A 72,089-nucleotide genomic window follows, 5' to 3' on the forward strand; every position below is an offset into this window, starting at 1 on the left:
AGACTGAGGGGCGACCTGATCGAGGTGTACAAGATTATGAGGGGCATGGACAGGGTGGATAGGGAGCAGCTGTTCCCCTTAGTTGAAGGGTAGTCACAAGGGGAGATAAGTTCAAGTTGAGGGGCAGAAGGTTTTGGGGGGATGTGAGGAAAAACCTTTTTTCCCAGAGGGTGGTGACAGTCTGGAATGCACTCCCTGGGAGGGTGGTGGAGGCAGGTTGCCTCACATCCTTGATGTACCTGGATGAGCACTTGGCACGTCATAACATTCAAGGCTTTGGGCCAAGTGCTGGTAAATGGGATTAGGTAGGTAGGTCCGGTGTTTCTCACGTGTCGGTGCAGATTCAGTGGGCCAAATGGCCTCTTCTGCACTGTGTGATTCTGTGATTCTGTGAGTTTCCTAGATTTTTGGATGCTAAAGATAGGTGGGTAGGAAGAGAGAGTGGAGTTGCAGTAGACCATCCATTATCTAATTAAATGGCAGTGTCAGCTCGAGGGGCCTCATGGCCTACACCTAGTCATTTTTCTTATGCTCTTGTACAAATTAGCTTTATTCTTTGTCTTCTCTGATGCCTAAATGATCTCCTAAGCTATTCATAATTTGCTTGGTTTCGATGAGCTTTAGGTTTTAGCTAAAATTTACTTATGTGGGTGTTAACAAATGCCTTCAGGAAGTCCATTTAAACTACATCCGTACATATTTGCCTGTCTACTATTTTATTTACATCTTAAAAATTAAAATATTTTTAAAAATCAGACATGACCTAGCCTTTTACAAATCCATGTTGCCTCTCTCTGAATAGCTCAAATTTCCCTAAGTGTTCAATCACTCTGTTCTTAATTATGGTTTTCAATATCTTGCCCACAACAGATGTTAGAGTAACGGGTCCATAATTTCATGGTTTCTCTCCCTTTATTGAGTTACATCAGTGTAATCTGGACAATTCAGCAAAATCAGCACAATATATTAGAGAATTACATAAACATAGGTGAGTTACAGCCAAAATCACTTAAGCTCATATTTTCTGCAAGATTTTACATTGCTTTAAGATTCAATTCACCTGAAGTAGACCTGCCCGCAAAGATTGTGGTGCCCCCAGGTAAAAATTGTGCATTTCTACCAATTGCACTGGTTCAGGATGACTTTAAAAATTGGATTCATTTTCTTTGGTAAGCAGGCACTGGTAGGTATATTTTAAAAGATTTTTATATCAAAACATGTTTAATTTACTAAAACTGACTCATGGGGCTGAATTTTTCCCTTGACGGGTGGGTGGGCAGCTGATCGCCGCCGCCGAAACGGGCCGCGCTGCCATTTTGCGCAGGCGGGCCAATTGCCCAGCGGGTTAACAGCTCCCATGTACAACGGGAAAATCGAATTGGCGGCCGGCGGGCGTGTTCAGACCGCCGGTTCCAATGGCAGTCTGTATAAAGAGTGGCCAGGCAACCTCCTTGAGGCAGTGCACGATGGCCACTCATTGAGAAGGACATGCTGGTTTGAGGGCACAGGAGGAGGAGGAGGAGGAGGAGGGGGGCAGGCTGCAGGAGAGGCCAGTGGGGGGGCCACCATGCTCCTCGGTTCTCAGATGCCTGCCTTGATGTCCTCCTCCAAGAGGTATCCGACCGTCGGGATATTTTGTATCCAGAGGATGGGAGGAGGAGGGCCCCCCACGTCACCAGGCAGGCGTGGCAGGAGGTGGCGGAGGCTGTTAGCTCTCATGATGATGTGCGGCGCACCGGAACGCAGTGTCGCAAGCGATTCAATGATTTGTTGCGCTCTGGAAGGGTGAGTACCATGTCAGCCTTGGCTATTTGACCCAGCAGGTAGCCTTAGCCTTTGAGCATCTTCCCCCCACAAACGTCTTAGTATCGTTACTGCATTGGGCATTTGGCACACGCTGGGTGGGCAAACAGATAGTGGCCATACTTACATCAGCCTTTGTGGTTGAGGAGAAGATGGGTTCTCCCTGCAGCATATGTTGGTGTCTGTCGCATTTGAGTAGTCTGGGGGCAACCTGCAGGGGAGGCAGCTAGACACATACTCAGAACTCCAACACATGTCATATTGATGGTGATGAGATGGTGGAAGGGGAGCCTCAAGGTGTTGTGGCCAAGTGCCATCTGCTGGCATCGGCGCCGCACCTAGTTGCGCCTCCTTGCCATGGGCGCTAAGACCCGTGTGTTATCAAAGTGATGGACGCCGAATGTGTCCAAGGTGGCCATTCGGGGAGGGGTTTGGGAGCAGCCGTACTATCTTCTGGTGACTGATCACCAGTAGTGTGGACAGGAACCGCTGGAGGCCTCAGATGGGCCACTGTGTTTTGGGTGCGGCGTGCGCGTGCAGAGTACATGAGCGATCAGCCCCAATAAATCCTCTTCTCTGTTCTGCAGGGAAAAACAGAACAAACACGAGTGCCAGCAGACTGGAAGTGGGCACACCTCACCACCTACGAGGAGCAGGCCATGCAGCTGGGGAGGAGGCAGGCGGCCAGGGCGGGCAGGTGTCGGTGAGGCTGGGGTGCAGCGGCCAGGTATTTGAGGTCCACAGTCCCATTCACTCTGTCTCCCCACCATCCAAACCACTGATGGTTGCTGCAATCATTAAGTCTGCAACACTGCTCATTCACAGACTGATACAGTCAGACGTGTGGGTCATACACAAAGGTCCCTCGGCCCCTAGAGGATGCGCGTCTCTAGCACCTTCCAAAGTCGCCTTATCCCATTTGTGACCACTATCCCCATGGCCTAACATACCATGGCATCGCTGCTGCACAGCCAAAGACGTTTTGCATCTTAGGAGGTACCTGCACCAACCTTTCAGCCAGTGCGTCCCACATTACTTTGTCCAAAAGGTCCTCAGCACCTCACCTGTCAACCTCATGGCACTCAACTTAAATAAATGCCACCAAGGGGAAATGTTGCCTTCTGCCCACCCTTTCTCTGCCCCTCATAACGGTATGAAGGTCAATAATGTGACCTGTCAATCTCCTGTTCTCCACAGCAAATGTCAAGAGTGTTTGCAATGTTTCCTCATCACTGCAACTCTCCAGGCCAGCATGCATCCAGGTCAGGAACCTGTGCACTCTCCCCACTCCAATCCCATCCCTCCCATGAAGTTCAGGTCACAACTGGATGCAGAAGTGTAGCTGTGGCCTCGACAGCGTTTTCTGCACTTGCAACATGACCTCCCTTTTCCTACATTCTATTCCTTGTCTAATGAAGGCACATCTGGCTTCGACCTTGTTAAACGCCTTATGTTCCTGCTCTACTACCTTAACGGGTCTGCCCAGCCAGGTCCCTATAATCGTCGTGACTTTCCACGGTCCTACCGTTACTCATGTATTCCCGTACCTTGTTTATCTTGCCCAAGTCCTTAACCGAACACTTATCCACATAACATTCCATGTGGCATTCCTTAGGCCATCTGACCAGCCTGTCTGTATGCGCGTGTAATGTTTGGGCCTCCTCTTGACTATTTACCATCCCACCAATGTTCGTCTCCTTAGGTTCTTGAAGGGTGAGCGACTTATGAGACTGGGGGGGAAAGGGATGAAAGGTGTTACTGACTGAGCGCTAACTGATGCACTGTCCTTGTTGTTAATTTCAGCATCACCACCGCATGGCCCCCCCCAACAAGTCCAGAGCCCCCCCTCCACACCTGAGGGCCAAGACTTGCAACTTGCAGCACATCATTTCAGCCAGCCAGGCACCAGCGAAGTGACAAACACTTTGGTGGGGAATGTAACGTCGGCTAGTGTCCCGGGGCACAGTGGAGAGGGCACTTCACAATCGCTGGAGGAGATGGCACAGACAGAGAGTGCCGATGGCACCAGCAGCCGGAGGAGTGCAGGGGACCGGGCACATGCTGAGTCCGGCAGTGATGATGTGCCTCTGGAGATGTCACCAATGCAGCAGCTGCAGGACAAGCACCAGGGTGTGCGGGAGCATCTGGCAGGGTTGCATGAGGGTGTGCTTCAGTTGGTCTCGGTGGTGGAGGAGTTCAGGCTGAGTGTCAGTGATGGCATGAACCTCAGGACAGGGCTTCAGACTTCCTCCATTGAGAGATCGACGACTCTCATGGAGAGGGGCTTCGATCGGATTGAGACTCTTCTGATTGGGTTACGCTCTGACCTGCAAGCCCTCACAGCGCTAGTGGCCACAGGGGCCATTCGCAATGTGGGAGATGTTCTGGGCATCAAGTGTCGCCACTCGGTGCCCATCCATCTGCGATGAGCAGGGAGGTCCAATGTGACCTCACGTCAGGGCAGCAGCTGCCTGTCGTAGCTGCGAGCTCCTCTCAGGGTGCTCCAGATGAGGGCAGCAGCTCCTCCAACCCTCTGCCAGTGACCATTGCATCCGTTGAGGTTGCAACAACTGTGGAGGTGCCAGTTCTGGAACTGGCCACTCCCTCCCAGGCGGGGCCATCACAGGCTCCACAGGCCAGAGGACAGCCGCTAAGGTTATCGACGCCAACAGGACAGCAGAGTCAGCAGGCTGTCTCACAAGCCACTCCAAGCGATGGGGCGGCACCTAGATGTAGCACCCGCAAACGAAAGCATAAGGCACGTTAGGTACTCCATGGGTATGTCACTGGTGATTTTGTGTTGGCCCTAGATTAGGGAAAAAATAGTTATGTATGTCAGAGTGATGTTTGTGTTTTATGTTGAACTGAATGAAGTCCACTTTTCTGACCATGGCTGAGGGTGTTTCCTTTGTGCTGCATTTGTATGTTTCACAGACATCTCATGAGTGTTTGAGTGGACATTGATGTTTCTGTACTAAGCCCTTAGTTGCAGCTGATGAGGTGGAAGATGTAGCACCCAAGTGCGACGTGTGGAAGCGCCAGGCAATGCTGGTCCTGCTGATCCATGTGTGTGGAGCTAGCTGAAGGTTCGTTGGATTAAATTGTCTCGGGTGTCCCTGCCTCCTTGGTGTAGTAGCTGGTCGGTGTGCTGCCTCTCATCATTGCCCTGAGCTTCCTCATCCTCTGAGCCACTGCTGGGTTCATCATGTGCAGCCTCATCCACTGCGTCAAGGTCTTCATCGTCAACTGCATCCCCCCCCCCCACTTTCCAGCGCAAGATTGTGCAGAGCGCAGCATGCTACTACTATCACAGATACGCAACCTGGGGGGCACTGGAGTGCGCCCCCTGAGCGGTCCAGGCAACAGAAGCACATCTTGAGAAGACTGATGGTTCTCTCCACCACAGCCCTTGTGGTGCCCTGGCTCCTACTGTAGCGCTGATCAGCTTCTGTTCTTGGATGGCGGAGAGACGTCATGAGCCACCTTCTGAGGGGATGGCCCTTATCACCCAGCAGCCAAACAACCAGCCGAGCCGGAGCACTGAAGAGCCCCGGCACCTGGGAGTGTCTGAGGATGTAGGCGTTGTGAGAGCTGCCTGGGTACCTTGCACAGACTTGTAGAATCTGCATCCTGTGATCACACACTATCTGCACGTTCATGGAGTGGAAGCCCTTCCTGTTGACGAAGGCACCGGGCTCACCCGCTGGTGCTTTGATGGCCACATGTGTACAGTCTATTGCACCCTGGACACAGGGGAAGCCAGCAATGGCCGCGAAGCCTCTGGCTCGCTGTGCCTGACTTACCTGGTCGCAGCGGTAGTGGATGAAGGTCAATGCCTGTCTGAACAGAGCGTCTGTGACCTGCTTGACACAAGTGTGGACAGCTGATTGGGAGACATCGCAAAGATCACCCATCGAGCCTTGGAAGGAGCCAGAGGCAGAGAAGTGGAGGGCAACAGTGACCTTCAGAGCCGCTGGTATGGGGTGTCCACCCACACAGTTAGGAGAGATCTCAGGGCTAATCATTTGACAGGTATAGTTGACTGTTTCCCTTGACAGACGGAGCCTCCTTCGGCTGCACCTCAGACATATTGAGGTAGCTGCTTCGCCGCCTGCATACCCTGGCAGCAGGATAGTGGTGTCTTCTGCGGCCCTTTCCACCTTGGCCAACCTCTTGGCCCTGCGCCCTTTGTGCCTGCGTCTGGCCTCCCAAAGGTGGCTCCCCTAGAGGCTGATTGTTCACTCCTGGCCTCCTCCTTATTCTATCTCTCCTTTCCTCCTCAGAGGAGCTGCCTCCAGTGGAGATGTCAGAACCCATACCCAGGCTAAATGGAGGCCTCCGGAAAGCTGCAGGCCCGATAAAGATTACTGTCTGCAGACTGCTGAGCTGAAGCTTCAAAGTGCACAGAAAGCTATTGGAAATCAATCTGAACTGGTAACAATCACACCAGCAAATTTAAAACACTTTCTGCATTAAATACTTCAGAAAAAAACATGAACAACCCCTCTGAACCCACATATCCTGCCAGTGCATGAATTTTGTTAAAAAATCACTTACCCGCCTGCCCGTTGGGCCCGTGCGCCAAGCCGAAGTTCGCACGGGCTCCTCAAAATCGTCGTCAATTGCCGACTTAATGGCCTTAACAAGGCCTTTAATTAATGGTGGGCGGCATCACGCTGCACAGCACACGCGCTGACCGAAATATCGCAATGCCGCGCGCTGACGTCGGGACGCTCGCGTGACATTTTAAGCGCTGACATGCAGGCTCCACCACCCACGCGTCCGCCAGAAAATTCAGCCCATGTACACCAGTGAAGGTATTAAATGCTTCAGTGTTATCTTTTTAAATCATGTTCAGTGATTTTAAATTGAGTTGCTCATAAGGAAGGATTGGACACCCTTATTAAACATGCTTATTTTTACTGATAACCCTATTTTCAATAACGTAATAAAACTGCAGCAGATTACTCTTAAATATAGAGTCATAGAGGTCTACAGCACAGAAAAGGCCCTTTGGCCTATTGAGTCTGCACCGGTCAAACAAGTACCTAACTATTCTAATCCCATTTTCCAGCACTTGGCCCATAGCCTTTTATGCCATAGCATATATCAAGGAATACTTTCTAATCAAAAGCAATAAAATAAACATTTATGTTTTATTATGCTGCACAATTGCACTGGCCCATGGAAGATTTAATGGGCCGTAACTTCCGAGTTTTCCAGCGTAGGATTGGTGCGGGTACCCCAAAGATGCGCTGGGGAATCCCCTTCAGAAGCTGCCAGATAAAGGTCTGCACGGCAATTACCCAGGAGTGCAAATTTTCTCTGGGGAATTTCCCTGTGCTTCGAACCATCCAAAAATGCAAGTTAAATCGCAAACGTTGGATGATCTCAGCTGTGTGACACAAATAGTTACCCAGAAAAAGTTAGAAGAATTAAAACCACGCCTAACTTCCGGGTAAATATTGTAAAGACCCAGGCTGACCCCCAACATGGGAGCCCCGAACCCCTGGGGAACTCCACCCACACATCTGACCCCCCCCAGGAGGACTACTCCCGCTCCCCTGACTAAACACACCTCACGGTATTCCCCACTCCCTCAACCCGCCCATGGGATTCCCCCTCTACACCCCACAACCTGACTCAACACACCACCCCCTATAGGCCTGACCCCCTGACATCACCTGACCCCCCCCCGCCCCCACCGACCGGGGTCATCAACAATGCTATCAAGTGGAACTTGCTTAGCAATAACCTGTTCACTGTTGCCCAGTTTGGGTTCCGCCAGGGCCACTCAGCTCCTAACCTCATTACAGCCTTGGTTCAAACATGGACAAAAGAGCGGAACTCACAAGGTGAGGTGAGAGTTACTGCCCTCGACATCAAGGCTGCATTTGACAGAGTGTGGCATCGAGGAGCCCTAGCAAAACTGGCGTCAATGGGAATCAGGGAGAAAACTCTCTGCTGGTTGGTGTCATACCTAGCACAAAGGAAGGTGGTTGTGGTTATTGGAGGTCAGTCATCTCAGCTTCAAGACATCACTGCAGGAGTTCCTCAGGGTAGTGTCCTAGGCACAATCATCTTTAGCTACTTCATCAATGACCTTCCTTCCATCATAAGGTCAGAAGTGGGGATTTTCGCAAGTGATTGTACAATGTTCAGCACCATTCGTGACTCTTCAGATACTGAAGCAGTCTATGTCCAAATGCAGCAAGACCTGGACAATATCCAGGCTTGGGCTGACAAGTGGCAAGTAACATTTGTGCCACACAAGTGTCAGGCAATGACCATTTCCAGCAAGAGAGAATCCAACCATCGCCCTTTTATGGTCAATGGCATTACCATCACTGAATTCCCCACTATCAACATCCTGGGGTTTACCATTGACCAGAAACTGAACTGGACTAGCCATATAAATACTGTGGATACAAGAGCAGGTCAGAGGCCTAAACTCAACGGGCTTTTGCCTGGGTAGCTGATCAGAAAATCCTGGCCTTACCTTCTCCCTGGCTTGTCAATTTCAATGGGACCTTTAACTTACCTGGTTTACAGTAACTAGTGTCGTAAAAGAGGGGGGCGTGACCTTCACCAATCCGACTCTGCTGGGCTGTGACACTGGGCCTCAAAGACAGCTGCACTGCCTGGATCTCACCCGGCCTGAATCAGAAAGTCAGGCGAGACAGGCAGAGAAGAAATGTTCCAGTAAGTAATTGGGAATTGAGTGGCAATCCGACGCTGATTGCCACTCCAAGAAAGTTACAGCCCAATGTTTGGAATACTGCAAATCACTTTTAGTGCAAACTTGAATGTTAACATAACCAACATAATGTCATGCACATTTTCGGTGTCCTTTCCTGACTGTGGCCAAAGCGTTAACTCTATCTAAATGTGTTAGCTTTGTCATATTTTATGAAAAGTGTGAGTAAAAAGATGTATTTAGTCACTGTATCTGCCTTTCATTCCATTATTAAAAGATATAGCTTTAAATTTGTGCTAACTCATTTTTGACATGAAACAGCATTTCAGCACAATGAGGAGGTATACGTTTTAAGCTTCACTGATAAGAGCTTTTCTCATAGAATTATTTATGGATACAGTTGCCTGTGTGAAATATAGTAGTCGCTTATAAAAGTATCTGAATTGCACAGCATCCATCTTCCCTAGTCAGTTCCTCACTGTGTAGTACATCTTGGGTATTTCTGTATTGGCAAATGCGTATCTGAATATGTCAAAATGTATTGGAATGTTCTGCTGTTTCTATGAGGAATGTTTGAGGTTTCACACAGTTGCACAATGCCCTTCAAATATATTTCGCGTGGGTGTAGTTTAATTTTGTACTTATTGGTGCACATATCAGCCACAATGACTGTGGAAGTGCCAACAATTCCCATAGAACACATTTTTAAATCAATTTTATTGATTTCTGAAATTTTCAGAGAAAAAAATAACTATTCTTGTTAATCAGCAAGCTTTGAATGCATTCACACCCAACTGAAAAAAAAACACACATTGCAATGTATATTTCTATATAATTATTTAACTGTTTCAATTATCTTTCTTCTTTGAACTAGTGTGCAGCCTGCTTGTTGCCTGTGCAGCACATTCTCAAATGCAGCATGCCTGAACACCCGTGCAGCTTAGATGGAACGTTGCTTCCCAGGATCGGGAGACATAGTAAGTAGGTAAGCATATTTCTATCCCAGAATTTTAAACCAAATTCTAAGTTAAATTGCCTTGGATGGTCTCAAGCCTGTTCCACAAGCTGACAAAGCCCATAGCATAAGGCTGACCATAATTGAATGTTAATTGACACAAAATTTAGTAGCGTCACTCTAACAGCAAACCATCATGGCTATGTTGTGACCAAGTTAGGAGGGCTGACCTGACTCCTCTCTTTGAACCAATCCTGAGTTAGTTATAACATAGTTTGAATTTAAAAAGGTGACATTGCCAATTCAAAACATATATACTTAATCATGTACAGATTGGTGCAAGAAATAAGCCAGCTAGGTTCCTTAAGTTAACAAATAAAGAGTTAGTATATTGTTAAAACTCACTCAGGTAAAGGTGCAGAAATTATTAACAAAAAGCTTTAACATGTACAAATATATCCAAATTCCTACTAATGCAAAAAAATCACAAAGGTCCCCACACCTGCCCCCCTGTCCCCTCCCCACCATCCACTCTCCACTCCCCAAGCAAGCACAAAAATAGATAAAACTTTACAGAGTATCAGATCTTAAAATTTGGCCAAGTAATAAATAAAGTTAGAAAAAACGTATTCATGGAGTATCCAGATGCTTGTTTACAGCTGAAGAGTTACTTTCCACAATAGCTTGTGCTGGGTTACCTCACTGGAGCAGTCACTCTGCAGCCATGGTAGTTGATTCTCTTTTCTCTTGGGCACAGTGATTTTGTTTTGAAACCTTCCTTTAAGAACTCTCAGTTTGCGGCAATGAGGTCTTCTGGTGGATTTTCACACCACAAACAGCTCAGCTTTGATGACAAAGGTTTCAGGAGAAGAGTGAGGTGTTAAGGCTGTTACCCCTTCTGTTCCTGTTGCAGACTTAAATTATTTTATTAAATTAAATTAAATGTTAGCTTAAATCTAGCATATTTCGCCAATAGCTGGGTCTCGTGGCATCTTTCTGGTTTCAATCTGGGTTTACCTCAGCTGCTGTATCTGAGAGCTCCATAGACTCTGTGGCCAAAATTTTCCAGCCCCTCACGCCAATGGGGTCTTCCGATCCCGCTAATATGAATGGAGATTTTAACGGCTCGCTGACCCCGCCACAGGAGAGATTCACCGCGGTCAGGGCTGGAAAATTCCAGCCTCCATAAAGCAGCTTGTGTCCTACGCAAATGCAATATAGTAGCCATTGTAGGAAAGTGTTCTTTGTTTAACAAAGGTCTGATTACATCATAAATTAATATTCCATATAACACAACTCCGTAATAACTAATACAGGAAATCAGGTCTGGCTCTTTCGGTTTAATGTTTTATTTGTCACATTGGATTTAAGGCATACTGTTGAGGCAGTGTCGAAGAAGTTTTGTCTGGCTTCTAATTGATTTAGAACATTGCCCGGCAGTGTTAGAAGCAAAAATTGAGAATATTTGCGTGTCTTAAGCACTGGCAATATCGTCTGCCATTTGCTTAGCGCACATTAAGTTCTCAGTAACTGTGCTGTGACATAGCCTCTAATGATAATGTAGTTGAATTTACCTAGAGAAATTGGATAGTTGACAAAGCATATGGGGTCTTGGGCTTCAAAAATAGAGGCATTGAGCATAACAGCAGGGAAGTAATGCAAAACACTTATAAAGCTCTGGTTAGGTCACAACTAGAGTATTGCGTCCAGTTTTGGTCACCACACTTTGAGAAGGATATTAGGATCCTTGAGGAGGTGCAGAAGGGATTTACCATCATGATTCTAGGGTTAGGGGATTTTAGCTACAAGGTTAGGTTAGAGAAGCTGGGGTTGTTCTCCTGGATTTAATAGAGGTGTACAAGATTGTGACAGGGTTAGTTAAGGTGATAAAGCAAAGCTGTTTTATTTGCTGATAGCACAAGGACTGAAGGACACAGATTTAAGGTTTTGGGCAAGAGATATGGGGGGATATGAGAACAAACTTTTTTATGCAGCAAGTGGTAATTATCTGGAATTCGTTGACTATGAAGGTCGTTTTTCTCCTTGAAAGTGATGCTCACATCCCAGGAACAAATTAAAATGTTGTGCAGATCCCACAGCTTACATTAAAATAAGGAATGAAGAAGCCACTCTAGCAAACATTGTTTTTCTCGGCAAGTGGGTGGTATAATCATAGGGAAATCTAGCCTTTTCCCTCTGTAGCTAGTCTTGACTTTGATCCGTGACTGAAGAGATGGTGCCCATTGTCTCTGCTGCCAATAATAGTCTTAATTGAAATGATGGGCAAGCAGACCCAATACTGCTGACGAACATGCCAGTTAAACGGGTGGCTGATGGGAACACAGTGGGTAGTGTCTGACCGCCACTTTAACCACCCACTCATCCCAATCCCCCTAACTGGGAAAGATTAAAAAGGCCCTTTTCAGATATTCTTTAATGCTTCTTAGTCTTTGGTTATTTTACTACATTGGACAAGACTTGAGAGCTGATCTCCCGGCCAATCTTAAGTGGGAAGGTGCATGCAGTACAAAGATTTATTCATGCATATAGACCGAAGAAGAAAAAAATTAAAGGATTGTGCACGTTCTATTATTATCACAGATTTGTCAGAGCTACGTTTTTCTCATTAGCTGTGCAACCTCAGTGTAACAGGTTGATTTCCCTCAAAACATAATATATAGTAATGATAGTTACACTTTTTAACATCATTATATATTGCATATATAATATGAATGCTGTAGTTAGCCAAGAACAATTAGGAGAAATCATGTCTCCCTGAAGCTCAGCTAGAAAACACTTACGAAAGCTGACAAGCAAAGGAACAACAGATGTTGTCTTGTTGATAAGTGAGATTTTGTGGTGTGGGTTGGCAGGATTTCAGCTGGATGAATAATCATGTTTCATGGGGCTCAGAACTGAGTTCAGCCAATCAGAAAACAGACTGGAGCCGAATTCTATTCTCTGATCCACAGCTGTCCTAAATCGACATCTCCTATTAAAACATTGGGCTGAAGTCCCACGATGGAGGCCAAAAGCGGGAGCTGACCCCACTCCTGAAGGCAGCATGACCCTCTGGCTGCATTTTAATGGTGACAACCACTGCAGAGGCTGCAGCTCCAGGATGAAGGTACCTCAATAGCAAGGCTGTCTTGAAAACCAGCTAGGTTTTTGTGACGTTATGATTGCAACTAACTTGAGTGGGAGATCTGCAGATACCGTCAAAATCCAGACTGAGGTAAGCAAGGCTGTGCGATAGCTCCCATAATATTTACAATCTACCTTATCAACGATCACTGCTCTCTAGTATCAGTATCTCATACGGTCTAGATAGAAAATTCTTTAACCTCCGATGCCTCTGCGTCAAAACTAAACTGATTATCATAGACATATATGATCTACAGTTTGCGGATGACTACAGTATTATTGCCTACTCTGCACACAATTTTCCATCCACTCTTGATCTCTTTAATTCTGCATATAGGAATCTCTGCCTGTCCTTGATTGTTGTCAAAAAAAAAATCATATATAAACCCATACCTGGTCAGCCAAATATTCTACCTCCCATATATGTTGAAGGTGAGACTCTGGAATATGTTGAGCACTTCCCATACCTTGGCTGCTACTTCCCTCAAAGGGCCACCACTAATGAGAAGATCCAACACCAGATCAGCTGCATCAGCTCAGCCTTCTACCACCTACGGTAGCGAGTGTTTGACAACAAAGACCTCCACAAGTCTTAGTGTACAGAGTAGTTGATATCACCACATTCCTGCACTGCAGAGAGACCTGGACTGTGTATCAGTGACACATGTGACTGCTAGAGAAATTCCATCAGCAATGCCTCCACCTCGTCCTCCAGATTCAATAGGAGGGCCGTCAAACAAATGCAAGTGTCTTCTCAAAGCCAGCTCCACAAGCGTTCAGGCAAAACTCCTGCAGAATCAACTTCAACGGATTGGACACTGTCTGACTGGCTGAAAAGTGTCTCTCCCGTCATGTCCTGTTTACTCAACTCTCAAACGACCAACATTCCAGGGAGGACAAAGGCAATGCTTCAAAGACTTCCTGAAGCTTTCCTTGAAGCATAGTAGCATTGGCATTAATGACTGGAAGGAGCTTGTTATCACTTGTTCAAAATGGCGACAACTTGTCCATCAAGCTGCATCAGGCTTTGAGTTATAATGCCTTAATAATGAAGCAGAGCAGCGGCAGAGAAGGAAAGAAATGGAAGCAAATCCTGCACTCTAGATCTGGCACATCCTGACCCATGGCACTAAAGACCCGTGGGTCCAGAATCAACCTGTTTAGTCACACGAAGACCCATAGCAGAAACTCATGACCCTGAGTGGACGTCATTCTCAAATCGAGAGGCAGCTGGCAATGACACCATTTGGATTAAAGGAAAAATATCCAGAAAGAGGAAATGATGCTCCATGAGAAATCCTGCACTCTAGATCTGGCACATCCTGACCCATGGCACTAAAGACCCGTGGGTCCAGAATCAGCCTGTTTAGTCACACGAAGACCTATGGCAGAAACTCATGACCCTGAGTGGACGTCATTCTTAAATCGAGAGGCAGCTGGCAATGACACCATTTGGATTAAAGGAAAAATATCCAGGAAGAGGAAACGATGCTCCGTGAGAAGAAAAGATATTAGGTTATCTACAGTAAACATCTCTTCTTCCTCAGCTCTCCACCCAAAGGCAGGTCTTTGGCGATCATTGACTGGACCACAGCAAAGTGCCCTGATTTTCACTACATATGGGGCAAGGAGGCAGGCTTTGAATCTCAACTGGAATGGGTGATCAAATCCCATGTTGTTGGCATTAATCACATCCACATGCTAGCCACCTAGCCACCACACCTGCCCCCACCTCCACCCACTACCACAGTAAACATAATCTGCTTTTTTTTTTGTTCATCCTCAAAGAGGCCTGTTATACAACAGAGGGAAGGTGCCTGCCTTGGTTGTCCTGTAGCTGACCTGATTGTAACTAACCCCAGAGAAAGCAATCTTATCAAAAAGTAAAGAAAGAAATGGAGAAACTGCTCTGGTGGATCCAGAAGAAAAACTGCCAAGACTTGCAATTTGAACAAAAGGCGAAAATGCTGGAGGTGTACAACATATCAGTCATCTTCTGTAATAGATGGGTTAATTTTCCAGACAAGGAGGTGAGCCAGATTTTATTTCTGCAAGCAGTTTGAATTTTGGGCAGTTTTTTGGTGGAGAGGGACAGTAATGTACAATGGGAATTCATTACACTCCATCCAATTCCCTGGATTCTGGCCTAATTTTTGACCCACAAAATTTTCCAACACTATTTCTTTCCATGGTCATCTCAGTTGCTGTCAGTCATTGGTCTTGCGCTTGTAAGGGAGGCATCTTGGTTTGCTATTGATGGAGAAAAGGCTAAATTATATTTAAAGACTTAAAAAATGCATGCCAACATTTTATTAGTAGCTATTTTTCATGCCGTTTGAATGAAGTTGCTTACGCTGTTGGCCACGGGTTACTGATTCCCTTTGTACATGCGGCTGTGAGTGACCCTCAATTATACAATGGGAATTTCCCAATTGCTTTGTCCATCTGGGGAAGCAGAACAGAAGCAGTAGTTAGAGGCCAGGCTGGTTGGGCAGCATCAAAGACACATGGTTCCCATGTGTCAGTACCTCCACTTCAGAATAGAAGGTGCTCCGCCCTCTAGTTGTTCTAGGTGTACGTTTCACTTCACAATGGAAGATGTCAAAGAGTTATGATACTTGTTGCAACCCAATCTACAACTAAACTCCATCATAGGCACCACATTACCAATGTCTCTAAAAGTGAATATCATGTTAGGCTTCTGTTCAGAATACCACATAATTATCTATGAATAAAAACTGACATGATGTAGAACCAGTTTGTACCCCTAAGGGCAACACATTTACTTGCCAAAAAAAAGACAACCATGAACAACCAAAGGGGTAAGAGACATTATCAAATAGAAGAAAAATCATACACAAATACAAAAAAAGAAGCATAAATACTGGCAAATTGGAAAGATACAAAGAAGACCATGGAGTGACAAAACACATAGCAAGAGCTGCCAAAAGAAAGTATGCAAGGGATATGAAAATCAAATATTCTTTCTGTTTGATCCTAGTCATCAGTTTGTTGGATCCTATTTGATTGGGTTGACTAGCAGACACTTCATAGGTTGAGAATCTTGGTTCATTTGCAAAGGTAATCAGCTGCAACCGAACATGTGCTTACTCTGCAAACTCTGTCTCGATACTGCCTAACTGCTAACCACTGACTACTAACTACAGAGGTAGCCCACACCACTCTGCTGAATACTAAGATCATGTGATGTTCTGTAACATTCTGCTTAAAGGTATATTACACTTCAGATTACCACACTATCACAATTACATTAACAAAAAAAGTATAGTGAAGAGCAATGAGCAAAGTATGGTGAGGAGTATGGTGGGCCCCCTTTCAAGTTAATAACAGTGATATTTATCAATGAAAGTAAGGAAATGGTGGGCATACTGAAAAATTATTTTGTATCAATATTTTCAATGGAGGAACGAGTCAACATGCCAGCCACTGCAAGGAGACAAGTATTGTATCAGAGACAGCAACTCATCAAAATTAATGTAAGCAAAATGACAGTAATGAAGAAAATGATTGACAATATCCAGGGCCAGATGCATTTTCAGGGAAGTAGGAGAAAACATTACAGATTCCCTAACCATAATCTCCCAAAGATCTCTTGATTTGGGAACCATTCCTTCAAATTGAAAAATTGTACACGTCACTTTGCTATTTAAGAAAGGTGACAGAGGGAACTCAGGGAATAATAGACCAAATAGCCTAACATACGTTGTGGGGAAATTAGTAGAATCTATGATTAAGGATAGGGTGACTGAACACCTCGAAAACTTTCAGCTGATCAGAGAGACAGCATGGATTTGTAAAGAGTAGGCCATGCCTGATGAACTTGATTTTTGAAAAAACAGCGGTGACCCAAATAGCGGACAGGGGAATGTTTGTTGAAGTTATTTATATGGACTTCCAGAAGGCATTTGGTAAAGCACCTCATACACGATTGCTAACTGAAGTTGAATTTGGTTGAATTGAAGCAACCTATTTGCTTGGTTAGCAAATTGGCTGAGGGGAAGGAGGGAGAGTATAGGAATAATGGGCAGGTACTCTAACTGGCAGGATGTGACTAGTGGTGTCCCGCAAGCATCTGTTTTGGAGCCTCAGCTATTAATTATTTATTAATGACTTAGATGATGGGATAGGGAGCCATATATCCAAATATGCTGATGACACAGAATAGATAGCATTATAAGCAGTGTCGATAGCAGCACATAGCAGAAATATCAATACATTAAATGCATAGGCAAAACTGAGACAAATCAATTTCAGTGAAGGCAAATGTGAAGACCTAAGCCTAAAAAGGATTTTAAAAAAGGGTATTTTCTTTGTGGTGAAAAGCTAGAAACAGTGGGGGTCCAAAGAATCTTGGGGTTCAGGTACGTAGATCATTAAAATGTAATGAACAGGTGCAAAAATAATTTAAAAGAAGAATGAAATGCTGACCTTTATATCTAGAGGACCAGCGTACAAGGGGGCAGAATTCATATTTCAGACATCCAAAGCTCTGGTTAGACCACACTGGAGCACTGTGAGCATTTCTGGGCACCATCCCTGAGGAAGGGTAGAATTTACCTCAATGTACATTTACAAAAGTGAGGCCTGGACTTCATGGGTCAAATTATGAGCAGAGATTGTACAAACTAGGGTTGTATTCCCTGGAACCTAGAAGGTTAAGGGGTGATTTGATCAATGTTTTCTGGGTATTAAGGAGAACAGTTAGGGTGGAGAGAAACTATTTCTGCTGGTTGTTCAGCCTAGGATGAGGGAGAGTAGTCTAAAAATTAGAGACAGAACTTCCGGAATGAAACCAGGAAACAGTTCTAGACACAAAAGATGGTAGAAGTTTGAAACTCTTCTGCAGGTCACAACTGATGCTAGATCATTTGTTAATTTTAAATTGGAGGATGGTAGATTGTTGCTAACCAAAGATATTAAGTGATATGGGGGAAAGGAATGAGGTCACAGATTAGCCATAAGCTTCTTGAATGGTGGAACATGCTCAAAGGACTATCTGTCCTATTCCTGTTCCTATGTAGCAGCAAGTTCACCATTCTTACCACACTTTGTGTCAAGAAGTTTCTCCTGAATTTCCTATTGGATTTATTGATGACTCTGTGTTTATGCCCCTTGATCTCCTTACAAGTGGCATCATATTCTATATGTCTCCACAAACAAATTACTTCATAATTTTTAAGACCTCTATTCAGTCAAACCTCAACCTTCTGTTTTCTAGGGAAAAGAGCCCCAGCATGTTCAAACTTTCCTGATTAGTATATCCCCTCAGTTTTGGTATCATCCTAGCAAGTTTTTTTTGGCACTTCCTCCATTGTTTATATCTTTTTTTTTAAAATTTGGAGTGCAGAGCTGTGCACAATACTCTGAATGGCTACTCCTAACACCTGATCTCTGTTTCTTGTTCTGTAACCAGCTTGTTATCTATTCTGCTCCTATCCCTGACTCTTTATGCTCTGACTTTAATCAGGAGTCTATTATGCCTTACGTTATGGAAGACCTTCTGAAAATTCAAATCTATTACATCTACTGCATTAGCCTCATCTGCCTTTTATGTTACCTCTTCAAAGAATTCAGTGAGGTTGGTCCAGCATGACCTTTCCTTTTGAAATCTGTGCTGGCAATTCTTTTTAATTGCATCTTTCAGTAAAGATTCCATTATTTTTCTTCCCATTGATGTTAAGCTAACTGGTCCCCAACTCCCTAGACTTATTCCACTGCTTTTTTAAATAAAGATATAACATGAGCTGGCCTAGCAGTCCTCTGGCACTTTTCCCTTTTCTAATGAATTTTTATATCTATGTAACAGAGTCTAAGCTAAATCTCCCTTAGCTTATTTTAATATGTGCAGATGCAATCCAGCCAGGTGAGTTTATCCTTTCAAAGTTTGATTTGGTACTCAATTGGCTCTCCATCATTAACATTATCTAACCAGCATGATGCACAGAGTAAGTCAGAGATGTTGTTTGCCACGTCAAGCTATTTTGGCCACTATTCCAATGGATAAGGCAGAAACAAGGCAAGGCATTATAATTTTGCAGGATGGCAAGATTCTCCGTGGTCAAAGGGCAAAATATAGATTAGAAGATTTGTTCATTCCACTGGCAAAGATCCTTTCCTTTGTGTTTTGTGTACAAAGTCAACTTCAGTATCTCCATCTCTTTAAACTCTGAAAACCCAGAGGACTAAAAAAACCTGTGCTCTAATTGGAAGGTGATGATCCTGATAGCCTTTGGGCCCAGAGATTTTAAAAAGCTGCAGCATTCTCTCTTTCACTCCTGCTGTGTTCCCAGCCACATCTTCCCCACTGTTTACAGAGGAAGAAACTTTTGAAAGGGGGTGTATATTATTCTTAAAGATAATGGAACTTTCCATATATGTACTGTAGCCCTAAAGGAGGCCACATCCCTTTCCATTTATCCACAGTTCAGTGTAACTGGTAATTGACTATCCTGCTGGCTCGACCACAGGTTCAGGCCTAATATGGGCTAGGAGCTTGCCTGCTTGAAGTCAATCACAAGAAATCCTATGAGACTGGAGTGCATTCAAATTGGCAGGTGTGAAATACGTTGCACCCTTTTGTCCTGCCACTTCAACAACCAGCCCAGGAAACTCACACTGACATTCAACCATGGAGGGAGGGGGGTCGGGGGCCATGATGGGCATCACAACCAAGCCCAACCTGTTCTCCCTAATATTCAGTCTATGCTATTTACAGCAAGTATAATGATCAGGAGTGAGAATCCCAATGATTTGTATCCTCCCCTGCCCAGAAGCATTTAACTCAATAGCAGCATCCCTACTTCCACCCTAACAGATGCTGGATAATTCAACACAGGTGGCACATTAAGCTGTAAGTCAAATTTTAAAAAGCAGAAAACGTAATAGAAGGAAGCCTAGCATTTATATGGAGTCGTTCACGACCTCAGGAAATCTCAAAGAACTCTATAGTCAACGACTTTTGACATGTGGTCACTGTTTTTATGTAGGAAATGCAGCAACCAATTTGTCCAAAACGAACTCCCACCAACAGAAATATGATAATGAACTGATAATCCGTATTTTTAAAGTGACTGGTTTTCTTATTTAAAAATCGCTTTGAAACTATTTTATGAGTTGAAATATGTTACTTATATTTGGCAACTGAGCCAATTATTTTCAATTAGACTTTAATTTGCAGGAATGCAGAGCAATGGTAGCACCAGCTGATTACAGTTCTCACAGGGTTGGGTTTCTCTTTTGTGAATGGATTACACATGGTTGAAGGAGCACGCAGTAGAATGAAGAGCTTGGGCTCCCATCATTTCTGTGCCCTTTGATGATGTCTCCTCATGCACGTCAACATAGTTTTTAATTAGTTATGAATTACATTGTGATTAATGGTCATCATCAGTGTCAAAGACGGCATGATCATTACTGCTTTCATCCAATGTAGCAGGATGAATATCCCTCATCTGCTGTATTAATGTATTTGTCTCCTGCTTAGCCTTGGATCTGCTTCTGCTAATACTTATCTGACAGCACAAAAATACCATTTTCAGTTCTTAATTAGGACCTATGATGAAATGACAGGCAAAAGATGCAATGTTTTCATGTGCAGCACAGATAAGGCAGCTTCACAGGGTGAAAGCTGACAATTTATTCACATCTGGTATGTTATGGCCTATGTAGATCTCTGGGTAAAAGCTAACAATTCCTATACATTTTGCACCATGTGGCTTATGTATACGCAGAGTCAAATCTCACACAGGAATGATGGAAAGTTGGATGTATTACATGACCGTTGGCACAAAGGAGCAAATGTTTGAGGAAATGATGAGCTGTGCTGAGGTTGTAGGACATAATACTCACTTCCCAAAACATCGTGGTAACTACTAAAACTAAAGCAAAATGCCATGGCTGCTGGAAATCTGAAATAAAACCTATAATGATGGAAACACTCACAGGTCGGGCAGAATCTGTAGAAACTCAATGCAAGTGCAAGATTCAGTATGGCCGGAGTTTTCTGGCCCCACTGCAGCATGTTCCCCCGCAGTGGATGAGACGCAGCGAGCCATTCAGACGACCATTGACTTCGGTGGGAAGGGAAGATCCCACCAGCGGGTGGAGCCGGGAAATTCCGGCCCTTATCTTTCAATTAAGTATGTCACAACCTTCCAGATCCAATGTTGAGTTCAACACGTTCAGATCATAACCACTGCAAGTTGATGGTAATGATTTTGCTGTTACCATTTACACCTCCTCCAGACACATTTCTTGGGACAGAATCTTTCAGTTGGTGTGCGGGGGCGGGCCTGACATGAAAAATGGTGTGTGATGAGGTCGGGTGTGCGTCCCGACGTCATTGCACAATCCCGTGATATTTTGTTTGGCGGGCGCACCTGCCGAAATGTAAATGGCCTATTAAGGCCATTAACAAAGCAATTATTGTAATTGTTAATGCTGCCCATCCAACCTTAAGGTTGGTGGGCAGGCGAAAAGCCCAATCAGCCTTCGCGTTTTTTAGGAAACCTCATCCACGAGCGGGATCAGGTTTCCTAAAGCTTTATTAAATAAATAAACAAATTTTCATAAATATGAAAACATGTCCCATCTCATGTGACACAGTCACATGAGGGGACATTTTTAACTACATTTTTAAACCTTTTATTTAATAATTTTAATATCGATTCAATCTCCCTGAGGCAGCTCCTTGCCTCAGGGAGACTGAAGTGTTCTTTCACGCGCATGCACGAAAGAGCGCTGACCCTGACTCTCCCTTCTCCCCCTACCCGCACAGGTAGCGCTGAGCGATACTCGTTGCATCTTACGCTGGGCGGGTCTTAACTGGCCTACCCAAGTAAAATGGTGGTGCAGAGCCAAGCGTGGGCAGTGATTGGCTCCGCACCCGCCCCCGCCCACTCCCGCTGAACCCGCCCGTCATATGAAAAATTCTGGCCTTGTTTCCTTACTTGCCCCATTACCACCCACTTTTGTCTGACACCACCATCCCTTTGTCATTTTATCTCTCTTGCCTTCCTCCCTATCACAGACCTTCCCTTTTATTCTTTCCTGCCTTCTTCCCCTTTCCCTGTCTCTGTACAACTTAAAACTGTTACATCTCGAACTTCTTCCAGTTCTGAAAAAAAGTCTTCGATTTGAATCAATGGGGGTAATTTTTACCTGGGGGACCATTTGTGTTTGGAAGAGGAGGGGGTGCCTAAATCTAGTAAAAATGTAAACTTAAACAAGGAAGCAGTTGTGCGGTCTAGGAAAGGATTTTTTACCTGTTATTGGTTCAGCTCCCCTAAAACCTGTTGTCCTTTGTCTTGATTTCACTGGCATTTCAGGAAGTCCTGAACCCTATGCACATGCAGTTAAATTTGAAATCGACAACTGAAATAGCTGTTAGTAACCTCTTTAGATATTATGATTCCATTATTTCTGAGTTGCCTTAGAAAACTTTGGGTGTTACTGTCCTCCGAAATTTGGCAGGGGTCAAAGATCTTTCCTTAAAAGTATTTTTATTTACGTAACTAACTATATACATGATTGCAGAACATCAGGACAAGGGCTACTGCTTCTCTCTTAGATTCTTCTCACGCATCTCCCTCTGAGTAACATCATTTATGAAATAGCTCCTTAGGCACATGCTCAGTAGCTATTATTAGTGTAGTGTTAGAGTTAACCCTTTACTCCACAATAGCATGCAACCCGCCTCTCTCCTGGGGCTTTCCCAGTCAAATGTGCTGAAGTTAAAGATGGCAGTCAACGGGTTCCAACATGCCATAATTTTAAGCCCTTGTAACTGCCACCCACTCCCAAACACGCTATCTTTTCCATGTCAACCACCCCCCCACAATAATTGTTTATTTGTCTTCTTTGTTTCTATGGCATCTTCTCTTGACCTTGCCCACAGTTGTCCTCAAAAGCTTTAGAGTGTGAGGCATTTTCTATCGTTTACTTCCAAAATCATTTGATCACTTAATTATCAAATATCAAAGAATCTCTGATCAGCTTGCAGGTCTTGCTTCCTTATCAATGTAACAGATCATATTGTTATCAGTTATTTCAGATGTAGTCTTGCGTGGTTTCCACTTCGTCTGGCTGACACCTGCCTTTCCCTCTTAATTAAGTACTTTCCAATTATGCTTAAAACAAGCTATATGTTGTAAGGCAAAAATACAAGTTTCGGGTCAGGTCTTTCTTCAGAACTTTAAAAAGAAAATGCTATTAGTCTCTACATTTTGTGGATACTCGATAAACTTTGTAAAGAACCAATCCTGTAGCACCTGTTGAATAATGTACCATTCTTAGTTTATCTATTTAGCTCTTATCACCAACGCCTGAGTCAAGATGGCCTCGATAAAATTTCTGGACTTAGTAGAGGACTAGCTTTTTTGCAATAATCAGATCCCTTCCCAAATAGACCTGAACATTGCCAGCTCATTACCCACTCCCTAAACTAACATATACACAGCCTTCCCTTAATGTCCACAACATTTGATTGTCAGAGGCAAATTATTGTTCTCTTATTGCTCTTTATGGTGACACTGGGTAGTTGACAAAGCACCTGACTATATCTCAAAAGAGCCTCTTAACTTTGGGCATCGATAAATGTATATTGTCCCAGTTGTACTCCTGCAGTTTGTAATCCCATCAGAATCTGGCTATAAGATGATTTGCCTGTGATAATTTCCACCCACTTTCTCTATATTAAAGAAATATAGTGCAGTTGTGTTTTCGCAAGATAAGTAGTTTAATGGATTCACATTAGCGCAATGTTGATATTTACTTTTCTCCCAATAATAATCTAGCTCAAGGCATAAACTCTTTTATTTTATAATATCTTTATAATAAAGACTAATTACATATTTACATGCTTGCATTTTTATTTGCCTATAAATAATAAAATGTCTGCAGTCAGTTTATTCAAATTATCAAAAGAAAATGAAACCTCTATGGTTAATTTATTACCTTCCAATTATGTTTAAAACAAACTATATGTTGTTACTTAAGTCATATTTGTAGAGAGTGTATCACTATATTGCATCTGCCTAGTGAAACAGCACATATTGCCTTCTAGTTGTTTCCCAAGCTTACAGATAATGCACTTCCCATTTGTGAACTCACATTGAAAGACAGATCAGTTCCAAAAGGAAAAAAATGGATTTTGAAATGATTTTGCAAGTTTATACAAATCTGGATTGATCTTTGCAATCTTACACTACAATGGCTGACCTCTGCTCCAAAAATGAATGAAAAAGAACCCAATTAGATGAAGCTATCATGTCAACTGTTGGTCTGGTGTATTGAAGTGCAGTCATTTGTGAGTGTTTCCTTTTTATTGTTATGTTGACCCGTATTTTGTAGTAAAAATAATGTTGAGGCTCTCAGTACTCACAATATTGAAGAGCAAATTGGACAGCGACTTCTGGGGTTCCTACATGCACAGTTAAATGTACAATTCAAAAAAAGCTGTTTTTCAAGAAGCTTTGCTATACTGGTATACTGCCGAAGGATTCGATATTGAAACACAGGGTGTGAAACTTAGCTACTAGTTACCAAGTAACACACCAGAAAATGTTTAAGCCATTTCATTCAAATATAAGTGAATATTTATTAGTGCAGTATGTCTTAAATACCGCTAGAAAACCCCTCTGCCACTGAGAATTAACTTTTAGAAGTGTGGAGTCTCATTCCTTCCATATAAATATATATGTATGTTTTACTAGCTTAGTCTTTCCATCACTTATATATATCTCAGTTCATCTCATCTACGTTTCCCTCTCTTTGTTTCCTGTAAATAACTTGGCATTGAATTAGCTGTTCTTACACTTCCTGTTTCACACGCCATGGGGTATTTTTAACCCCACAAAATGAATGAGTTTGGGTGGGATAAAATGTTAAAATGCTAATAACTTGGAACATGAAACATTTAAAATCCACCTTAAATCCATTTTTAATAGCTGCAAAGCAAGGGTAGGATGACAAATCTACTCTCAGATGGTGGGTCAGTCATTAAAACCTTTAGGTAGGCCACAAGCTTTTATTTTTACAGGATCTCTATCCTTAACCAAAGCTGGCCATGTTTTCTGTACCTTGATAAACTCAAAAAGTAAAAGGAGGCAAGATGGGTTTGATACATCATACACAAGTGCCTTTAATAAACCAGACAATTCTGAAAGTGCTCAGGAGGTCAGGCAAATCAGTGGAGAAAGAAACAGAGTTAATGCTTTGGGTCAATGATTTTTCATCAGAACTATTTATCTTCTTGAAAGATCATAGACCTAAAATGTTAATTCTGTTTCTCTCTCCCCAGATGCTGCCAGATCTGCTGAGTATTTCCAGTATTTTCTGTGTTTCATATTTCCAGCATCTGCAATATTTTGCATTTGTGTAAGTAAGTGCCTTACACTATCTGTGGCTTAGAAGGACCAGCAGTGTTCCCTCCTGGCCCAATAAGCAAAGACTGCAAACTGTCACAGCTCCAGAATACTCCTCAACCCCTCAACACCCCCACCCCCCCAAGATTACCAACGTCCCATCACAACTCTTCCATCTTTCCCGACCACCCCCTCACAATCACTAAGTCCCGATATTTCCCAAAGCCCCCTCCCCGTGCTCTCTGACTTTCTCTGAACATACTTACACACATCTTCCCCCTGAACTATAAAACCTTCCCTCACAAGCTTTCTTGCAATCTCTGACCACCTCCACATAATCAGTTCACCACTTACCAATTGTGTGCTAGCCAATGGCCCCACCTCCACAATCTCTATCCTTAACAATCACAAAACATTCTTGATCCTTGGCTCTGGCCTTTTCTGGGGTGGCTCCAATCCAACAGGTAGTCAAGCCTCTCAATCAAGCTGTTTAAAAAAATAAAGCACAAGTCATGGAATTAAACTTCATGGCGCTGTGGAAAACACACATTTCCCATTTTCTGTTCATAATTCCACTCCCATCCAAAACCCCATCTCAATAAATAGCAGGGCCTACTTGTCCCAGTAAGGAATCTGAATTCTGTTATGAGATCCGCAGTTGTTTTCCTTATTCCCACTGGACCAATATTCCCTGTAGAAGGTGTTATGTAGAAGCTGCCAATTAGCTTAACATCAGTCATAGGGAAAATGTTAGAAACTATTATTAAATATGTTATAGCAGAGAACTTTGAAATGTTTAGTGCAATCAGGCAGAATCAACATGATTTTGTGAAAGGGAAATCATGTTTGACCAATTTTTTGGAGTTCTTTGAAGGAGTTACAGGTGCTGTAGATAAAGGGGAACCAGTGGATTTACTGTACTTAGATTTCCAGAAGGCATTTGATAAGCTGGCACATAAAAGGTTACTGCAGGGCATAACATATTGACATGGTTGGAAGATTGACTATCTAACAGGAAACAGAGTGTAGTCATAAATGGGTCTTTTTTCTGGTTGGCAGGGTGTAACGAGTGGTGTGCCACAGGGATCAGTGCTAGGGCCTAAAATTTTTATTATTTATAGAAATAACTTGGATGAAAGGGCAGATGGTATGGTTGCTAAATTTGCTGATGACACAAAGATAGGGAGCAAAGTAAGTTGTGAAGAGGACGTAAGGAGGCTATGAAGTGACATAGGTAAGTTAAGTGAGTGGGGAAAGACCTGGCAAATGGAGTATAATATAGGGAAATGTGAAATTGTCCATTTTGGCAGGAAGAATAAAAAAGAAACATATTATCTAAATGGTGAGAGACTGCAAAACTCTGAGATGCAGAGGGATCTGGGTGTTCTCGTACATGAATCAGAAAAAGCTAGTATGCAGATAAGGCAAGTAATTAGGAAAGCTAATAGAAAGTTATTGTTTATTGTGAGGGGAATTTAATACAAAAGTAAAGAGGTTATGCTTCTGTTGTACTGGGCACTGGTGAGACCACATCTGGAATACTGTGTACAATATTGGTCTCTTTATTTAAGGAAAGATGTAAATGCGTTAGAAGCAGTTCAGAGAAGGTTTACTAGGCTAATACCAGGAATGGGCAGTTGTCTTATGAGGAAATGTTAGGCAAGTTAGACTTGTATCCACTTGAGATTAGAAGAGTAAGAGGTGACTTGATTGAAACATATAAGATATAAGGGTCTTGACAAAGTGGATATGGAGGGGACGTTTCCTCTTGTGGGAGAATCTCGAAGTAGAGGTCATGGATTAAAAACAATGGGCTACTCATTTAAGACAGAGATGAGAAATTTTTCTCCCAGAGGGTTGTGTGAATTTGGAACCCCCTTCCTCAAAAGGCAGTGGAAGCAGGGTCTTTGAATAATTTTAAGACAGAGCTAGATAGATTCTTGATTAACAAGGGGGTGAAAGGCTATCAGTGGTAGGCGGGAGGTTACAATCAGATCAGCCATGATCTTATTGAATGGCAGAGCAGGCTTGAAGGGCTGAGTGGCCTACCCCTGCTCCTAGTTTGTATGTTCGTATGCTGCTTTAGGTTTTGAAAGACCACAAGTTCCAGTGCAAAAACCCATAGCTTGTTGGCAACTGTAAATGCAATGAATGCCAAATATCCTTTGATTGCAGTTGATCACAAAATCCAGTCTCCTAGTTAGGTCTTTGCAGGTGAGGAAATCCAACTGAATACAACTTTCTATCTCTATCAGGAGATGTTTGACTGAGGAAAATTCAGCACCATTTAGTCCTGGAGCTATTGAGCATTTACACCGTGAATGTTCTTTTGGTGGGTGCCTTGAGCTGGAAAGAATAATGTCGTGTGAAAGGGGAAAACAGATCCATTTCTGGAAAGAAAGGCTCTGGTAAGAAGCAGGAAAAATAGGTTATATGCCAAAAATTGATAGGTTTGTTTGGCCTGTGTGCCTGTTTTCTAATTCTAAAAAATCTTATGCTTTTTTTTATGGATCAAGAACTTCTGCCCTTTATGAATGTGCCTTCACCCCAGTTCCCTGCAAGTTTCACTCTGGTGTTATTGAATGTGCCTTTCTGTTCTCCACATCAGTTACCCTGAATGTTGAATTATGAGCAGCTTTAGATATGATCTTACTGCCAATCGAAGCTGGACAATTGGTGAACACATAAATGTCATCTAATCAGTTTGGGGTTTGCAGAACACAAGTGCCCTGCCCTCCATTCTCTCCGATAGGTAAATTAAATCTTTCACCCTTGTTCATGCTAGTAACAATAAAATTCTATTTAAGTTAGGAGATCTTAACATGGAAGCCATTTCATGGAAGACTGATCAGTATTGTTTATAGGATGCAAAGTTTCCAGGGGGACTCTCACTTAGAAATTTATGGACTGGATTGACTTGCACAACCTGCAACTCATTATTCTTCCAGGGCTACTGTTAATTAGAAAGGATTACTCAGAAGCAAACAATAAACCACTTGCTGCGAGAAGTTCCATTGTACAGAAGTCCTGGTGCAGTGCTGAAATGAGAGGCTACTTTCAGCACGCAGCCAATCATCCGAGGAATTACTGTTCAGTGCTTTTGTTAGCTTGGAGCTGATCTCAAAGTACAGGCGCATCAGACTTGTTCCTTTTGTTGTAAGAAATGTGAGGACAATGTGATGGAAGACACTTGTAATGGAAAAGATGCATTGCCATCACCTCTAGGACCTGACTAAACATTGTAGAAGACATTGCATAACAAAGGGTAGCGGGTAGCTGTGAATGCAATGCTGGAATATGTTATTGGTAATTAGGGAGATCTGAAGTTTCTGTTGATGAACGTGAAGGGCTGGTTTTGATGATAAGAACGTTAACGTAAGAAAAGACTTCTGATGACAAAGATCTCATCAAACAGATTCCTAAAGATGTGAAAATAGCCAAGTCGTGACAGAATGGAAAGTTGGAAACCCAATAGAATTATTTAACAGTCCCTTTAGCCTTACATCCCATGTTTTGTCCACTGCGCAAAAAAAAAATCTGAGCAGTGCTTTCAGGAGATGGAGATGGTATCATGTGTGGAAATGTGCCTGTGGTGAATTGAATAAGAAATTATGTATTATTCATCATTTTATTTCCTTGCCTTCGAGAAACAAAAGACTAATGGCTTGGATTTTGCTCTCAGCAGTGAAGGAAAGCACTCACCGTTCACCTTGCTGACAGACATTTTGTAGGCTGTCAGTGGAGTTTTCCACTAATCTAGTGTCTTTTCCAGCGTGGCGCCCTCTACAGGGAATCTGTGCTGTCTGCAAATGGTCAAGCAACAGCAAGGCTTTTCAGCCAATCAAATTGAAGTTCAGGCATAATGATGAGAGCTAACTAAGTAGAAGAGCAAAGCAACATTGAAAAACACTTTTACAAAAGTAAACATGATAGTTACTTTTAAATATTTACAATAAAGTGATAATTTATGGCTGAAAGGTTTGTACAAAACGGAACATGAAAAATTAATTCAAAATAAAAATATTTACTTGTACTTCTTTAGATTGATGCTCATGATGTGGTATCCTTGACATTGGAGAGACCAATCGCAGACTCGATGACCGCTTTAAGGGACACCCTCATTTAATCCACAAGCATGACCCTGAGCTTCCCGTGACTTATCATTTCAGATCTCCACCTTGCTCCCACACTGACCTTTCTTTCCTTCACCTGCTGCAGTGTTCCAATGAAGTTCAATGCAAGCTCAAAGAACAGCGCCTCATCTTTCAACTAGGCCCTTTACAGTCTTCTGGACTCAACATTAAGTTCAACAGTTTTAGATCATAACCTCTGCCTCCATTTTGTTTAATTTTGTTCTTTATTCATTCACTTTGCATTCAGCCGGCTGCCATCCAGCCATTAACATCCAATCTGAACATACCTTGTGTTTCTTTGCTTTCACCATTACTACACAACCTTTTGTCATTTAACTTCTCCTGCTGTCTACTCTATCCCAGACTTTCCCTTATGTTCTTCCCCCTGCCACCCTGACTTTCACTTGATCAAAACCTATTACATTTCTACCTTTGCTCATTTCTAATGAAGGATCATTGTCAACCCAAAGTATTAACTCTGTTTCTCCCCACAGATGCTGTCTGGCCTGATGAGTATTTCCAGCCTTTTCTGTTTTATTGTTAAAAATTAATTGTCATTTAATACCACTGCAATAAGCAATACTGATGCTAACAATCTTAAACAAAAGGTTATGCTTACCCTAGAATAATGATTAACATTCTAATAGCCTGCAGCTAAAGAACAATGTCTAGTTTATAAGTATTAAAAGTATATCAAATTGTGTAACTAATTAATTATAAATAGATGGACCTGCGGCAATGCCCTTTGTGAGTCAGATTTTTTTTTAAAGTGATGGGAGTGTTATACTGTGTGGCTTTGTGTCACTTTAAGGCTGCAAGGTGAACATTCTCTGATTATTGAAATTGAATGCACAACGATTTCTCTTAGAAGCTATTCAGGTCAGTGAGAGGAGTTTTCTATTGTTCTATTACTCAAAAGCGACTCCTCAGTTTAATTACAAACATTTCAGTTCCTTACTCAGGGTTTGCCAGAGGCTGAGACCCAACAAATTCAGAGTGATGACCTCAGAAATCTGTTTTGTTGCCTGTGTAACATCTGAAGTATGACAGGGGTGCAATTTTTAAGCGGGTGCAGAAGCAGAGGGACCTGGGTGTATATGTGTATAGATCATTGAAGGTGGCAGGGCAGGTGGAGCGAGCAGTTAATAAAGCATTCAGTATCCTGGGCTTATTAGTAGGGGCATAGAGTACAAGAGCAATGAGGTTATGCTGAACTTATATAAGATACTAGTTAGACCTCAACAGGAGTATTGTGTACAACTCTGGGCGCCACACTATAGGAAGGACATGAACGCATTGGAGAGAGTGCAGAAGAGGCTTATAAGAATGGTTTCGGGGATGAGAAACTTCAGTTATGAAGATAGATTGGAGAGGTTCGGACTGTTCTCCTTGGAGAGGAGAAGGCTAAGAGGAGATTTGATAGAGATGTTCAAAATCAAGAGAGCAGCTAGATAGATAGGGAGAAACTGTTCCCTCTCGCAAAAGGATTGAGAACAAGAGGGCGCAGATTGAAAATCATTTGCAAAAGAGTCAAGCGTGAAGTGAGAAAAAACCTTTTCATACATTGAATGGTTCGAGTCTGGAATGCAATGTCTGGAAGTGAGATGGAGGCAGGTTGAATCAAGGCATTCAAGAGCACATTGAGTGATTATTTGAATAGAAATAATGTGCAAGGGTATGAGAAAAAGGCTGGAGAATGCCATTAAGTCATAATGCTCATTCAGAGAGCCGATGCAGACTCAATGGGCCAAATGGCCTCCTTCTGCGCCACAACAATTCTGTGGGCTGAATTTTCCCCCCCGTCAGGGGGGAAGTTGATGGGTGGGCTCGTGCGGGCGCGCTTCCGATCGGCACCCACGATCGTGGGCGGGCCCAGCATGATGTCCGCACGGAAGCGCTATGCACTTCCTGTGGGGGCAGGGGGGGAATGCCTAAAATCGAGAGTGCGCTCTTTCGCTCATGCGCATGACATCACACTAGGCCCACCCACGATCGTGGGTGCCGATCGGAAGCGCGCCCGCACAAGCCCACCCATCAACTTCCCCCCTGACGGGGGGGAAAATTCAGCCCACAGAATTGTTATGGCACAGAAGGAGGCCATTTGGCCCATTGAGTCTGCATCGGCTCTCTGAATGAGCATTATGACTTAATGGCATTCTCCAGCCTTTTTCTCATACCCTTGCACATTGTTTCTATTCAAATAATCACCCAACGAAAGAGCACACTCATCTCCCTGAGGCTAAGTGCTGCCTCAGGGAGATCACCTCTACTTTCAAAAATATTAAAAATAGAACAAAAAAAATTCCCTTACATTTCCCCTCATGAGTTGGGATATGTTCATAATTTAAAAAAAAACTTTATTAAAATTTTTAAAACCCCACATGGGAGGTTTCATGTTTGTTCTACTTCTCGCCGGGGCTCCTGGCCTGCCCGCCAACCTTAACTAATTACTTTAATTGCTCTGTCAATGGCCTCAATTGGCCATTGACAGGTCGGCGGGTGCAGAGCTGATTTTGCTGTGCCCCCGCCTTCCTGAAAATTTAAATGGGGCGCAGTGATGTCGGGAGTTCCGCCTGATGTCACCGTGCGTCATTTTACACGTCGGCGAGCGGGCCCCACCCCCGATCGCCGACGGTAAAATCCAGCCCTGTGAATCTGTGATTCTGACCTAAATCTGCATGGAAGGCAATGTGAATGTCCCATACCAGAGAAGAAGTTCGATCTGGAAATATGGAATTGGTGGTTGGGTCTGGATGGATCAATTCAAATGGAAATAATGGATAACCTTTTTTAAACAATATTTCACACTGTGGGTTGCAGTAACCAAGATTTTATGTTCCACGAATGGATTGGGGCACAAAGGGGTGGAACATGTGGATGGAGAATGTGTTCAATTTTAGTCCATGTACATCACTTGGTTTCCATTGGGCATCCTGAGCAGCATAAGAGAACACCCCCAAAACAAATGGAAGCTTTGTTTCAGCATTTTAATAATGCAAAGTTCCTCTCTAGTTCTGTCCTTTTGCCAATCTGGAATTAGTCATTTCAAAGTCTATACACTGGGGCTCCTGGGGTTGTTTTCAGCTGTTTAACACTGGAGTGAAATATAAAGGACCAGAGGAAGTCAAACAAATGCTTTGGAAGCACAAATAGTGTGCATATGCATCATCAACAGTGAAGACTTAAGGATAAGTATGAGCTAGGCTACAAGGTTATGAATCTTCAGACCACTTTCCTCTCAGGCACAACACTGCCTTTCCCTCAATTTAATGCTAAAATCTCTGGAGGCATTTGCAAGTGACTTGTTAAATGTGCACCAACTAACAGGTATATTGTTTGTGAAAACTGAGCAATATTTTGTTTCCTTGTAGCTAATGGCCAGCAGCATGACAGGACATGCACTTTTACCATATAACAAGATTCCCCAAGGTGCAGGATGTGATAGATCACACTAACTCAGAAATTCATGCTCCTTTTCAAATGCCACTGTTACGGACAGGAGGGGGGTTAATTTAAATAGCACTAATTTCTCTTCTCACCACCCGTCCGTAAACAGAAAGGTGTTTTGGTTTGTTTCCCTCTTTATAAGTGATGGCGTATTTCACAACCCATCGCTTTTGGTGCAATCCAATTTCTATTAATAAACCCACAGCAAACTTCAGATAGGATGAACTCAAAGGGTTAGTTTATTTGCGCGCACTCAAAATGTGAAAGAGGGTTCGCAACACCCCCCTCTTATTTGGATATTAAAGACAGGGATAGAGAAGAGAAAGATTTACAATACAGAGACCACAGAGAAAAGAAATAATGGGCGGAATCATCCAGTCCCATTGGCGGACAGGAGGGGGTACAATTCGGTGTGAGGGGCAGAAATCTGTTTCACACCGGCTTGAAAGCACAGTGGGGTTATATGATCGTGTCCGCCATGACGGAACATGAATCCCGCTGGAGGTTAGCATGAACCCGATTTTCATTCTGGTAATGGGAAGCAAAGTGAGGCCCGACCGGAATCGGTCCCCTGCGCGTGATTTTCTGTTAAGCCGGCAGGAAAACACACCGGCCCAGAACACATCTGGACAAGTGTGACCTGCAGAAGTTGGGACGTACCATTAGAGCCTTGCTCAGATTGCAGTTATTCAAGGAGAGGAAGATGCTGCTAGGTCCTGGAGGAACACGTGCATCGCGTGCCAGGTAGATTCTCATGAACATGGCTCCGCCATGAAGCAGCTCAGGGAAGATGGGAGGCTTCGGGTCTGCTTCGGAACATCACGGCATTGGCCATGGGCTGCTACAAATGATCAGCGAGGCGGGGAGAGGAAGATGTACCATGGGGGGGTCACGTTGGGAGGAGGGAAACAAAGGTGTCAGGGGTGAGGTTGAGAGCAGGGAGGAGGGGGTACAAGGGGAGGAGGGAGTAACAGGGAGAATGCAGCAAGAGGGGAAGGAGGTGTAAGGGAGGGAGTTTGAAGGGGGAAAGGAGTTTGGAGGGGGGAAAGTGTCTGGGGGGAGGAGAGATTGAGTGTGAAAGAGGGCATAAGGAGGCGGAGGATATCCAGGTGAATGTGCAAGGGAGGGGTATGTGGAGTCATTAACTGCCTTGTGGGGAATGAACTGAGGGTGGGCATGGTAGGAGGAAATGGTGATTGTGAGAGGGGGCAGTCGTAATGGGTAGGGTGGGAGGGTGAGGGTACGTTGGTAGCGGTAGAAGGGATGGAGACGGTGACTGGTTGGGACTTGAAGGCAGGCACCTTCAAGGCACCTGGGGGTGGGATGGAGGAGATCGGGGAGGCCAATGTGGAAGGGGGGTGGGATTTTCAGGAAGTGAGGGAATGTGCACGTAAACCCATTTGGCTTGGTAGGTGACAGTGGGGAGGTGGAAGGTGATTCTGGGGTTCGCCAGTAATGGGGGAAAGGACATGGGTGACTGGGGGAGGGAAAGAATGGGTGAGCTAACATTATACTTCCCCATTACCATGGTTGTCGAAATCGAAAGGGAGCAGAGCCTCATGTTGTGCGAGAGCAGGTGCAGCGTGGAAGTGTAATCAGTGGGTGGGCGGAGATGCAGCTCAGATGGACATCCGAAAGTGAACCCCAGCAGGCAGTGCTGAAAATGCTCGGGACAGTGAGATGAGTGCGATGGGTGAAGGCTCTATGTGTGTGGGAGAGTGCTTGCACAAGGCTTGAAGGACCCCACCACACACACAGTTCTCTCTCCAGAATCACTCATCGTCCGGCTGTGTGCAGCTGAACTGTTAGTGGAGGGGATGCAGTGGGAGGACTTGCAAAACCTGTCAATGAAGCTGAAAGATAACATTACACATCATTCAGTGAAAGTGAATATATTTTCAGATTATAAAGCGATAAAATGTGTTCACCCGAGCAACCACTTGTGATCAGAATTTCTTAACTTTTCTAGGCCTACCACTTCTTCTAGGTGCTGCCCTGACATCCGCAGCAGGGGTGGAGACAGCCTGTGTAATGGTTGGCCCTGTTGCCTCTGATGACTTTGGCATGCGTCCTCTGCAGAGGCGAGGCCTTGAGAACCCTGGGTTGCTTTGGCTGTCCTCCTGTGGGCCAGCTGCTCCCTCTGCAGTGACAGAGGATGAGGTTGAGTGTGTCACAGGCAAAGGGGACTCAGAGGGAGCAGGGAGCCTCTGAGATTCCTGAGTGGATGACCCAGGCTGTTCCTCCATTCGGGTGTCTGATGGCCCCGGCCTGACACCTTGAGGAGAAGGAGCACCAGGGGGAATTTGAGATTCCCATTTCCCTCTCACGTTGTCACTGCAACTCACGCATAGCTAACACAATGGAGTTATGTTCTGTGCACATCTCCGTGTTCTGATAGACCAGGGTCTCCATGGCATCCGCCATCCTTCCCATGGAGACCTACGTGCATGGGCACCACTTCTTCAGAGAGCAGGTGGACGCTCTACTCCAACCCGCATGCTACTCGGTTGAGCTCTGCGTGATGTCCTGCTGACTCCCGATGATGAGTTGGCAGGCCGAGTCCAGAGGCTCGACAACTGACTCGGACATGTGCGGTGACCACGAGATTGAGAACCCAAGCCTGCTCTAGATCTAGGTCTCACTGAAGTGTGTGTCTCTGCGCTGGTGTAGGGTGCGGCTAAGCGCTGTGATGTGTCTTCCAGGCTGCTTATTTCCAGCTCTTCAATGGAGGAGATGACCCCTTCGCTGGAGGTGAGGACCTGGATATAGCTGAGATACTGGCTGGCTGAGGGCATTGGTAGCTTGGCAGAGCTCCCTGTGAACCAAAGTGGAGATCATTAGTGCATGGCAGCAGAGTCAAAGGCAGGAGAGAGAGAGAGCACTCACAGTTGCGTTGAGAGAGCGATGATATGGTGCAGGGTCCTCACGTAGGTGTTCGAAATCGACATCACCATTGCTACAGGCATGGTCCACGTCCTCACCAGTCAGCCCAAAGGTACAGTCCACAAAGTGAGTGAGGGTCCTAATATGGGCCATGCCACCCCTTGGTCTGGGACCTTTCCCTGCTGCTGTGAGCAAGCTTCTCCTGTGTAGAGAGCTGGCGAGAGTGTGAAAAGACACGACACTGTGTGGAATGTTTGTGTGGTGAGCAGAACCATGGACGGGTGAGGACGTGAGCTCAAGAGGGTATGAACCTAATGGAGATGTGAGGGTGTGTGTGAGAGTTAGTGGTGTTGTCCATTGAGATCCCTGTGGGTGTGTGATGGGTTTGGGAGTGTGTGAGCTGAGAGTGATGAGGTGATTGACTTATCCTGGTGGAATGGATGAGATGATTCGTCCTCTTCCTGCACTGGATGGCTGACTTCCTCTGTGTTCCGTTGGTGATAATTGCCACTGCCCTGCCCCCCAGGCAAAATTTGTGGCTCTGCTGGACCTCCTGCAGCCAGGACCAGAGTAGAGGACATCACGGTGGCCTTCCACTGCATCCAGCAGGCATCCCAGAGAGGTGTCACTAAATTTGGGGGCTGCCGCCAACTTTGCTTTCGGGGCCATCTGTCGCCTGGAGCAGTCCTGGACTGTAAACATGAAGTAGGCTGCGCTCTGATGCGCTTTTATATATTTAATATGGTGTCCAGAGTGAGGAAGGGCTGAGGTAATGGTGTGGTGGGCAAATCTGAGCCTGCCATCCAGTGATCCAGCGTGTTTCCCATGAATGCATTATTAATGAGGCGGGACGCACTGGGAAGGGGATGATACAGCGCGGCCGGTGGGTAAAACTACTTTGTTCATGCCCACTACTGCACTTTGTGCAAATCTGGGACAATTCTGCCCATTTTTCCACATGGGTTCCAGAGTCCAGAATCAAAGTCCAATGAAGAATCCCTTCATGGAGGTCAGTGGGTTGAAAACCGATGCTGTATAATTCGCTTTTCCAGTGGTGTTGACTTCACACGATGAGATAGGTATGCAGAGGTAAATCAGTCTTCTAGATGATGGTACAGAATTTTCAGCAGAAGCAGTGTAGATGGGGCTAAGTGTTCAACCTGGGCAGAGCTCTTTTCCTGTTTGTGGCTGCTAATTAGATCTTAAAGCAGCAGACTGAGCTATTTAGCCCAACAAGGCAATATTACTTGTTCAACAAGCCAGAGGCCTAGGTCATATGACCTCACCTCTCCATGATGTCTTCAACAAAGGATTTTTATCCACTGTCTGGAAATTGGCTTTGTGTTCCAGGCTGATAATGTCTCAGCCATTAAGGTTAACAGGAATGTTTGGGAGGCCATTGCCTTAGTAGACATTCCATCTCCGCTGGTATTTGTTATCAAATATAAATGGCTTTCGTGTAGCCCCCTTTGAAGTTGGGCTGTGTGTCCACAGGGAATCATTAGTATCTTCTCAGAGATAAACGGCGGTACTCTCTGGCTCCGCCCACCACCGTGATCGTCCGGTCCCGCCAAAAGTCAAAGGACTTTTGTCTGGTCTGCCAAATTGCCCACGGCGGGTCCCACCACAACAGGGCCATAAAATCACGGACAAAGTGTGAGTTTCCCTGAAACTACAATGTGGCTTCTTTTGTTCAAGGGTCAGACATAGGCCTGAATTTTACCTTTGGTGGGCACAAGCAGTCAGCGGGCTCGGGTGCGGCCGGAAAATGGGCCCCAGACCGTGATCGGCAACTGACCGCGATTTCAGGCTGATTGGCCAATTAACGGTCAACCAGCCTGAAGCACGCTGCCGGGGTGGGGGGGGGGCGGGAAGAGGGCGGGCGATGACGTTTCTGAGAGCGCAGGCGAGCGCTGCGAAAGAGGCCCCTGAAGGCGGACAGCTGCCTCAGGGAGCTGCAGAGCTGAAAATGCTCAAATTAAAGGTTCAAAAAGCTGCAAAAAAAAGTATCCATGCATCACAATCAATCACCTGAAAATTTAGCTGATAAAAATGCCGTCCACCAGATATTTATTTCTATTTTATTTCATAACCGAAATTTCATCCCGCCCTTGGATGAGGTTTGATGAAAAATGCAAAGGCCGCCTGGCTGATTCGCCCGTCCACTAACTGTAAGGTTGGACGGCCCATGAAGAATCAGAGACGATTGCGCCATTAATGGGCTTAACTGTCGGTGGGTGAGCTTCTGACTTTTGCGCGTGCCCACCGAGCGAAATATCGCGCGAGTGCGTAATGACGTTGGGACGCTTGCCCGACGTCTTCTTGTGTGATTTTACACCTGGTCAGCTCAGGCGCACGCCCGCCTGCGGGACCTAAAATTCAGCTCATAGCGTCAGCCATTTTAAGGATTTTGGTTCAATTTGGAATATTTTAGAACGAGCAACGATGAGGATACGTGTTTATTCCATAAAAATGTACAGTGTGAGGTCTTAGTTCCTCACGACTCTCACCACCAGCGGCCTGAATGGGTAGCAATTCAACTCACTGAATGTGCAGGCTGGATTTGGACCACGACCATTCAATCTGCAATCTTTTCGTAGATTTCCTGGAGCCTGCCACAATCACTTCACTTTGAGATTGTTCAACATATTACCATGCTTTGCAGCAGAATGCTAATTGTCCTGGCAGAGCCATGGTGCAGCAGTGAATGACAGCACCAGCTTATGTTCCCAGAAAACCAAGCGAGCTTTATTATACTGGTGTCCAGGGCTAGATAAGAGATTTCCTGTGGTTAGCTGACTATGGTGTCCAGGGTTGTATAAGAGATTTCCTGTGGTTAGCTGACTATGAGTTGCTAGGTACACTGGTTTCTAACAGCTGAGGTGTTATCCCATACATTGACCCTTAGTATCCACAGATGTTAACTTCATCTACCTCCAAAGTTTAGGAAAGACCACCTGGAAGTGGCTGTGAAAACAGTTGTAAACAGTCATTTCTCTTGGTAATAAAAGCAAAATACTGCGGATGCTGGATATCTGAAATAAAAACAGAAAATGCTGGAAAACCTCACCAGGTTTGGCAGCATCTGAAGAAGAGTCATTTGGGCTTGAACCGTTCATTCTTTTTCTCTCTCCACAGATGCTGTCAGACCTGCTGAGAATTTCTCTGGGTGTTTGCTTGGACTCCCACCAGAGGCCACCAGAACCCCTGTAGAATTTCAGAGTCATTATATATTGAATATGTATTATCTGTAACTCTGTGTTGTGGAGCTGATTATCAAACAATATGGGCTTTGATTTAATTTGGTCGTCATTTTGCATTGGCTGCTGCTTCCACACTGATATCTTAAAAAAACGAGTAACTTGATTATTTAGTTTTGTGCAGGCTCCTCAGTCCTAATTGGTAAGTGGAAGCTTTTGCGATCTGTCTGGTGCCAGTCAGATTTTGATTGATTGTGATCCTGTGATGAGAATTTGCTATTTTAAAAGAGCAATGTAAATATGGGCTCTTGTTGTTGTTGAACAGGCATAGTGCGCTGGGTGGCTTCCTGCTTGTTGTACGGCTCCATCAGACTGGATAATAGTGGTGAACCTTCAAGAAGTGAATGCGGGAACTGAGTCAAGAATTATGCAGGTTTGATCACTTGTCTGAGTTGCTCTTCTTACAGCTGGATTTTGTCACGGATTTTGGGACCCTGACATTGCACTTGCCGGCAGTGAAACTGGCAGAGCAATCTTCCCCTCCTCTGGAATGTTCTCAGCCATCCTTGCAGTCCTTTCTGAATGGTGCCCCCTCTTTGTGTCCTCCGGCTCTATTTGCCCCCTTCGGCCAGCCTCAGGGATGCTGCCTCCATTGAGCTGGTGGCATCAGCACATGTCTGTGAGGTTGAAGGCGGTGGTGGGCAGGGAGTGGCAGGGGGGGGTGGTGGTGGAGGCACTCACTGCCAGAAAAATGCCAGTGAAGCTGAAAAATCCCCCCTAATAGTTGCCTTAACAATGCTAATTGGCTGCATTCTCTGTGGAGCCCACCATTGGGAAAGCTCCATGGCTGTGTGGGGATACGTCAGGGAGCCATCCTGATCTGGACCCCCCCAAACCTCTTTTCATGACCCCTCTCCCCCTCACCTGTTTGCGAAAATCCGTCCTTCCTTTCTAATGGTCTTAAAGGCATGGGAGCACAGGATAGGAGTTATTTCTTCTCCTTCCCAGGGTTGGAAAACTCACCATCACTGCCTCAACTCATACAAGAAAGGCGACCATGAAAGCAGTGGAAGGCTTATGGTTTCTGATGGGCCCTAGAAGAGAGGAGAGAAAATTGAAAACGAAAATGCACAATTAATTTCATTTTATATGTTGTCACTTATCATGAAACACTGTCGCCTGGCATTGACCTGCAGATGGGGGCGAGCTCATGCGTCCATAATGCTCATTATTTGATAATAGAGCTTTTGCTATGAATAATATCCTAGGGAATAATCACTGAGAGCTCACAGTAAATAGATAAAACTTAACTACGAAGCCAGTGTAACAGTAATACATTTAAGTATGTTTCATAACCAGTGTTATTATAAATAATGCATGGTGTATAATGTTACCAAACATTAATAGATGGGTTATAATTCTAATCTTGAAGCCATACACAAATATTATAATGGATTAACGCAGGGGCAAATCACCCTTTTGGTGACGAAACCTGGTTAATTATTCATAGAAATGTAATTGCAGTATTAGTGAAAGACTGTAGATTTTCTCTTTTGGATAGCGTGAAGTTAAATTAGTTTGTTGCACATTAGGCAGTTGGTTAGCAGGGAGAACTTGTTGTGCTAAGTGACAGGCAAGGCACGTCTTTCAATTGGCCTGGTACCATGATATGGCACTATAAACAGTACGGCAACAGGTTAATGCTGCCTGTGTTATGCAGACCTTTCCCAATTTCAGAGGAAATGATACACAAGCCAGTGCTGTGGAAACTAAGAGCTGGGCACCACCGGCAGAAGTGTCAGCAGCGCATTTGGCGACAATACATTCTCTCCCCTTCACCCAAGCAATTAATGTAGATTGCAGATAGCTGAGGCCCCAGCACTGAACCCTGTGGCACTCCATTAGTCACAGTTTGTCAACATGAAAATTATCATCCCATCTCTCTGTCCCTGTTTATTACCCAATCCTTAAGCACACAGTATCTGGGACTCTGATTTTCTGAGCCAGGCCATGTGCATGACTGGGCAGAACTACCTTGGTGCCATCCCAGCACCTGGTAAGACCTAGTGCCAGTGGTAGAGGCAGAAAAGTCAGGGGAAGCTACAGACCTTGATAACCAAGACCTTCTGGCTGCCAATAGCATCTTCGGTCAGAGGGTTTGAATGGAATTGTTAGTGGGAGGGGGGTACAAAATTAAACTTTAGTTTGCTCCTAGATCCTCCTGCGTCCACAGTCTTACATCCTCACCACCACCTCTCTCATTGCCATCTCCCCCTCTAATTTGTCACACTGTTTATTTGAAATCCAGCATTTAAAACATTTCCTCCAAGTAAATATTATGAAGAACAATGCGATTGTCTTCGGTTCTTATCAAAACCTCTGTTGCCTTGCCACTGCTGTCAGCCCTCTCCCTGGCCTCTGTTTGAAGCTGAGCCAGACTGTCCTTAACACTGGCATGCTACCTGACCCTAAGCTGAGCTCCCAACCCCATGTCCTTTACCACCACGACCAGCCAACTTGCACCTTGGTAACATCAGCCAGCTCCACTCCGGCTCAGCTCATCTCCATGAACTGCACCCCTTCCCATCTCTGAAACCTCCTCCAGTCCTACAACACCCTGAAATCTCTGCACTCCTCCAATTCTGGCCTCTTCAGCATTCCTAATTTTCATCGTTCTACCACAAGCTTATCCAACCTTTTCACGTGAGGGGTCACATTTCAATTTTTCTCACTCAAGGGGCCAATGAGCACATTTTGAAAAGATAGGGTTTGGCACAATATTAAACACAAATTTCAAAAATGAAAAGTTGAGGTATGAAGAAAAGAAACAAGTTGCTGAGCAAAAAAAGCAATGTTAAAGCAATAAAGGGATTTTTTTTTTAAATAAGTAATTAATAAAGATGACCATTAGAATGTGAAAGGGTGAGAGTGTGTGTGTCCAGCTCACTCCCAGTCTCAGGGTGCTCATTCACTCGCCCTCACTCACACCTGCTGTTTGAGTGGGTGTGACTATGTGTTGGTGTTTGGGGGTGACGGTGAGTGAGAACCCTGAGAATGGGAGTGAGTCAGACACACAGACACACACTCTCTCACTCACATTCTTTATCACTCCTGTTGGGCCTGTGTGGTTTGGATATTAAGATGCTGAGGAGAGGTCCAGGATGGCTGTGTAAGTACCAAGACTGTTTCTACCTGCCCTGTTTAACACTACAGCTGTCCCAGGTCCCACTGTGCTGCACTTGCCACTCCGCCACCTTGAGTAGTGTAGGGGGACCTTGTCTTCCTCCATCTCAGCTGCAGGCAGGCAGTCTCTCTTCCCCACTCCCTGAAAGTCCCTCTTCCTCCCCCCCAGACTCACCATCACCGCCACTGTTCAGGCCTCAGGCTGAATGAAAAATGAATGTTCGCTGGCCTTAAATACAGTCTGTTTCTGTCCCGCATTTGCTAAATGCCAGAGAGAAACTGCCTATGATTGGATGAGCAGCTCCTTGCAGACTCTTTCACTTACCTATCCGCGGGCTGTATAGAGAGGCATGGCGGGCCAGATTGTGGTTTGGCTGTTGTACCGCATTGTCTAGGCCCTAACCTCTAGAATTCCCTCTCTAATCCTCACTCTATCTCTCTTCTACTCTCTTCTCCTCTCTGACCAAGCATTTGGTCATTTTTCATCGTATCCCCTTATGTAGCTTGATTTCAAACTTTATTTGTTTCCATTCCTTTGGATGATTTACTATGGGCAGAATCTTCGGGTCAGCGAGCAGGGATGGGCCCCACTCCCCGACGCGTAAAATGCTGCGCAGTGACATCAGGCGTGCATCCTGACGTCACCGTGCGTCATTCTGGCCCTCAGTTCGGCGGGTGCGCAGCGGAGTCAGCTGTGTGCCCGCCGAACTGTCAAAGGTCTATTAAGGCCCATTAAAAGCTAATTAAACTAATTAACTGAGCTGCCCATCTAACCTTAAGGTTGGTGGGCAGGTGAAGAGCTCAGGCGGCCTTCGCATTTTTCATGAAACCTCATCCACGGGTGGGATGAGGTTTCATGAAGGGTTTATAAATTAAATAATTTTTTTCATTAAAGTTCATTGACATGTCCCAGCTCATGTGACACTGTCACATGAGGAGACATGTCTTAAAACTTTTTTTTGCCTTATTAAAATTTTTTTGGACCTTAAACTAATCTCCCTGAAGCAGATCTGTGCCTCAGGGAGATATCTCCGCTCTTTCACGCGCATGCATAAGAGCGCAGGCCCCTACTCAGGCAACCCCCCGCCGCCCGCACAGGGAGTGCTCAGCACTTCCAGGCGCGTGTCACGCTAGGCAGGCCTTAATTGGCCTGCCCACATAAAATGGCGGTGCCCAGCTGATCGCGGGCAGTGACCGGCTGCGCGCATGCCCGCGCCCACGCTCGCTCCCGCCCAAAACCCCAGATGGGGAGAAAATTCTCCCCTATAATCAAACAATCTAAATGCGAGTTGTTTTTGTTATTGAAAATTTCACACAATGCCCAACTCATATATTCTAGTTCTGCAACATATGAGAAAGAATTGAAACAGCACACTTGAAAATAGCAAGGAACTTGATCAAGGAAGGACACAAAATGCCAACATATTTGGTCTCTGGCATCATTAATGTTTTCAGTGCACAGATTTAATCTTAATTGGCATGTTGTGGCTTTAACAGTTGGTGTAACAGATTTGTGTTCAGTTTTTCTCTGATGCTGGGCCTTTTCATTTGTTCAGAAAAATGATGAGACTGAGTTAATTGTTGAATCTGTAACTGGCAATTAGGTCTGATTGTATGATTAATTGCAAAATTATTTGTTCATGAATCTTCTACAGCAGCTCAATGTCCATTGCAATTTGTGTTGTCGTTATAGTGTTTTAGAAGACAGATGTTTCCGTTGTATAAAGTATTGTTGTTTGATTTGTCTTGTGAAAAATGCTCCGCCACTTACTGTCACATCGATCTGAGAGGCATAGCTTTGTATTAATTGTTGATAATTATTAACTATGGAAGTAAATTTTACTGGTGAGCATGTCTGGGAGGTTGACTCTTAAATGTCCTCTGAACAAGAGCAATTAGGGATGGGCAATAAATGCTGCCCTAGCCAACGGCACCCACATCCATGAATTTTTTTTTTAAATTAAGAATCAACCACATTGCTGTGAGTCTGGAGTCACATGTAGGCCAGCGTCGGGACAGCAGATTTCCTTCCCTAAAGGACATTAGTGAACCAGATAGGTTTTTACAACAATTGACAATGGTTCCATAGCCATCAGTGGACTTTTAATTCCTGATTTTTTTTTTAATTCAAATTTCGCCATCTGCCATGGTGGAATTTGATCCTAGTCCCCCAGAGCATTACCCTGGGTATCTGGATTCCTAGTTCAGCGACAATGTCACTTCATCACCACCTCCCCTGTTGCACAGTGAAGGAGCAGTGGGATGAGAGAAGGACGATTAGGTATGCAGATGTTCAAATCATCAATCCCTCCAGCACTTCCAGAGAGTGAGGTAGAAGGAAGTGTGCAATGAATGTCTTGTAATATGTTTGTGTGATATAGTTACAATGATTGAATAGCTGCCAGTGTATGTGAACTGTTAGTTATGGGTATAAGATTTACAACAGTGTCAAATATGTGAGAATGTGGTGAAGCATGTTAATATAAGGGTCAAATACTAATTGATAAAGATTGTTGGTTATTGGGTGATGGGGTTGTAATGAATTGAGCAGTGGATGAGGGTAATGATGCAGTTGGTAGAATGTAACATTAAACTCACTCACCATGACAAGATGTGTCAGCTCATTGAATTTCTTTCAGCTCTGCATTTATGTTTCTGAAGCTATATTCTTGGCATTGATCACCACTGTGATTCCCTCCCAGTGCCTCCTGCGCAAGACTTCTGGACCATAGGTACTGGGGTTCTATCTGCAGTGAGGGACTGGAGGGCTGCCATCTCTTCAAGAACGTATCCTTCACAGAAAGGCAGGGCAGAGCTGACAGGATGAACACTGTTCAAGGACTGGGATCGAAATGCGAAGAAAGTAGAGATCCATCATGCCACATTATGACTACAGAACAGCTCTCTATTCCACGTCTGCCTTCCAAGCATGGATGCCTCAAAGTGTTTCTTTCTCCTAACCCGTTGCACATCTGATATACATTGCAATATTCCTTACCTTACAAAAGTGATGACACTTCAAAAGTACTTCTGCGGTTGTAAAGCATTTTGTGACATGCTGAGGTTATATATATATATATGCTGTATAAATCCAAGTCCTTTTTTCCTATATAATCATACACAACCCCTGAACATCCTAATAAGAGAGATTGAGTAGAATGGAGTTATAATCTCCAGAATTTGGAAGAATAAGAGGTGATTTAATTAAAAAGTATAAAATTCTTAGAGGACATAGGGGCTGTTTCCCCTTGAGAGTCTAAAACTAGAGGCCATAGTCTCAAAATAAGTGATCAGCCACTTGGGACTGAAATGAGGAGAAATTTCTTCACTCAGAGGACTGGGGGTCTTTGGAATTTTGCACCCAAGAGCACCATGGATGGTCAGTCGATGAGTATATTCAAGACCAATATCAATAGATTTCTGGGCACTAAGTTAATCAAGGTCATAGGATAAGAAAGTGGAGTTCATGAATTTCAAACATGATCTTATTAAATAGTGGATGGAGCATATAGCTTATTCCTACACCTGATCATATTTGTTATGTAGTTACAGTCCTTTGAATGCTTACCATGCCTGGCCATTCTGCAGCAAGACAAATACAAGCTGCAATGTGGAACTGAATCTGTTGTTATATTTAAACCTAGAAAGGATTCACCATAGCCAATGCTCCTAATACACAGAGCTACAAGATGCAGCTTTATTTACTGATAGACAACTGGTAGTGTATGACTACCCATCTATGACTACACCTGCTCTTTAAACCTGGAGTTTATTAAAACTACTTCTATACTTACACAATTAAAGGAAACAGGCCTGAATTTGAGAAGGATGCAGACATTTGTATTATTTGATCCCTTTTCTACAGATCAACCTGAACTTCATTTGCTGACAAGCACAAAGGAATGGAAATGGGGGGACAAAAGGAATTACCATAATCAGGGCTGGTACCAATATGTTTATTAAATTATATCCCCTATTTATTCACACACAAAAGCACTCAGTTATGCAATACAGATGCTGTTGCATAGTGCAGCAGGATAATGATTATGCTCCTGGAACTGAGTTCAAATCCTATCACAGCAGCTGAGGAATTTAAATTTAATTAAATAAGTCTGGATAAAAAGCCAGCATAAGCAAGAGTAACCATTTAACAACTGGATTGTCCTGAAAACTCTTCTGGTTCATAAATGTTCTTTAAGGAAGGAAACCTGCTGACTCATCCACTTTCTTTTTTCTATTTGTTCATGGGATGTGGATGTCGTTGGCTCGGCCAGCACTTATTGCCCATCCCTACTTGTCCTGGAGAAGGTGGCGGTGAGCTTCCTTCTTGAATCGCTGCAGTCCATGCTGTGTAGGTGCATCCACAGTGACCTGGCCTATATGTGACTCCAGACCCTCAACAATGCAATAAACTCTTAAGCCACTCAATTGGGTTGAACATGGCATCTCGCCACCATCTTCAGGATAATTATGGATGGGAAGTAAATGCTGATCTAGGCAGTGACGCCGAAATCCCGTGAAGGATTTTTTTTTAAAGTCATTCTGCTAGCATTTACAAAGCTAAGTACAGATGCAGGATGACATTTAAGTCTGCTTATCTGACCCTTCTGTCAATCCTGCAGCGTTTAATTGTCTCTGAATATTTTCTGCTTCCACCACCCTTAGTGGAGAACCGCTCCATTTTTTGATTGCATGCAGGAGTGCTTCCCGATGTCCATATCCGGGGAAGGGTTTTCGGGTTGTCGGGCAGGCGCAGTGGGCGGGCCCGGGAGCGACCGGAAGATGGTCCTCTGCCTGTAATTGGCCACCGGCCGCGATTTCACGCTGGCTGTCCCATTATCGGGTAAAAGGCGGGCGCTGAAAGGCTCAGCGCTGCCGGGGTGGGGGCGGGAGGAGTGCGAGCGCTGAAGTCTGCGCAGGTGCGGGGAAGCGCGCAATGAAAACTCCTTGAAGGCAGAGAGCTACCTCAGGGAGCGGAAGAATTTTAAAATCAGAAAGAAAGATTATGAAAGACTGAAAAATATGTCCCCACATAGGACTCACTCACATGCACATATACATAATAAAATGTATGTCAAAACGTTTGTACTCTTTTCAAATTAATGTTGGAAACCTCATTCTGCCGTGGATGAGGTTTCCTCAAAAATGCAAAGGCCGCCTGGCTGATTCACCCGCCCGCCAGATTCACCTGCCCGCCAACCGTAACATTGGAAGGGCAGCGAAAATGGCACTTAATTAATAAATTATCGGCCTTAATAGGCCTCTTAATTGTCGGCGGGCGCGTGCTGCTGACTTATGCGCGCACCCGCCGACTGAAATATCACGCGAGTGCGTGATGACGTCAGGATGCTCACACGATGTCATCGCGTGCTATTTTACATCCGATCGGTTCCGGCACACGCCCGCCTGTGGGATGTAAATTTCAGCCCCTGGTATTTTATCAATTTGTAGCCATGCCCTTTTAATCTGGTTATGAGTTAACTTGAAGTGGAGCTCAGGATGAACTTGCAATAGAATTTTGTAGACATGGCTCAGTGACAGAGCACTTTAATCTAGGCTAACACCTCAGTGTACTACTGGAGGAATGCTGCACTATCTGTGATGCCGTCTGTTGAGGAGTAGGTTAAATCGCGGCCCTGTCTCTTTTCAGCTAGAGGTGCACTGACCCAACATTTAACCTTCTGTTAACACATCAAAAGGTGCTGTATGAAGATGTTTGGTTTTTCTTTATATATAGCTACACACTTTTATTCACTTCTTTCATAACTGAAGAGGCTCAGACCTTGATATTATAGCCCCATGGCAGGTGGGAGAGGGACAAGGGTTGCGGGTGTGGGGTTAAAGACCTAAATAAAGGAACACACATCCAACATGCCATGAACATGCCCACTACCTTTTTTATGATGACGGTTGTCAGGCATTCAAGTGTCCCACAATGGAAAACTGCTTCTCAGCAAACAGTGCAGAATATAACATAATGCAAAGAAACTCTTTTAAAAAATAACCTGTCAGCTGAGGACATTAACAAACCATTCATTGTCGATACTTCATTGTGGGTGAAAAATGGACAAAGGCCCCTGACATAGATAATTGTACAATCTAAAAAGCTCATGAAATTCATTAGCTAAAGTTTCCTTATAATATAAAATATTGAACCAAGTGTCGGCACTAGCAGACAATGTAACATCCAGTTAATTAGTTAATCTACTCTTAATAATTATCTTAATCAGTGTTCTCAGTCACTGCCAATAAATGTTTTCTACTGAGTCAAACCATCTCATAAATCACAATCTGTCTAAGTTAACATTAAAGTCAAGGCAGAACATGCTGGATATACACAGCAGGTATGGCAGCATCTGTGGAGAGCAAAGTAGAGTGAATGTTTCAAGTAAATGACCTTTCATGAGAGTTCAGAGGTCTGATGGAAGGTCAGGGACCTGAAATGTTGGCCGCCATTTTCTGGCCCTGTCGTGGAAGGAGATTCGGCGGCCTAGCCAAAAGCCCATTGACTTTCGGCAGAACCAGACGATCACAGCGGCGGGCAGGGCTGGAAAATCCCACCCGTTAGCTCTGCACAGAATCATCCCTGAATTGCACTGAGTGCGGTAGTGGGCATGAAAGATGACGTTTTCCCGCCAGCCGCAATGGCGGGTTTTTTGCATCGTATCATCCACTTCCCAGCGCGGTCACGGTAAACGTGACAGATTGCTGCTGGGCGGGCTCAGATTTACCCACCATGACGTGAGCTCAGTGCTTCCTTGCTCCAGGCTCTATATTTAAAGCACACCAGGGCACAGCCTACTTCAGAGGCAAAATTTTTAGGTCAGCGGGTGGGCGCGCGCCCGACATGATAGGAGGTGGAATCGCGTGGGATGACATTGGGCAAGCGTCCTGATGTCATCCCGCGCTCACACGATATTTCAGTCGGCAGGCGCACACGAGTGTCAGAAGCAAGAAGGCAATTAAAGTTGTTAAAGCTCCTTTTGTCTCTGATTTTCGTGGCCCGTCCAACCTTATGGTTGGCAGATGTGCGAATCTGCCAGGCGTGCTTTGCATTTTCGATGAAACTTCATCCAAGGACAGGGTGAGGTTTCCGTTATTAAATAAAAGAAATAAAAACGTATGTACAAAATTTTCATCATCTATATGTTCAGGTAGTTGATAGGGATGCGTGGACAGTTTTTCCCGCTTTTTAGATTGTACAATTACCTATGTCAGGAGCCTTTGTCCATTTTTCACCCACAATGAAGTATCGACAATGAATACAAAGATGGTTTGTTAATGTCCTCAGTTTACAGGTTATTTTTTAAAAGGGTTTATTTGCATTATGTTATATTCTGCACTGCTTGCTGAGAAGCAGCTTTTTCATACTTTATTTATTGGCTCTAAAGTCTTCAGCTCCCTGGGGCAGCTCTCTGCCCTTAGGGAGCTTTCAATCTGCGCTCCCTCCCCTGCGCCCGTGCTGACGTCAGTGCCCACCCTCCTCCCGCCCCAACTCCGGCAGCGCTGAACATTTTAGCGCGTGCTTCACACTGGCTGGCCATTAATTGGTCGAGGGCCAATCGCGGGTGGCGGTCCATTCCCTGGCTGCTCCCGGGCCCACCAATAGCACCCACACGCTAACCTATAAATCCTGCCCTATGTCTATACAGCAGGACTGCTCCACATGACAGATGGCCCCTTGCTGGATGACATTTCATTAGAGGTCCTTTTGGACACCGTTGAGGCTGCTGCGATGCCCTCTACCCCTGCGCTGGCTGCAGGAGGTCCACCAGAGTCACTAATCTGGCCTGGGACCAATCCGGCCTGGGAGGTGTTCGCGGCGGTGATCAGCAATAATGAAGCACTGAGGAGGTCAGCCATCTAGTACAGGAAGATCTCATCCATTCCGCCAGGGTAAGTCAACGACCTCATCACTCTCAACTCACATACTCCCAAACCCATCACATATCTCACACCTCAAGGCACAACACCACTAACACTCATACACATCCCCGCATTTCCATCAGGCTCATATCCTCTGGAGCTCATGTCCTTATTCCATCCATGGCTCCACTCACCACACAAACATTCCACACATCCTTATCATCTGCCGTGGCATGCATCCTGCTCACACTCTCTCCATTTGTTTGCACGCAGGCAAAGCTGGCTCACAACAGAAGAGAGAGGTCCCAGACCGGGGCTGGAGTGGCCCACATTAGGCCCCTCATTCACTTTGAGGAGTGTGCCATCGCGCTGGCTGGTGAGGACGTTGACCATGCCTGTGGCGATGGTGAGGTCTGTAGCGAACATTCATGTGAGGATCCTACACCGCATCATCCCTCTCCTAATGCAACTGTGAATGCCCTCTGATTAAAGTAAAACACTGAAGACACTGGAAATCTGAAATAAAAACAGAAAATGATGGAAAAACTCAGCAGGTCTGACAGCATCTGTAGAGAGAGAAAAAGAGTTAATGGTTCGAGTCCATATGACTCTTCTTCAGAGCTAAAGAGAAGTAGAAATGTGATGGAATTTATACTGTTTAAGGCAGGGTGGAGCAGGTGAAGCAGGATAGAAGGTCACCAAAACGTGGGGGCTAAGGAAAGATTGACATGCTATGCCCTGCTTCCTGTAAGGACTCCATCCCATTCTCTCAATCCCTTCATCTCCGTTGCATCTTTTCCTCTGATGTCACCTTCCAAAATGGCACTTCTGACATATCTTCCTTCTTCCTTAACCGAGGTTTCCCACCCACGGTGATTGACAGGACCCTGAACCGTGTTGAACTCATCTCCCGTGCCTCTGCTCTCACACCTTTCCCTCCCTCTAAGAACCATGATAGGGTCCCCCCTTGTCCTCACTTTTCACCCCACCAGCCTCCGCTTTCAAAGGATCATCCTCCGCCATTTCAGCCTACTCCAGCATGATGCCACTACCAAACACATCTACCCCTCACCCCTCTGTCAGCATTCCGTAGGGACCGTTCCCTTCGGGACACCCTGGTTCACTCCTCCCATACCTCAACCCCTTCCCACAGCACCTTCTCATGCAATCGCAGAAGGTGCAACACCTGCCCCTTTCCCCCTTCTCACCGTCCAAGGGCCCAAACTCTCCTTTCAAGTGAAGCAGCATTTCACTTGCACTTCCCTCAATTTAGTCTACTGCATTCGTTGCTCCCAATGCGGTCTCCTCTACATTGGAGAGGCCAAACACAGACTGGGTGACCTCTTTGTGGAACGCCTTCGGTCTGTCCGCAAGCATGACCCAGACCTCCCTGTCGCTTGCCATTTCAACACACCACCCTGCTCTCATGCCCACTTGTCCATCCTTGGCCTGCTGCAATGTTCCAGTGAAGCTCAATGCAAACTGGGGGAACAGCATCTCATCTCATCTTTTATTTAGGCACTTTACAGCCTTCCAGACTTAACATTGAGCTCAACAGCTTCACACCATGAACTCTCTCCTCTATCTGCACCTCCATTTTAACCTTTTTTTAAAACATTATTTTAATTTACTTATTTTTATTCATTTATTCAATGTTTTATCCCCTTTTACCCCTTTTCTATCCCTTTTTCTATCCTATTTCCCCAACCAGCACCCACTCACCCCACCCCACTCCCATAAGGGCCATCTGTTACTTGTTCTATGTTGTTCTTTCACAGAACCTTGTTCTACTATTCACACATTCTGCTTCCTTACCTTTATGCCACTATCAGCACCTTCTTTAGCCCTTACCACTATCATCGACACTCCCTTTGTCTTGTGTTCCTGACATCTTTGTCTCTCCTTAGCCCCCACCTATAGCTGACCTTCCCTCCAGCTTCACCTGCTCCACCCCCGTTAAACAGTAAAAATTCCATCACATTTCTATTTGTCTTTAGCTCTGAAGTAGAGTCATATGGACTCGAAACAGTAACTCTGCTTCTCACTCCACAGATACGGTCAGACCTGCTGAGTTTTTCCAGCACTTTCTGTTTTTATGTGAGGGCTCTCTCTCCCGTTTTTGACTCTGCTGCCATGCACTAATTATCTCTACTCTGGTTCACTGGGAGTTCTGCCAAACGACCGATACCCTCAGCTAGCCAATCCCTCAGCTCCATCCAGCTCCTCACCTCCAGCAAGAAAGACACCTCCTCCACTGAAGAGCTGGAAGTAAGCAGCCTGGAAGATCCTTCACAGCGCTTACCCACACCCTCCACCAGCGCAGAGACATACACCTCGGTGGGACACAGGTGTAGGGTAGGCTTGGGTTCACAATCTGGTGGTCACCCTTTGGACACGTGTCCGCAGCAGGAGGAGGCAGGTTCAGCCTAGCTCCCTGGCACTCAGAGGACTACTGGGGAAGAGGCATCTGTGAAGTCTAAGTCAGATGACGAGCTTCTGGATTTGGCCTTTCAAAGAGAGTCAACAGAAGGCAGGGGAACATCATGCAGAGCTGTTGGAAGCCCTCAACAGAGTGGCACAGGAGTCAGGGGAGTGTGTCTTCCTGCTCTCTGATGAAGTGCTGCCCACATATGCTCGCATAGAGGTCTCCATGGGAAGGATGGTGGACAACACAGAGACCCTAGTCAAGCAGAACGCGGAGATGCATGCAGGCCTGCACTCCATTGCGGTAGCCATGGGTGAGTTCCTACAGTGGCAATGCAAGAAGAAAACTGAGCACCTCAAAGTCCTTCCACTGCTCCTTCCCCTCAAGGAGTCAGGCCAGGGGCCCTTGTCACCTGAAGGCATGAGGATCGACAGCTGGACACCCCTGGGCCATCCACTCAGGAATCGCAGAGGCTCCCTCTGAGTCCCCTTTGCCTGGGATCCCCTCAGCCTCTTACTCTGTCACCACGGAGGGAGCAGTTGGCCCACAGGAGGACAGCCAAAGCAACCCGGGGCCCTCAAGGCCTGGGCTCTCTAGAGGACGCATGCCAAAGTCATCAGAGAAAACAGTGTCAACCATTGTACAGGCTGTCTCCACCCCTGCTGCAGATGTCAGGGCAGCACCTAGGAGAAGTGTTAGGCCTAGAAAAGATAAGAAATTCTGATACAATTGGTTGCACGGGAACACATTTTGTCACTCCATAATCTGAAAATATATTCATCTTTACTGAATAATGTGCAATGTTGTCTTTTAGCTTCACTTACAGGCTTTGTGAGTGCTCCCCTGCAACACCCTCCACTAGCAGTTCAGCTGCACGCAGCTTAACAAACATTCACTCCCTCCACCTCCAACATACAGTGGCAGCAGTGTGCACCATCTCAAAGAGCAGGTCAGAGATTAGGAATCCCGTGGCGAGTAACTCACTTACTGACTCCCCAAAGCCTGCCTACAATCTACAAGGCACAAGTCAGGAGTGTAATGGAATACTCCTCACTTGCCTGGATGAGTGCAGCTCCAACAACACGCAACAAGCTGGACACCATCTAGGAAAAAGCAACTGCTTAATTAGCACCCCAGCCACAAACATTCACTCCCTTCACCACCGACACACAGTAGCAGCAGTGTGTACCATCTACAAGTTGTAGTGCAGGAACTCACCAAGGCTCCTTAGGCAGCACCTTCCAAATCCATGACCACCGCCATCTAGAAGCACAAGGGCAGAAGATACATGGGAACACCACCACCTGGAAGTTCCCCTCCAAGTCACTCACCATCCTGACCTGGAAATATATTGCCATTCCTTCATTGTCGCCGGATCAAAATCCTGGAACTCCCTCCCTAACAGCAGTGTGTATGTGCCTACACCATATGTACTGCAGTGGATCAAGAAGGCAGCTCACCACCATTTTCTCAAGGGCAATTAGGAATGGGCAATAAACGCTGGCCTAGCCAGCGATGCCCACATCCCATGAATGAATTTTTAAAAATACAAGCTGGAACAGGAGTGTGTGTGGCAGGGCCTTTTGGAGCCTTGTGCAAGCACTGTCCCACACACTCAGGGCCTTCACCCACCACACTCATCTCACTGTCCTGAGCATTTTCTATGCTGCCTGCTGGGGTTCGCTTTCAGTTGTCCATCTGAGCTGAGCTGCATCTCCGCCCACCCACTGATCACTCTCCCATGCAGCACCTGTGCCAGTCCAACAAGTGGCTCCGCTCACTTTCGATTAGCACAACATTGTAATTGTTTAGTTTTTGATTAGCTCCCCCATCCTTTTCCCTTCCCCAAGTCACCCATGTCCTTTCCCCCAATCACATTTGACCCCTTTGACATCAGCTTCAACCTCCCCACCATTACCCTACAGCCAGAACCCATCTCCTTCACGAACGTCCAGGTGAATGTGCACGTTTCCTACTTTTCTGAAAATCCTACCCCCATCCACATTGACCTCCCTGGCTTCCTCCTTCCCACCTCCAGGTTTCGTGTTTACCTCCATGCCCCCACCAACCACCCTCGCTGCCTCTTCTACCGCTACACTCTCACCCTCCTACCTTACCGGCTCTCTCTGCACCCTCTCCCACTCACCATTACCTCCTACCACGCCCACCCTGAGTGCGCTCCACAGAAGGCTCATATTGACTCCACAGGCCCCTTCTTTGCACATTCACCTGGACACTCCATGCACCCCCCCACCCCCTATACCTTCCTCCCCCTTACACCTTCCCCACTCCGTGCACCACCCCCCTTGCACCTTCCTCCCCCTTACACCTTGGCTCCCCCTCCCAACCTCACCCCATCAACACCTTCGACCCACATTCCAACCTCAACCCCCACCTCTCTGTAACTCCCTTGTGCCCCCCACCCTTCCCCCCACAACCTCACACCTCCTGGGTACACCTTCCTCTTCCACTCAATGCTAGACCTTCCTCTTCCATTGCACCCCACCACTTTGCTGCTCATCTGTACCTGCCCATAGTGAAGCCCCTGGAAGATGGTGCAGGCATATATGGGTCTTTTCCAGGTTAATAAGATATAACAGGTGGTGTGCCACAGGGATCATTACTGGGTTAAGTGAGCGGTCAAATATCTGGAAAATGGAATATAATGTGGGAAAATGTGAAACTGTCCATTTTGGCAGGAAGAATAAAAGAGAAGCATATTATCTAAATAGTGAGAGATTGCAGGGCTCTGAGATGAGGAAGGACCTGGGTGTCTTAGTGCATGAATCGCAAAAGGCCAGTATGCAGGTATAGCAAGTAATTAGGAAAGCTAGTAGAATGTTATCATTTATTGCGAGGAGAATCGAATAGGAAAGTAGGGAGGTTATGCTTCAGTTATACAAAGCACTAGTGAGACCACATTTGGAGTACTATGTACAGTATTGTTTATTATTTCCTTCCATATTTAAGGAAGGATGTAAATGTGTTGGAAGCAGTTCAAAGATGGTTTACCAGACTAATACCTTGAATGGGCAGATTAGCTTATGAGGAAAGGTTAGGCAGGCTGGGTTTGTATCCACTCGAGTTTAGAAGAGTAAGAGGCAACTTGATTGAAACATATAAGATCCTGACGGATGGATGTGGAGAGGATATTTCCTCTTGTGGGAGAATCTAGAACTGGGGGTCACTGTTTTAAATGGGCAATCCCTTATTTTTAAACAGAGTTGAGGCAAAATTTTTCCTTTCAGAAGGTCTTGAGTCTTTGGAACTCTCTTCCTGAAAAGACAGTGGAAGTAGTCTTTGAACATTTTTAAGGCAGAGGTAGATTCTTGGTAAATAAGGGGCAGATAGGCTATCGGGGGTAGGCAGGGCGCAGATTTGAGATTACTATCAGATCAGCCATGACCTTATGAAACAGCAGAGAAGGCTCGTGGGGCTGAATGGCCTACACCTGCTCCTTGTTCATATGTTCATCTGGTGAATTTGTTGGTGCGAGCCCATGGCATAGTCCCTGAAGTTCCGAAGCATCAGCGAGGCCCATGGAGATCCAAAGCCTCACCGAAACCAAAGCGGCTGCGTGGAGATCTCCCACCTTCTGAGAGCTGCTTTGCGGCGGAGCCATGTGAAGAGGATCAGCCCACCAATTTGATGCACGTGTTCCTCCAGGATCCAGTAGCTGTAGGCCTCCAGCATCTTCTTCTCCTCAAATATCCCCGATATGCGCAAGGACCTAAAGGTACGTCCCGATTTCTGCACATCACACTTGCCCAGGCATGTTCTGAACCAGTGTGTTTTCCTGCCAGCGTAACGGTTAATCAGGCGTGGGGGGGACGATTCTGGTCGGGCCTTACATTGCATTCCATTAGCGGATGCAAATCAGTTTCACGCCGGCCTCCAGAGGGATTTGCGATCTGCCATGGCGACACCATCAGATGATCCCGCTGTGATTTCACGCCAGCGTAAAATCAATTTCTGCCCCTCCCTCTGAATTTCCACCCCCCCCTCCTCCCCCACACGCCGTGACACCCGCTGCATACAGGAACGGAAAATTCCACCTTTTGTTTCTTTCTCCACAGTTAGCTGTTCCCCAGCACACGATAAAATGTAAATATTACTGCCACGAAGAGTGTTATAGAATGAAGGAAGGTCTCATAACATTGAGAGTGATATAGTACAATGGACGTTCAAACATTAATTGTGCAGTAACTGAGTCATTAATGGTGGTGAAATGGAGAGAGATTTTAATAATTAACTGACTGATATAAGAGTGGAAAAATAACTTAAGATTATTGTTAGAAGTGTTTGTTCAACTGTATTTTCTTTGCAAAGAGTATTACCAAGATCCAGTAAGCAATGAGCAATAATACAGTCCTGCTCTATTTGCTATACACCTGGGTGATTGTTGCTAATCCTGTACTGGACTGGCAGGTTGATTTTATTCACCCCTTGTCGAGACTTGCCCTGCTTCATTTGGCACATATGATTGACAAGAACTGGCTAACCTATTCTACAAAAACAGAATGGGAGTTTTGATACTTAATGTTTTTCTGATTTATTCCTCAACCAACATCACTAAAAAGACAGATTATCTGATCACTATCACATGACTGTTTGTGGGAGCTTGCTGTGTGCAAATTGGCTGCTGCATTTCCTACATTACAACAGTGACCATGCTTCAAAAGTACTTCAATGGCTGCAAAGTGCTTTGGAATATCTGCAGGCCATGAAGGACTTTATATAATTGCAAGTGTTTCTTTCTTTCTATTCATGATTTCTTTTCAGACCCAGGTGAACCCTTTTACAGGAAGGTTTTGTTTGTTGTGGCCAAAAAATCACTGCACACAGGCCTGGGTAACTGGATGTTGACTCCTTACTCGTAATCTGTCATTTAGTAACGTTCTATTGTAATAAACTGCTGGCTCAGTTAGAAATTATTTTAATCTCAATATTAATTCAAAACCTCACTAACCCAACAATGCTGCATTTCGTGTTGCTTCGGAGAGTGATTGCAATCCTAAGAATTGGATTCCCTTCATTTGATCGGGAATAAGATTTTGAGAGTGTAATTTTTTGAAATGAGGTATGAAGCAATTTGCAACGATGGGCATTTCTTCCATTGATCTATGAGTTACTTTGAAGTGGGTTCATGAAACAATGTTAGCTGTAAGTGGATAGTATTTTGTCAATAACATAGGCCCCATGCAGCGAATGAATTTGGATAAAAAACAAAGTTTTTTTTCACCTTTATAATGGTGTTTTCGTGCCTTTAAGTATTTTATTGCTTTCCTGACAAATGCATTTTGGGTTACAACCCTCAAGAGACTTCAAGAAACTAGAACAAATGGCATGATTTCCAAACTGAAATAATCTATTGAGCTGAGAGGAGGGAATGAGATGAAGAAATCTCAAAGTAAACAGATCTAGAGGGACCTGGAAGGATATATTAAGAATTTGTATTCACATAGCACCTTATTCAGGACATTTCATTGCATTTCATATCCAATTAACTACTATTTGAAGTGTAGCTACTGCTGTTAGAAAGCCACATATAGAAGCCAACTTGTCTGCTGCAAGGTCCCTCAAACTGCAAAAAAAAATAAATGGCCAGCCAGTCTGCTTTTGTTGGTGCTGGTTGAGGGAGATATATTGGTTCACACATTGAGAGAGCTCCATTTTGTTTAGCACCACCTTTTATATCTATCCATATAGGTAGACTGGGACCGTTAACATCACATATGGAAGATAACACCAACAACACAGCACTCCGTCAAGTGCCACACTAGATTATAAACTCAAGGCCTTCACTGGGGTTTGAGTCACAATTATTTGGCTAGGAGTTGAGGGTGCTACCTTTGGGTCAAGTATGTCAAATAGCTACATTCTGTAATCTAAGTTCAGTCCTTTTGAGTAACTGGACAAAGCATGTACCTTGCAACTGGGAAACAAAGCCATTTTATTTATTGTTTGCACATTTGGGCTTTGTGCCATCTTTCATGCAATACTGACATGTTTACAATATTTAATTCTCTATTGCCTTGTTTCATGTTTCTATAATTGTGCCATGGTGCATGCAATTCTAAGTGTAATGAATAACTGAATTTATATCCACTTTAAAACAATTGATGTAATAATTTTCAGCACCATAAATAACACAAGTACATTCATACAAATATGAATGTTTTTGTGTGTTAGGATGAAAAAGTATTTTGTATTTTTTTCCTGTGTAGTGTGAGAAATTTCTGGGGATTACTGTTGTACAGGGTAAGTGTGCCACTCTATCATCTCTGAGACTTGGACCTGAATTTATCCGAGACTAATGAGATCCGAGAGTCCATAATAAAATAAATTATAGCAGTCTTATTCCTGTTAAGCAGAAAATGCTGGAAAAACTCAGTAGATCTGGCAGCATCTGTGGAGAGAGGAACAGAGTTAACGTTTTGGGTTCTTATGACTCTTCTTCAGAGCTAAAGAGAGGTAGAAATGTGGTGGATTTTATACTGTTTAAGAGGGGGTGAGCAGGTGGAGCAAAATAGAAGATCAGGGATAGGTGGGAGCTTAGGAGAGATTGACAAGGATGTAATGGACACAAGACAAAGGGAGAGTTAATGGTAGTGTTAAAGACTAAGGAAGGTGGCATAAAGGTGCGATAGCAAGATGTGTTAATAGCAGAATTAAGATCAGCGCTCTGTGAAAACAAAACATAAGCACAAGTGACAGATGGCCCTGTGAAAGGGTTGGAGGAGGAGGTTTTGGGGGGAAAAAATGGGTTAAAAAAAGGTGACAACATGGAGGAGAGTGTCCATGGTCTGAATTATTGAACTCCATGTTAAGTCTGGAAGGCTGTAAAGTGCCTAATCGGAAAATGAGGTGCTGTTCCTCCAGTTTGAGTTGGCTTCTCTGGAACATTACAGCCGACCAAGAATGAACATGTAGGCATGAGAGTAAGATGGTGTGTTGAAATGGCAAGCGTCAGGAAGGTCTGGATCATGCTTGCAGACTGAGCGAGGTGTTCTGCAACGCGGTCACCCAGTCTGCATTTAGCTTGTAGCTTGTATGGAATTCTGATGGGGGAATGAGGGGAAGATGTGTTTGGTGGTGGCATCATGCTGGACTTGGCGGTAAAGGCGGAGGATGAAACTTTGAATGCAGAGGTTGGTGGGGTGAAAAGTGTGGACAAGGGGAACCATATGATGGTTCTGGGAAGGAAGGGAAGGGTGAGAGCAGAGTTGCAGGAGATGGGTCACGCACGGTGGAGGGCCCTGTCCACCACCCTGGAGGGGAAACCACGGTTAAGGAAAAAGTAAGACATTTCAGAAATACCCTTTTGGAAGGTAGCATCATTGGAACAGATGCGACGGAGGTGGAGGAATTGGGAGAATGGGATGCAATCCTTACAGGAAGCAGGGTGTGAGGAAGTTGTAGTTGAGCTTTCTGTGGGAGTTGGTGGGCTTGTAATTAATATTGGTAGACAGTCTACCACCATAAATACAAACAGAGAGGTCAAGGAAGGGGACGGAAGCATCAGAGATGGACCATGTGAAGGTGAGAGAGGGGTAGAAACTGGTAGCAAAATCGATACATTTTTCCAGATCTAGACAAGAGCATGAAGCAATACCGATACAGTCATTAATGTACCAGAGAAAGGGTTGTGGGAGGGAGCCTGAGCAGGACTGGAATAGGAATGTTCTACATATCCAACAAAAAGAGAGGCATAACTGGGGCCCATGCGGGTACCCATAGCCACACCTTTTATTTGGAGGAAGTGAGACGAGTTTAAGGAAAAATTGTTCAACGAGAGAACAGGTTCAGCCAGGCGGAGGAGAGTGGTGGTGGACGGGGATTGTTTGAGCCTCTGTTCAAGGAAGAAGCGGAGAGCCCTCAGACCATCCTGCGGTGGGATGGAGGTGTAGAGGGACTAGAACTCCATACTGAAGATGAGGCGGTTAGGGCTGGGAAACTGGTATGACTCCACATCAGAGGAATTGCGAATGTAGTTGGGAAAAGAGTGGACAAGGGGATAGAGAATGGAATCACTCTCAGAACCTCTTCTACCTCCTTCCCAAAATTCACAAACAGGATTGTCCTGGTAGACCCATTGTGTCAGCCTGTTCCCACCCCATGGAACTAATTTCTTCCTACCTTGACATCATCCCGTAGGGACTGTTCCCTCTGTGACACCATGGTCCACTTCTCCATCATTTTCCCAACTCCTCATCCCTTTCCCACAGCACTTTCCCATGCAATCATAGAAGATCCAACACCTTCCCCTTTACCTCCCCCCTCCCCACCATCCAAGGCCTCAAACACTACTTTCAGGTGAAGCAGTGCTTCACTTGCACTTCCTTCAATTTGGTCTGCTGTATTCACTGCTCCCAATGCAGTCTCCTCTACATTGGGAAGACTAACGCAGACTGGGTGGCTGCGTTGCGGGACACCTTCCCTCAGTCCGCAAGCATGATCCAGCCTTCTTGTCGCTTGCCAATTCAACACCCCACCCTGCTCTCATGCCCACATGTCCTTCCTTGGCCTGCTGCAATGTTCCAGTGAAGCTCAATGCAAACTGGAGGAACAGCACCTCATCTTCCGATTAGGCACTTTAAGCTTACCGGACTTAACATTGAGTTCAACAGCTTCAGACCAGGAACTTTCTCCTCCATCTTGACGCCTTTTTTAATCTAATATTTTTTTCCCAAGCCCCACCTCCCCCCAGCCCTCTTCCACCACACAGGGCCATCTGTCACTTGTTTTTATATTTTGCTTTCACAGAGTGCTGAACCTTGTTCTGCTATTAACACATTCTGCTATCTTACCTTCATGCCATGATCAACACCTTCTTTAGTCTTTAACACTACCATCAACACTCCTTTTGTCTAGTGTCGATGTCATCCTTGTTAAATCACGACTGAGCTCCCATTTATTCCTGACCTTCTATTTTGCTCCAACAAAAACAAAAATTGCTGGAAAAACTCAGCAGGTCTGACAGCATCTGTGGAGAGAAAGACAGAGTTAACGTTCCAAGTCTGTATGACTCATCTTCAGAACGTCAAATGGACTCGGAACGTTAACTCTGTCTTTCTCTCCACAGATGCTGTCAGACCTGCTGAGATTTTCCAGAATTTTCTGTTTTTATTTCAGATTTTCAGCAACCGTAATATTTTGGTTTGATTCCTCTTAATGTTGTGCATAAGATCATGACACAAAACTGTCCATAATTCAACAGAATATACAACCTCATCCAGAGGGGGTCATAAAACACAGTTGGCCCTGGAAAGGATATTAATTACTTTAGACGAGAAGTAAGTTCCAAATTTAGTGTTCAAGATTCATTGTTGGAGTAGAGGAGAAGGGCTGTCACTCTGAAGCTGCCTGTTGCAATATTTGCCAAGGCTGTGTTATCAATATTGAATGTCAAAAGTAGAGAAGCTCTGCGTTCTCCAGCATTGAGATAGACTTGACAACTTTCTGCCGTTAACTAAGAACGCCTAACTCTGCACTTCATTGATCATAGATTGCTGCTCTATGTGGAGCATCACTGCTGTTGAATTGCATGAAGTGCCTTGAGGTAGTTCAATAAGATGGCACACAAATGCAAGGATATTACTTCAGCTGTATTTTTGATACTCATAGGGAAGGTAACCGTGCAATGGGAAATTCTCCTCCCAAAGTACTCCCTATGGAATGAACAATTCTCATGGATTTCTTCAATAATCTTGCTGGTGGGGAAACTCTCAAGCGGGGTTTCCTATCCCAGTCAGCTACTTCAATGACAGCAATTACAGGCATCCCAGTATTGCTCCATTGCAAACAATGGGACTGTGGCTTTGTAGTAATTATAGTTTTGATAAACGTAGGAATGTAGCTTTAAGAATAACCCTCTGTTGTAAGGTCACATGATCTGTGTAAACCAATCAGTTAGCAGGAAGGGGAACCTCGAGGAGGAAGTTCTTCTTTAGCTGTAGGCCAGGATTTTTCAGTCGGCAAGTGGGGGCAGGCCCGACATGCCGGTGCTAAAAATAATGCGCGATGACGTAGGGCATGCATCCCAACATCATTGCGCTGTCTCGCGATGTTTCATTCGGTGGGCATGCACCAGAGTCGGCTGCACGCCCACCAATAACTGATAGGCCTGTTAAGGCCATTAACGAATGAATTAATGTCACTGTTTATGCTGCCCATCCAGTAAGGTTGGCGGGCAGGCGAAAAGGCCAAGCAGCCTTCACGTTTTTTAGGAAACCTCATCCACAAGCGGGTTCCTAAAACTTTTACTACTGAAATAAAAATTTAATATGAAAAATAAAAACATGTCCCATCTCATGTGACACAGTCACATAAGGGAACATGTTTCATTAATTTTTTAATGTGAGGAATGTTTTTGCAAACTGCTTCAATTTCCCTGAGGCAGCTCCGCTCCTCAGGGAGATTGAAGCGCTCTTTGCCACACATGCACCAAAGAGCGCTGGCCCCGACTTTCCGTCCTCCCCCCACCCGCACAGGTAGCGCTGAGCGCAACCACGTGCGTCTTACGCTGGGCAGGTCTTAATTGGCCCACCTGTGTAAAATGGCAGTGCGGAGCCGATCACGGGCAGCTTCACAACCATCCCTGCCTGCTCCCGCTGAGCCGCCCAACGCAGGAAAAATTCTGGCCATAGAGTTTGACGCACAAATGTAGCTGCTGCTGTCTTGTAAATAAAATTCAATTTTTCACCAAGAAAAGTTGCCTGGAAAATCAACTCTATAACAAACAGGCGACGAGGGTAAATCAGATCTGGTGTTGTCCCTCGCCCAGCGATTGTGAGTATCCAAGACAATTAGAAAGAAGATATACTCCTCTGAAATGCCACAGTTTGGCAGAGTTGATCCTTTTGAGCTAGCCACAGATGACTGGTCTCAATGTATAGAACTTCTTGAGTTCTACTTTGAATCCAACAAAATCATGGGGGAGGAAAAGAGTAGAGCGATTCTCCTGAGTATTTGTGGGAGCAAAAACTACAGTTTAATTCAAAGCTTGATGGCCCTGGTGCCCCCAATTTGAAGACCTTCAGTGAATTGGTAGACCTCATTAAGGGACATTTTCAACCCAAGCCCTCAGTCACAATGCAGAGGTTTAAGTTCAATTCACGGAATAGAGCCCCAGCGGAGACCATTGCTACCTATATGGTGAAATTAAAACAACCAATAGAATATTGTGATTTCGGTGAAACCCTGAATGATATGCTCAGGGATTGTTTGGTCTGTGGCGTGCAAGAGGATGCTATTCAGCGAAGATTACTGGTTGAAGTGGATCTAGATTAAGAAAGCATTAGAAATAGCGCTTGTGATGGAAAGCACTGTAAGGGATTCACAAGCGATTGCCATTTTCCTAGTTGGGCAGGAATGGTCAGCCAAAAGTGGTACAAAAAGCTGGGACTCCATCGCAAAGCGGGAAACAGCTCCTGCTACTCAAAAATTTAGAAGAAACAGCTTAGTAACAAATTCAAAAACTGTTTTTTTTTAACAATTAAACTCCTAGTGATTGCCAATTTACAAAGCTGGAGTGTTATTTTTGTCACAAAAGAGGGCACATATTGAAACATTGCAAAGCAAATTAAAACAGACTTCCAGGAAACAAACAAAGTCCAATGAACTATATTGCATGGATGAGCCAGTAACAATCAATTCTGACATTTTGTCCTTATTCAGCATGAAAGTTGGGAAGCCAGGGCCAATGACTGTCACATTGTAAGTGCATGGTAAACCCTTAAAAATGTTGTAGACACTGATGCTTCTACCACTTTAGTAGGAGAACACTTTCAGATATTTAAATAAAGGTGCTCAACAATTAAGTTTGGAACAAATTTCTGCCAGGTTGAAAATGTACCCAGGCGAAGAAATCCAGGTAAAAGGTATCACCAGTGTACCTGTTTATTATAGAAACCAAACAGCACAACCACCAGTGATGGTGGTAGAAGGTGATGGACCAAGCCTTCTAGGTCATGACTGGGTGAGATAGATTAAATTAAACTGGTCCAAAATCTTCCAGTTGCGAGCGGGAGGACTGCCAGAGCTGCTAAAAAAAATGACACTGCCTTCAAGGATGAACTGGGAAAAATCCAAGGCCTACTGCCTAAGGTTTACGTGCACCCAGTGGCAACTCCTTGTTTCTTGAAAGCAAGACCAGCATATGCCCTGAGAGAGAAGGTTGATGCTGAGCTGAACCAGCTAGAGAGGCTGGGTGTCATAAAAATGTTTCAGTTCTCAGAGCGGGCAGCACCCATAGTTCCTGTCCTTAAACCAGGCCAGACCATCCTGATCTGTGGGGACTATAAACTAATGGTCAACAGAGCAGCCAAACTAACAGGTACCCTATTCCCAAGAATGAAGACCTATATGCCAAACTAACAGGAGGGACAACGTATACAAAGTTTGACATGAGTCACGCATATCAGCAACTGGAACTGGATGATGCTTCCCGAGAATTCATAACCATAAACACCCACAAAGGGTTATAAAAATATACACTCCTTCTTCGCCCTGTGCCATTTTGCAGGGGATAATGCAGAGCTTACTACAGGGATTACCTCAGGTTGTGGTCTACCTGGACAATGTACTAATAACTGGATTCATGGAAATGGAGCACTTGGCTAATCTAGAGGAAGTCCTGAAATGATTTTTAGAAACAGGAGTGCACCAAAACAAGGAAAAATGCACTCTTCAGGCAAATGAAGTCATTTATTTGGGCCACCAAAGGGTTTCACCCTCTTGAAGAGAAGGTTAAAACAATCAGAGATGCACCTTCACCTAAGTACGTCTCTGAACTTGAGTAATTTTTGGGGATGGTAAATTATTATGGCCGATTTCTACCAAAGTTATCAATGGTTCTAGCCCCTCTACATTCACTGCTAAAGAAAAACCAACATAGGGTTTGGAAGTCACCCCAAGAAGAGGCCTTCATGAAAGTAAAACAGCTCTTGCACTCTTCAAATTTGTTAGTGCACTATGACCTGACAAAGGGATTGGTGCTAACCTGCGATGCATCCCCCTATGGAGTGGGAGTGGTGCTATCTCACAAGATGGGCGATGGTACAGAGAGGCCGATGGGCTATGTATCCAGGATGCTTACCACAGCTGTAAAAGGGTAAAAGGATATTCTCAGATCGAAAAGGAAGGTCTGTCGATTATTTTTAGTGTAAATAAATTCCACCAATACATGCAAGGGCGACACTTCATGATAGTATCAGACCACAAGCCACTTTTGGGCCTGTTTTGCGAGGAAAAGGCTATCTCTCCCATTGCTTCTGCACGAATTCAAAGATGAGCCCTAATTTTAGCAGCATATGAATACACCTTTGTGCATAGACCAGGGATTCATATAGCCAATGCAGATGCCCTCTAAGTTGCCTTTCCTTGCAAGAGAATAATAACCATGTCCCAATTCCCCAAGAGCTTGCATTGGCACCGTCCTAGGCCTGTGGAGCTGGAGCTGCTGAGGTCACAGGAAGAGGGAATTCGGATGGGCCGGACAGTCTCGGAGTCACCTGGGTGGATGAGCCTGGAGTGTGCACCTGCTGATCCTCCTCCCTATGGGTGCCCAGGGCCCCACAATGACACCTTGTGTAGCAGGGATAGCTGAGGTGAGATTGAGCTGCCCCGCACCCCTCACGTGTATACACCATTTGATGCCAACTATGGCACCAGCGATGGAGTTGAGCCCACACAGCAGTGCAGGAGCGAATTCCTGGACTCAGGTCTCCATGGCGGCCACAATCCCACCAGTGTTGACCTTGGTGCGCTGACATGCTGGCACTATAACTCAGCTTGAAGGCGGATGGAGTCCTCCATTATGCCTTTCAATCTGAGAAGTGCAGCAGACATCCCTTCCTGATGTTCCCTAGCTTGCCTTTGCAGCTCCAGCAACTGTGACATGACCAGGTCTAGAGGCTTGTTATCGGACTCGGATTCAGCAAAGTTCTGGCCTCCAGCAGTCCGCCGAGGGCCGGGGACCTGGGAAGTCCCTGCCTCCGCCTGCTGTGGATTGGACGGTGCAGTGCTCACCAGATTGTGATCCTGGGCTATTCAAAAACTAGGTCCCACCGAGGTGTGTGCCTCTGCGCTGGTGGGGGGTGTGGGTGAGCGCTGTGATGGGACATCAGGGAGGGTGCCTCCAGATTCCTCTTCAGAGGTTTCTTTGGCGCTTGATTGGAGGCCCTGGGCCCCATCGGCTGTTTGGCAGATATGCCTGCAGAAGCACGGAGAGATAATCAGTGTATGGCAGTGGCCTGTGAAAGAGGACCCATCAGTCACAGCATGGTTGTCTGATTGATGTTGCACTGCTGGACCCTCACTTGGTAGAGCAACACCGACCTCACCGTCAGGTCCATCAGCACAGGACTGGTCCAGATCCTGGCCGGCCAACTGGATGGCTCTGCTTTCAAAGTCTGTGAGGACCTTGATTTTGGGCATTCCATGCCAATCTGTGACCTCTCTCTTTTGTTGTGTGCCAGCTTTTTCTGCATGAATAGAGATGGAGAAAGTGTAAGCAGGATGCCTGCCAGGCCAGATGATAAATATGCCTGGCCTGTGTGGGTGGTGAGTGGCCCTATGGAGAGGATGAGGGCAATGAAGGTGAGTGTGAGAGAATGAATGGTGATGTCCCTTGAACCAACGGTGAGTGAGAGCCCTGTGGATATGTGTTTGGTTTGTGAGTGTGTGAGTTGAGAATGATGAGAAGAGTGCCTTACCCTGATGGAACAGAGGAGATCATTCAGCCTTTTGCGGCACTAGGTGGCTGCTCTCTTTTGAAGGGCATTGGTGCTGACCACTGCTGCCATGAGCACCCAAGCCAGGTTAATGCTGTTGCTGCCCATCCTGCAGCCTGAGTGGGGGCAGAGGACATCATGGTGGCCTCCACAGCATCCAAAAGGCGCTCGAGGGAAGTGTTGCTGAACCAGGGGACTGCAGTCGTCTCCAGTTTCAGGCCCATGTCTTCCGTGCAGCAGTGGTGATCTGGAAGCACTGAGATGTGTGCTTGCGGCTGAACTTTAAATATGGTGCCCAGCGTGATGCAGTGGCAAAGTGATGGTGGGTGAACGAATGAGTGCCCACCCGCCCGCCATGGAAACAGCTTGTTTCCTGGGAGCGCATAAATAATATGGCGGGTTTGGGATGATACGGTGTGAAAACCCGTCACCGTGGCTGGCAGGAAAACATCCACTACCGAATCTGGGAAAATTCCATCCCAAGTGTTACATGAATGGTCCCAGGAAGCAGTCCCTGATCAATTGAAGCCATTTTTCAACCAAAGACATGAAATGAGCAGTCAAAATCATATTCAATTATGGGGTGCATGAGTAGTAGTTCCTTCACAAGGAAGAGAGCTACTCTTAGTATAGTTATACAGTGCCCATCCAGGAATCTCAAGAATGAAGACGATAGCACAAAGTTATCTTAGGTGGCTGGGAATGGACGGCAATATTGAGAAGGTGGTTAAACACTGTGTGCAATGCCAACAGTTACAGAAGTTGTCGGTGGCAGTCCCATTACACCCATGAGAGTGGTCTGGTAGACCCTGGGTGTCTGGGTGATTGCACATAGATTACGTCAGTCCTCTTCTTGGAACCATGTTTCTACTGATTATAGAATCTCATTCCAAGTGATTAGACATTTATGAGGTTAAGTCACCGACGTTAGGCAAGAAAACTATGTCAAATTTTTCTACCCATGGGTTGTCAGAAATTATTGTCTCAGATATTGGTACTGCATTTACTAGCACTGAATTTCAAAGATTTGTCAGCCTGAATGGTATCAACCATGTGAAGACTGCACCATACCATCCGTCATCTAATGGACTGGTGGAAGGAGCAGTACAAACTTTTAAGGCTGAATGAAAAAGTTAACAGGTGAATCATTGGAAAATAGACTTGTTCGTTTCCTTTTTCACTACAGAACAACCCCCCCTGCACTACGACAGGTACAACACCTGCAGAGTTATTGATGAGGCACTGTCTTCGAACAAGACTACGCCTGATACTTCCCAATTTGGAGGGGAAGATGGAGTCAGGGAAAAGTCAGGGGAACCAAAAAGCAACTCATGGTTTACTTCATCGTGAACAACAATTTATTGTTGGAGAAGCAGTATATGTAAGGAACTTTGGTGGATGACCAAAGTGGTTCCCTGGTAAGGTAAGCTCTGTGACTGGACCATTGTCGTACCACGTGGAAGTGGAAGGCTGGATCACCTGTAAGGATGTGAATCATTTAAGAAGAAGGGAGATACCCCAACAAAATGATGTTCCACCTGTGGTTCCTGTTGAAGTTGCTTAACCAAGGATAGACATGCCAGATGTCTCTGTCGGAGTGGATAACACTGAACTGCCTGTTCCTGATATTATCTGCTGTTATTGTGGTTCTAGAGAATGTGGTTCCTGTCAAAGGATCAGAAGTCGTGGAGCTACAATGTTCCACATGGATCAGAAAATCACCTGAAAGACTGAACTTGTAATTTCATGATCTGTGTAAATATTGTAATGTCATGAGATACATATCCTTGTAAATACAAAATGTACAGAAAAGTTAAAGGTGGGGGGGGGGAGGGATGTAGTAATTATAGTTTTGATAAACGTAGGACTGTAGCTTTAAGAATAATCCTGTTTTGTAAGATCACATGATTTGTGTAAACCAATCAGTTAGCAGCGCGGGAACCTCTAGGAGAGAGGTTCTTCTTGGGTTATAGAGTTTGATGCAGACGTGTAGCTGCTGCTGCTGTCTTGTAAATAGAGCTCAATGTTCCCATCAAGAAAAGTTGCATGGAAACTCAACTCTATAACAGGCTTCATATTGTCCTGAAAGCTATTCTACAAAATATCTGACCCGAGAGAACACACAACAGCTTCAACATGTAGATACCCCAGTTGTGGTATTGTTTCCCAGGGTCAAGTGGTCTTAACACAGTTTCCAACCTGGTCTGAATTTGCACCTTTGAAAAGAAATTGCCAGAAATGCTTATGGCGTGACTATTGCTTTCCTGTTTGAAAAAAAGAGTAAGTGGAACTAATGTGTACTTTCCTTTTTGGATTATTTCACACAAGAAGTACCATTATAATATCCATGTCAATTTCTATAATTTTTCATTTCAAGTTCTCAGTAATTACCTCATTAGGCTGAATGTGAGTTCTGAGACTTCATCAGTTTGTAATGATGGCCACAATAAACTCCCACACTCTTCAATCAACACCATTACAGATCTATTTCTTCCTGTCATTGGAGCTGTGCTTGCTGGATTGAGATCTCATTACAGGTTACAAAAGTAACAGATATTTGGTAACGTAGGGCAGAATTTAGCCCTTGTCGGACAGGCTCGGCGGGGGAGGGGGCAGGTGGGGGCGGCCGGGAAGGCAACCGCCGCCCACGGTCGAGGCCGGAAGGCGATTTCACACTGGCAGGTCAATTAGGGCCGGTCCAGCATGAAGTGCGAGCGGCAGTGCTCAGCGCTGCCTGTGCAGGCAGGGGGAGGAGGGCGAGCGGGTCGAGCGTGAACTTCGTGCATGCGCTCCAACACGTGCTTGAGAATCTCCCTGAGGCGCAGAGCAGCCTCAGGGAGGTGAGGAGTTTTCAAAAAAATAATAAAGAAATGAAAAATGATCTAAAACATGTCACTTCATGTGACTGTGTCACATGAGCAGGGACATAATATTTATAACATTTTAAAATTTTTAATTTAATTTTATTTGCTTTAGGAAACTTTATCCTGCCCGTGTATGAGGTTTCCTAAAAAGTGCAAAGGCAGCTCGGCCTTTTCGCCTGCCCGCCAACCGTAAGGTTGGATGGGCAGTGAAAAGTTTCCTTTAATGATCTTGTTAATGGCCTTAATAGGCCTTTTAATTGTCGACGGGTGCGCTGCTGACTCTGGTGTGCGCCCACCGAACGAAATAGCGTGCGACTGCACGTTGATGTCAGGACGCTCGCCCGATGTCAACGCGCATCATTTTACACTCGAGCGTGACAGGCGCTTGCTCGTCTGCTGAGGTAAAAATTTTGCCCATAATTGATTTTTGTGGCTGATGGTGACACCGAAGTGCCTCAGATAGATTACAAACTTATTCTCCTCTTAACCACAAATCTTCACATATATTGATATAAATTACTAAACAATAATATATGCAAATTGTAAGGCTCCAAAAGCATAAAAGTTGAGTAATTCTTCTCTTATGTTGTTAAAATTAAGTTTTGACCTAGCCTTGCTCACTTTAAACTTGAGTTTGTAGCTAAATCTGATATTGAAACAAATTGGGAGTCTGAACTATTGTATAGGTATGATTCAAACATTCACCTATGTTTGCTGTGAGCATAATAGCTTCCTCTCCACAGATGCTGCCAGACCTGCTGAGTTTTTCCAAGTATTTTTGTTTTTGCTGTGAGCATAGTTGGCCATCGGTACAGTAAAACTGAAACGCCACTATATAATAAGTTGCCTCTTCTTCAGTTCTCTACTTGAAAGCAGGTCCTTGACAATTATTCGCCTAACCTTGGCAAATTGCCATGATTTTTTCTGTACAGGTATAGTAAAGAAGCAGGCCAGAGCCTACCTCAGCTGGAACAGGGATCTAACCCTGTGCTATTGGTGTTAATCTGATCCACATGCTAACTGTCAAACCGATTTAACCAACCCTCAAGGTTTTTGCTATATATGTAAAAAAAAACAGAAATGAAGTTGCTAACAACATAAAGCGCGTGCATCTACTTGTGACTACCTGTGAAGATATCCTGATCCTGGGTTCCCTAGGTGAAAGTACTCTCTTTCTTCTAAAAAAAAATTACAGGTAGGGACATCTTGGGTGATGCTCTCACTAAATCAATTTAGAAATTACTGAGGCAAGCTTCTGTCTGGAAAATAATATCAGATCATTGGTTCACACTCTGAATCCAATATTGTGTGAGCAGAAGCTAACTTGATGGGCAATAATTGGGTCAGTTTTGCCTCTGATCCAGTTTTCAGCTGAGAACCACAAATTGTTCAAATATTATTGTATAGATGGCAGGAAATGAAAAAAAAAACACTACTTTTGAATTTGTAAGAATACAGGAATAGATACTTTGAGACGTTGACTTTAAATTACCTGATGTCTCAAAGATTACCAGGGCCAGGATTTTCCGTTTTGGGGTTGGGGGGTGGTGGTGGGAGCAGTAGCCATTTTACGTGGACGGGCCAACTAAGGCCTGCCCAGCGTATTTGCCGACTCCCGTGGATAGCGGGAGTGTGCGGGCGACGGCGGGTGTGCAGAGACTGCCGGGTCCAATGTCTGTTTAAAAGAGGGCCTGGCAGCCTCCTGTAGGCTGTTCACAATGGCCAGTTGCAGGCTGCACCAGAGGGGTTCGGGTGTGCAGGCCAGGCTGGAGGGAAGACCAGAGGAGCAGGCCAGGCTGCAGGGTAGGCCAACGGGAGGGCCAAAGCGCCCCTTGTTTTTCAGATGAATGCCTTGCTGCCCTCCTCTCCTCGAGGAGGTGGCAACACGGCGGAAGATGTTGGGCCTCCAGGATGCGAGGAGGAGGAGGCCCCCCCCACATGACCAAACGTGCCTGGGAGGAGGTGGTGAGCTCCTGCGATGTGATGCAGCGCACCTGGATCCAGTGCCGCAAGCGCTTCAATGATTTGTTGCGCTTTGGCAGGTTGAGTACCATCTTGGCATTGGGCATTTAACTCAGCAGGTAGCCTTACCTCTGAGGCGCCCCCCCACCTCCAAGTCTCAGTGTCGTGACTGCATTGAATCATTTAGGGCATTTTTCCTTTGCTGGGTGGCCAAGCAGATAGTGCCCATGCTGATGTCAGCTTGAGTGGGTCATGAGGACCACGTGTTAATCTTAGTCGCACATGTCTAGTTTGGGGGCAACCTGGAGGAGCTGCAGCCTGGCGCACACTCAGAACTCCAGCACATGTTCTATTCAAGGTGATGAGATGGTGGAAAGGGAGCCTTAAGGTGTCGTGGCAAAGAGCCATC

The 72,089-nt window shown here is 45.1% G+C and overlaps 1 long non-coding RNA gene across 1 annotated transcript; it reads left to right on the forward strand.

Annotated features, from left to right (window-relative positions):
* Positions 1 to 8,424: 8,424 nt before the first annotated feature.
* Positions 8,425 to 29,698, forward strand: LOC144690918 (uncharacterized). Its single transcript, XR_013578994.1, has 3 exons — positions 8,425 to 8,505; positions 9,375 to 9,485; positions 29,025 to 29,698. It is a non-coding gene; the product is annotated as an uncharacterized LOC144690918 (long non-coding RNA).
* The last annotated feature ends 42,391 nt before the right edge of the window (positions 29,699 to 72,089 follow it).

This window comes from Cetorhinus maximus, chromosome 2 (genome assembly GCF_964194155.1).
Source record: "Cetorhinus maximus chromosome 2, sCetMax3.hap1.1, whole genome shotgun sequence".
NCBI lineage: Eukaryota > Metazoa > Chordata > Chondrichthyes > Lamniformes > Cetorhinidae > Cetorhinus > Cetorhinus maximus.